Source organism: Lolium rigidum, chromosome 4 (assembly GCF_022539505.1).
Source record: "Lolium rigidum isolate FL_2022 chromosome 4, APGP_CSIRO_Lrig_0.1, whole genome shotgun sequence".
In the NCBI taxonomy this organism is placed as follows: Eukaryota; Viridiplantae; Streptophyta; class Magnoliopsida; order Poales; family Poaceae; genus Lolium; species Lolium rigidum.
The window spans coordinates 162,811,983-162,884,071 of NC_061511.1; the positions used below are offsets into that span (position 1 = coordinate 162,811,983).

A 72,089-nucleotide genomic window follows, 5' to 3' on the forward strand; every position below is an offset into this window, starting at 1 on the left:
TTGTCCGTAGTACACCGGGGGTAAAGCCGTATGATCGGGAGATGTCTATCGGGGGTGTACGGATGGACAAAAGGGTGGGTATGCAAGGTCGCGGAGAAGGCAGTGATTGGCTTGGATCTTACAACTGGCCCCACACCAAGGAAGTGTGGACGGGAAAGTACACCCGGTTGGTATCAAGGATAAGTTCTCTTATGGGAAAAGTAACGCACCTCTGCAGAGTGTATCAAAATTGTGGCAGTCACTCCCTGTTCCGGGAAGGAAACTACGAACGCGGCAGGAAAGGAACTCCATGAAGTTCTGGTCAACCTTTGAAGACTGACGGGCATAGTTTTCAGAATAAAATAAACCTTTTGAAGAAATGTTTATGAAAACTTGCATTGGCCTATGACTCCCTGGTCTATGGCTGTAGCTGGTGCATGATACACCCATTTCCTTATATGAACTTGCTGAGTACACTCGTACTCATTCCCTCCCATTTGAACCCCCTTCTTAGATCAAGGCACCAAAGGAGAAACTACAGTGGAACTCGAAGACAAAGGAGTCAACTACAACAAGATGAAGAATCCAATCAAATAAGTCAATGGAGTCAACTTCTGCATCAGTTAGAGTGGAAACTTAGACTAGTAATAGAAGGGAACTTTTTCCTAATCCTATCACCTAAGTAGCTAGAATTCTATAGCAAGCCTAGTATCTCTAGAGTTAGTGATAGCAATAAGATAGACTACGAGTCATTCTTCTGGAGCTTTATTTGAAGTTTTACCTCACTGTAAATTAGGAGGATGTGTTGATCTTATGTAAACAGTTCGTGTGTACTTCTATAGACATGCCTTGGACTCGCATATGTTTCCGTTGTACCACTCTGAGGGATGTAATATGAGTGGAACGGTGTTTCACTTGTGTTATATCAACGACTTGTGTACTACACCATGCAGTGGTACGCTGGGTCACCACACTCACCATCGAATAAATTCGTCGGTCGTGCCTTCCCGACAGATGTGGATTTGTTATGATGCGCTTTCCTCTCTGGCTAGCCGTGGATGCGGGGAATGGAGCGGCGTAGTAGACTCTGAACTAGTAAGGGCTAATGTTGTTGATCTGCCTTCTCTGGCCAGCCATGGAGGTGAGGAGAGAAGGTGTCGCGGCTCTTGGTGCCCTGAGACAGCATGGAAGTAGGTTGTTGGTGCTCTTGCCTGTTTGTTGCGCCTCTCCCTTCCTCTTCCTCTTCCTCTGGACGCCATGGTGGCGAGGGGAGAAGGAGTTGGGAGTTGGTGCTGGAAGCGGAGCTTCGACGCCAGCGGGATTGCAAGAAGCTCAAGTTGTAGCAGATTCCAAGCGACGACGAGGAGCGCCGCCGCTATCCTTGGCCAAGGAGGCTGCTTGAAAGATCGAGATGTCGCCTAGAGGGGGGGTGAATAGGCAATTACAAACTCTTGCGGATTTGTCTTGTATGAATGCGGAATTAAACTATCGTTTAGTTAACAAGCACAAACCCTAAATATGCTAAGCTCAACTAAGTGTAACAATAGCAACTAGAGCTAAGCAAGATAGGCACAAGATAAATGTAGCACAAGTGATAGCAAGATATATGTACTTCAAGCACGATGGCTATCACAAGGAAAGAGAGCTCGGGTATAGAAATAACCGAGGCACGCGGAGACGAGGATGTATTCCCGTGTTCCCTTGCTTTGCAACAAGGTACGTCACGTTTGGAGGAGTGGAGGTCCCACGAAGGATTCCCCGCGCCACGAAGGCTCACCCTATTCTCCGAACCACACCCACGAAGGATAATGGCCCTTTCCTTATGGTTAGCTTTTCCTCCGCTCCGGAGATGGCAAGCTCCACAACCACTTCACAAGCTCCACGAAGGAGAAGCCCGGGCCTCTTCACAATCTTCTTGAAGAGATCACCGGAGCACCAATCACCAAGCCAACTAGGAGGTCACCCTCCAAGAGTAACAAGCTCACGGTCTCTCACTCGAACAAATCGTGGTGGAGAGCTCAACACTATGCAATGATGCAAAGCAAGAACACCGGAGGTGTTTAAGTCCTTCACACTCAAATCCCACCAAAGCAACGAATGCTAGGATGAGATTGGAGAGGAAGAACAAGGGGGAAAGTCAACCAAAGACTCCAAGATCTAGATCCCAAGAGATTCCCTCACTTAGAGAAGAAACGGTTTGGTGGAAGCGTAGATCTAGATCCCCTCTCTCAAATCCTCAAATATGAGCAAGAATGGTTGGAGGATTCAAGGGGAAGAGCAAGTTCTTCAAATGGTAGCAATGGAGGAGAGAGAATGGGAAGAACTATCTTGCTCAAGGTGGAAGAAGAGCTATTTATAGCATGGGAGCAAGTATAACCGTTGGGGAAAAAGAACCATTAAAAACGTAGGAAAAACGGCCAGAAAAACGGCCCAGCCGGCTGCCAGGCCGGTCGACCGGAGCAGCAGCCGGCCAGGCCGGTCAGCAGCCGGTCGGACCGGCCCAGCAACCGGACTGGGCTGCAGCCGCGCTGGGCGGCGGACAAGCAAGGGGCGCGCGGGGGTGGGCGGCCCAGCTGGGCGAGGCAGGCGGCGGGCGAGCGGGCCGCATGGCCAGCGGCGGCCCGAAGCGCGCGTGCGGCCAGGAGGGTAGGCCGCGGGCGGCGGCGGCCGTGTGGGCCGAGCGGCGGTGAGCGGCCCAGTGGCGCGCGGGCGAGCGGGCCGGCGAGGCCCCGGTCGGACCGGGGCTCGTGCGGCGGCAGGCCGGTCACGGACCGGGCCTGCGGCCGGACTTGGGCCAAAAGGCCCCGGGAGGCGGCCCGGATGGCACCGGAGCCAGGTCCGGTCGGGACCGGGTGGGCCGGTGGCCGGTCCGGTCGAGCCGGCCGGTCCGTCGGCACTTTTCTTCTTTTTCTTTTTACCCTTTTTCCTTTTTCCTTTTTCTTTAATAACTAATGCTCCCGAACTCCGAATCGCATGAAACCAATTTTGTTTGGAAGATAACAACAAATGCTATCTTATGGAAAGTGAAAAACCAAGAATCTGTAGGAGGGGATTTTATCATGAATATAAAAGGTAGAACCTTATATCATGAATAACCTAGGTAAAATCACCCAACCTCGAAAACGCAATAGACGATGCATGTGAACTCCGTTTTCGATGAACTTGGGCTTGTTGTAAAGCTAGCAACAAGCTCAAGAACCTCACACCGAGAAATACCAAGAAGCAATAAGAATATGCAACGCATGCAAGGATTGAGCTCCCTAAGACGATGTGATCAAGTTACCCAACCGAAAGCCCCTCTTAATAGTGCGGCTATCTATCCTATAATCCGGTCTCCCATCAACCACCTCGAGACCGGTAAAAGGAAAACCTATCAAGGTCATACCTTTGCCTTGCGCATCCCGCTTGATCTTGATGATAACTCTTCAAGCTTCACTCAAGCCGGAATGCCTTACTTGATCAATGTTGCTTCGTGAAGACTCACAAATACTCCCCCATACACTATGATGGGAAAGCCACATTGATGCACATCTTCACATGTCCATTATCACCAAATGGACGGCAAGCTTCAAGCATGTGATTCACTCAAGATGCTCATCTTGAACTTGCCCAACTCAACCTTGTATCTTCTCATACTCACATAAGATAGAGCATGGCTAATATTGAGTTCCACATAAGAACTCCATCTTCATTTCTTCTTCTTGATCATATCACATATATATCTTCATACCGATGATCTTGATGCCAATACACAAGGTATACCTTTATCTTCATGGCATCCATACTTGAATCCAACACATGGAGAGCAAGTAGTACCTATGGAATATTCCTTCATATAAACTCAATGAAAACATTAGTCCATAGGGGTTGTCATTAATTACCAAAACCACACATAGGGGCAATGTACCCTTACAATCTCCCCCATTTTGGTAATTGATGACAATCACAATAAGAGGGTTTATATAATGAATATTAGTGACAAGTACGCAACTTATCCGAGAATAAGTTGTATACAAGAGGTTGTATTTGATATGGTCAAGTAACACAAAGCTACTAGCCCATATCAAAACCGGCTCTACTCACACAACTACAACAAATGCAAGAGATGTGAGTAGAACCAATATATATAGAGAAAACTCCCCCACAATGTATGCACGTGTGATGAACATGAATTCATTGCATATATTGTCAAGATTAACCTTTGGGATAGTTTCCACTATATATATACAACCATGCAAGACATATAAATATGGAATGCATGAGAGGCAAAACACTTAAGCACAAACCAAACTTAAGTATAAAACCATTCCCTTAAACTCTCTAAACTTCTCCCCCATTGGCATCGATTGTCAAAATGGGTGAAAAATTTAGAAGGTCAATATAATGTGAGTTCCTCCCCAAAGTGTGCACTTCTCATAATTTGAGTGGAATCAAGTGCACATATCCAATGATGAATACTTGAAGGAAATCAAACTATATTGAGGATCAAAGATTGCATAAAGATAACATGGTGAAGTGAGCTTCAACAAGTAAAGAAAGCAATCAAAGATCCAATTGGACAAACAAAGATATCATGATAAGAGAGATATAGTGCTCTTAATAAAATAAGAAAGCTCCCCAAGGTTCGTGCACAATTTATAATGTTTGCATTTGAATACAATGTGCACAAACATGGAATCCTCACTCCCTCTATATCATTTAGAGCACACCCAAGATAAAAATAATATGCTTATCAAGAATAACTTGAGTCCAACAATTACGAGATATGAGTGCATGAAGAAAAACAAATAAACCAAGCACTCATAAATCTTCTTTACCAATAACACTAAAATCAAAAGGATAAGAAGATGGTTGGCAAAGAACAAGGATATCAAGGTGATGGATTAACGCTCTTATGTATATAAGTTTCTAAAGTGGACAAAATGATCCATAAAGAAACATGCACACACAAGAGGTTAACAAAATAAATAAGACTAGATATCCAAAATGAAGTCATAAAATATACCAAAGGATATTTGCTTAAAAAAGCATATATAGCCTATGGCTCCAATTTTCACTGGTGGTATATGAATGAGCTTCAACTAAGAAAATCTCAAAAACATCACAACCAACAATAAGGGAAGTAGAGCTAGTTGGAATGTTTTGAGAAAGGCAACAAGTATCATAAATATGGATTTATTTCACAAATTCATCACTATTGCACACAAGAGCTCTTTGAGGAATTGATATGCAATAAATTGCTAGAGGGCATATTTGTGATAGGTGAATCATAAAATATGATATATATATATATATAACCTATCATATGCATCTTCTCAAATTACTCAAATGTTCAATAAGAAGTTTTATTTTAAAAGGGTTTTTTTCAAGAACCGCAATATTTTTCGAAATAAATAATTTCATGCCAAGATACAACCTACAAGAGGTTGGATGCTATATGAGAATGCATGAATAAGATACTTGTTACCGAGATAGCAATGGCTTGATGTAGTAGATAAGAGTTCATCGATCATCCTAGCTTGACTCCAAATCTCATATGGTGACAACACCTTCCTTATAGATGAGACAAGCCTCCATTGCATCTCCAATATACCTAAAACATCATTCAAGTACATCTTGGTCCCCAAACTTATTGGGTCCAACATGGTTAGACTAACCACAATATATAGAACACACTCCATATAAACATGTGCATATTTAGATGAAATTCGAATTTCATGCACATCTTAGCCATTTAGGATTTGATGGAGTATATCCTACATAATGGATCGGAAGAAAGCAAGCATGCTACAAGCATAAACAAATTACATATAAGCATGCACCAAAACTTTTAAAGATCCAAGAAAGATATACTTTGGACAAAACACCAAAAGAATTAAATAAGGCATAGAGGTGTCACAAAACAAATTTGTTGTCCAAATTATATCTAAGAAGCAAATCACAAAAGATTTGTTCAACAAAGTTCAACAAGTGAACTAAGAAGAAACCATTGAGCATAGAGGATGAAATAAAGCAAACATGCTCAAAGATTTATCTCATTCAAGCTAATAAAATATGTAAGAAGGAATGAGATAGCAAACTCCCCAAAAGAGCAAGGTTCGAACAAATAAACCAAACCCTCACTTTTCACAATGGCACAATGTACCGTAAGGAAAAAGGTATGTATTCCAAAACAAACACTTGATATGAATCAAGGGGATTTATCAAAAGATTTTCCAAAGGAACAAGGAAGACATATGGGAGTTATAAAGATTTCTTGGAATAAAATAAGGAAGTAAGAAACAATCCAAGGTGAGGATGATCCAAAAATTCAACCACATACAATGTTATCAATTTTCAAAGACAATGAGTATATTGGAAATAATTTCCGGTGGAGTATTGACAATGATAGTAAGGATCAACTTCACAATAAAAGGCATAGGGTAAGTATATAGAATTATGCACTATGCACGGATGAAGATTCTTGATAACTTCAACTAGTCACACAATCACGCACGGCAATGATTAGAATAACTTGAAGCAAACGGTGTCCCAAATAAGATATAGAGATATGTATTTGAGGAAAAACCGCACCAAGAATTTCATATTCAAACAAGAGCCCACAAGATGAGTAATAAAATATTTTTATTAGGAATGGAGCTTGTTTGAGCAAACATGCCACCTAGGAGCAAGATAATTAAGAGCATCAACTCTAAGTGGCATAACCTCATATGTTCACATTTTCTAGGCTTGTGATATGTACAAAAAATATTACTCCCCCATAATGTGATAAAACATTTCTTTTAAATAAGAGGCAACTAAAATTCAACTAGAGATGATTAATGGATATTTAGAATTTGAATTTCTCATGAGTATGGCACACCACATAGTGACTAGATAATCTTGCAATATCAATACTAAGTGGTGGTACCCATGTACACACATTTTAAAGAAAGAGAGATGCACAAAGCATATCACTCCCCCAAAATGGGATGTTCCATTAACCACTTCAAAGAGAGCCAAATAAGATATCATCAAGGTGCATTAGGCTCAAAACAATACACAAGTATATGGTGAGTCAAACAAACATACTTGAATACACAAGATAAGCAAGTAAGACACAACACATACATACACATATTTGGTACAAAACCAAACATGCAAAGGGGCAAGTAACTTACAATAAACATGAAGAGTTGAAGTATAAGTTACCGCAAAGAGGAACATTGGATATAAGATATAGATGATAATCCATACGACTTGGCTTGGTAAAAATATAATATATGAAGATCCCTTAATTCTTCATGAAGTAGCCAAGTCTCCAATGCCCTCCAGTTGTACCTATTGATCAAGTTTGAGATTGTTGGTCCCCAACCAAGTTGGGTCCTAAGAGATTAGTCACAATAGGCTTGGCAACCCAAATGGTTCTTTTCTTGAAACCACTTTGAGTTCCAACAAACTTGGCAAACACATTGCCATCCTTATCCTTCCCTAGAGAATAATCATCATCAACAATTATAGGGTTAGATAAGGTACCACTTAAGCAAGAAGAAGCAAAGTGCCCCTTCTCACGGCATAAGTAGCAAGTGTTCCCCTTTCTCTTATTTATTGATTTCTTCTCTTGGGGAACATTTTCTTGATTCTTCTTGGGAAGTGGCCTATCTTCAACTTGAGGTCGAGCATGAGCTTGACCTTGACCTTGTGGCCGTTTCCCTTGTTGTTTCTCACTCAAGTGCTTCTTCTTCTTCAATGGGCATGATCTAACATGATGCCCTTCAACCTTGCACTTGAAGCAAACCAACTTGGCCGAATCCTTGACTTTGTCTTGGCCCTTCTTCCTGTTGTTCTTGCTCTTGGACTTGTTCTTGTTATTGGAGTTGAATCCAAGTCCACTCTTGTCATTGGGGAATTGTTGCACACTTAGCATCTTGTCAAGTGTGGATTTCCCTTCATGACGCTTTTCCAAGTCTTTCTTCAAAGAAAGGACTTGGGCCTCGAGCTCTTTTATTTCCTCTACATGGTTAGTAGAAATACAAGTACTAGAGAAAGTAGAAGCTTCATTGTTAGAGCAACAAGGCAAGGCAAGTAATCCAACACAAGGTGTATCACTAGTTTGACTAGATGGATTACAAGGAGTAGCACATGGCAATATAGCATTTGTAGTAGAGATTGTGCTAATGTCCACATGAGGCTCACAAGATGTTACCTTAGTGATGCTAGCCTCATGAGCTAACTTTAGCCCATCATAGGAAATTAGAAGGTCATCATGAGAGCCCGAGAGCTTTTTATGACTTTCTTCCAATTCCCTATAATTGCTAGTTAGCAACTCAAGTTGAGCCCTCAACTCAACATTCTCCTTTAAGATAGATGCTTCACAAGAATTAGAGTTAGTAGCACAAGCATCAATAATAGTTTTCTCATTTTCATGCACATAAGATTCCATTTCTTGCTTAAGACCATGAGTTATGCACCTTTCGTCTTTCAGCTCTTGTCTAAGGAGATTGAATCTCCGTTGCTCATTTTCAATATGAGATTCCAACTCCTCGATGGACTCATTTTTTTCTTTGAGTGTGTCCAACAAGTAATCGAATTTGACAAGAGCATTACCACGAAGAGTGCATCTAACATTAAAGAGTTCCTTAAGCCTAGCAACTTCTTCTTGTTCATCATCATCACTCTCATCATTAGAAGATGTGTTGGGATTCAAGGTAGGAGTTACCTTTGGTCCCTTTGCCATAAGGCACATGTGCATACCGGAGGATGACGATGAAGATGTTTCGGAATCTTCATTCATGAGAGTCTTATGCCTCATATATTGTTCAATTTCCTCTACATTGTTAGACAACAAGCAACTAGAGGAAATAGAAGCATTTTGTTCATGGCAAGAAGACAAAGTAAGCATATTATCATGGGATTTATGCAAGCAATTCACACATGATATGCAAGGACTATCAAAACAAGCATGTAGATTATTTTTAGTGCTATATGTGTTCAAGTCCAAAGAAGAAACAATGCAATGGGATATAGATGAAGAATCATCACTATTGAGCACAATATCATCATTGCAATTTTCCTCACCACTTACCATATTATTACCTCGTGTCTTTCTACACGTTGGTGAAGTGGAAGAAGATGAGAACTCATCTCGACCGGAGGTGGAAGCAACTTGGAGCTCTTCATGATGTGAAGGGGAAGAGAGCTCCTCGGAGTCACCACCGACCAATTTAGAAGTGGATCCACCAAACATTTCCTTGAGCTTGATCCACATCTCATGAGACGATTTTCGCTTTATTTTTATCAAGAACCTATGAAAATCTGGTCTCAAAGAGAATACAAGCTCATTAGATACTTGAGCTTCAAGATGTAAATTTTTCTCATCCTCTAAAGATAGATTTTGAGGGTCCATCGGAGGAGAAAAACCTACATCTAGAAATTGCTCAATGTTTGGACACAAGGTCCGAAGTTTGCAAAGCAAGCAATTTCGCCACAAAAGATAATTTGTGCCAACAAAGATAATTGTGTCATTGTGCACTAAGTTACTAGCCGACATCTTTACTCTCAAGGCGGTGAAGCCTTAAACAAGGAGAGACCTTGCTCGATACCAATTGAAAGATGGAGATGTCGCCTAGAGGGGGGGGTGAATAGGCAATTACAAACTCTTGCGGATTTGTCTTGTATGAATGCGGAATTAAACTATCGTTTAGTTAACAAGCACAAACCCTAAATATGCTAAGCTCAACTAAGTGTAACAATAGCAACTAGAGCTAAGCAAGATAGGCACAAGATAAATGTAGCACAAGTGATAGCAAGATATATGTACTTCAAGCACGATGGCTATCACAAGGAAAGAGAGCTCGGGTATAGAAATAACAGAGGCACGCGGAGACGAGGATGTATTCCCGTGTTCCCTTGCTTTGCAACAAGGTACGTCACGTTTGGAGGAGTGGAGGTCCCACGAAGGATTCCCCGCGCCACGAAGGCTCACCCTATTCTCCGAACCACACCCACGAAGGATAATGGCCCTTTCCTTATGGTTAGCTTTTCCTCCGCTCCGGAGATGGCAAGCTCCACAACCACTTCACAAGCTCCACGAAGGAGAAGCCCGGGCCTCTTCACAATCTTCTTGAAGAGATCACCGGAGCACCAATCACCAAGCCAACTAGGAGGTCACCCTCCAAGAGTAACAAGCTCACGGTCTCTCACTCGAACAAATCGTGGTGGAGAGCTCAACACTATGCAATGATGCAAAGCAAGAACACCGGAGGTGTTTAAGTCCTTCACACTCAAATCCCACCAAAGCAACGAATGCTAGGATGAGATTGGAGAGGAAGAACAAGGGGGAAAGTCAACCAAAGACTCCAAGATCTAGATCCCAAGAGATTCCCTCACTTAGAGAAGAAACGGTTTGGTGGAAGCGTAGATCTAGATCCCCTCTCTCAAATCCTCAAATATGAGCAAGAATGGTTGGAGGATTCAAGGGGAAGAGCAAGTTCTTCAAATGGTAGCAATGGAGGAGAGATAATGGGAAGAACTATCTTGCTCAAGGTGGAAGAAGAGCTATTTATAGCATGGGAGCAAGTATAACCGTTGGGGAAAAAGAACCATTAAAAACGTAGGAAAAACGGCGGAAAAACGGCCCAGCCGGCTGCCAGGCCGGTCGACCGGAGCAGCAGCCGGCCAGGCCGGTCAGCAGCCCGGTCGGACCGGCCCAGCAACCGGACCGGGCCGCGGCCGCGCGCTGGGCGGCGGATAGGCAAGGGGCGCGCGGGGGTGGGCGGCCCGGCTGGGCGAGGCGGGCGGCGGGCGAGCGGGCCGCATGGCCGGCGGCGGCCCGGAAGCGCGCGTGCGGCCGGGAGGGTAGGCCGCGGGCGGCGGCGGCCGTGTGGGCCGAGCGGCGGTGGCGGCCCGGTGGCGCGCGGGCGAGCAGGCCGGCGAGGCCCCGGTCGGACCGGGGCTGTGCGGGCAGGGCCGGTCACGGACCGGGCCTGCGACCGGACTTGGGCCAAAAGGCCCCGGGAGGCGGCCCGGATGGCACCGGAGCCAGGTCCGGTCGGGACCGGGTGGGCCGGTGGCCGGTCCGGTCAGACCGGCCGGTCCGCTGGCACTTTTCTTCTTTTTCTTTTTACCCTTTTTCCTTTTTCCTTTTTCTTTAATAACTAATGCTCCCGAACTCCGAATCGCATGAAACCAATTTTGTTTGGAAGATAACAACAAATGCTATCTTATGGAAAGTGAAAAACCAAGAATCTGTAGGAGGGGATTTTATCATGAATATAAAAGGTAGAACCTTATATCATGAATAACCGGTAAAATCACCCAACCTCGAAAACGCAATAGACGATGCATGTGAACTCCGTTTTCGATGAACTTGGGCTTGTTGTAAAGCTAGCAACAAGCTCAAGAACCTCACACCGAGAAATACCAAGAAGCAATAAGAATATGCAACGCATGCAAGGATTGAGCTCCCTAAGACGATGTGATCAAGTTACCCAACCGAAAGCCCCTCTTAATAGTGCGGCTATCTATCCTATAATCCGGTCTCCCATCAACCACCTCGAGACCGGTAAAAGGAAAACCTATCAAGGTCATACCTTTGCCTTGCGCATCCCGCTTGATCTTGATGATAACTCTTCAAGCTTCACTCAAGCCGGAATGCCTTACTTGATCAATGTTGCTTCGTGAAGACTCACAAATACTCCCCCATACACTATGATGGGAAAGCCACATTGATGCACATCTTCACATGTCCATTATCACCAAATGGACGGCAAGCTTCAAGCATGTGATTCACTCAAGATGCTCATCTTGAACTTGCCCAACTCAACCTTGTATCTTCTCATACTCACATAAGATAGAGCATGGCTAATATTGAGTTCCACATAAGAACTCCATCTTCATTTCTTCTTCTTGATCATATCACATATATATCTTCATACCGATGATCTTGATGCCAATACACAAGGTATACCTTTATCTTCATGGCATCCATACTTGAATCCAACACATGGAGAGCAAGTAGTACCTATGGAATATTCCTTCATATAAACTCAATGAAAACATTAGTCCATAGGGGTTGTCATTAATTACCAAAACCACACATAGGGGCAATGTACCCTTACACTGCTCCACACCTCGAGAGTCCTAGCTTCGAGGGGTTGTATCTTCCTCCAGGCCGTATGTAGCGCCAACGCGGAGGATCTTCGATCTCGTCACAACGACCTATCCTGACAGCGGACCAAGTGGTGCAGTCCCCGACGTCACCGCCAGCGGCCATGGTGCGAGATCCAGTCAGAGCAGCGGCAGAGACGGAGGACCTGATGGCTTTTAAGTTTTCCCATCTAGGTCCTTCGTGTAAAGTCTGAGAATAAGTGTGTCTTTCTCGTAATAGTTAGGACCCTCTATGTAATTTTACCCACCGCTTAATGGAGCTTCTCAGGCCTTCGGACCCCAAAAAATAAATCAGACTACTGCATACGTGCATGAAGATGCATCCTGCAGCGGCTACTGCAGAGCATTGTTCCACACGGATGGATGGGGAGACGGTAACCGTTCATCCCCAAGAATCAGCCTGGTGGCGGGTACTATAACCTGGGTTATAATTAATCCACATGCATCTCCTCCTATCAACGCTAGCTTGTTTAGCACAAAGATGAGCAGCTTGATTTGCTTCACGCCCAACAAAAGAAATGCTACAACTATTAAAAGCTCTCTTGATCTCTCTAATATCTTGACAGATTGCCATAATCTCGGATGTGTCATCAGCTTCATCACATAGGCGTACAACCTCTTTCGCATCACTTTCAATTATAACATTTGTGTATCCCCGTTCAGCTGCTAGCCTCGCACCATCCACGATGGCATGTGCTTCCATAGCATGAGCACTTGCTGCATGATCATACCACAATGCTTGAGCACGTATTAAACCTCCTTGGGCTGTCTCTCACCACTAGACCCGTACTCCCGGCTTGAGCCACTTGATGGTAGCATGCATCGGTATTGATTTTTACCCAACCTTGATCAGGAGGCTTCCACCTTGCCTTCTTGGTCAGTGGTTTCTTCGATTTCTGCTTGCCCACATGAGCCAAGTCAATCGTGGTTTGCATCACCCACTGAACCGAGGCCTGAATTGTTCTTTGGCCTTCTCCATGTCTACCTTATTTCGTTCATTCCATATGGACCAACATCCACATAGAACCATGCCTTTTTCTTCTTCTTTGAGGAGATTGCTGTCGCTCAAATCCATAGACCATGAATTAGGATGGAAAGATGGTACTTTAATACCAACCATGCTCTTCATCTGTTCCCAGAACAGTCGTGCCCATGTGCACCCAAAAAGGGCATGGTGTACAGATTCATCAGTAGCTCCACATGCCTCACATATTGCATTTTTTTCCATGTGTCTATTCTTGAGTACCTGCTGATACGTCCCAAACGTATCTATAATTTCTTATGTTCCATGCTACTTTTATGATGATACTCACATGTTTTATACACATTATATGTCATATTTATGCGTTTTCCGGAACTAACCTATTGACGAGATGCCGAAGGGCCGATTCTTTGTTCTGCTGTTTTTGGTTTCAGAAATCCTAGTAAGGGAATATTCTCGGAATCAGACGAAATCAATGCCCAGCATCTTATAATTACACGAAGCTTCCAGAACACCCGAGAGCCGCCAGAGGAGGGCCACAGGGCCACCAGATGACAGGGTGGCGCGGCCAGGGCCTGGGCCGCCCCCCCCCTATTGTGTCACCGCCCCGTCTGTTCTCCGACTCCGCCTCTTCGCCTATTTAAGCTTCCTCGACCTAAAACCTCGATACGAAAAAAACCACAGTACGAGAAACCTTCCAGAGCCGCCGCCATCGCGAAGCCAAGATCCGGGGGACATGAGTCTCCGTTCAGGCACGCCGCCGGGACGGGAAGTGCCCCGGAAGGCATCTCCATCGACACCACCGCCATCTCCATCAACGCTGCTTGTCTCCCATGAGGAGGAGTAGTTCTCCATCGAGGCTCGGGGCTGTGCCGGTAGCTATGTGGTTAATCTCTCTCATATGTACTTCAATACAATGATCTCATGAGCTGCCTTACATGATTGAGATTCATATGAGTTTTGTATCACTATTCATCTATGTGTTACTCTAGTGATGTTATTAAAGTACTCTATTCCTCCTCCATGGTGTAAAGGTGACGAGTGTGTGCATCATGTAGTACTTGGCGTAGGTTATGATTGTGATCTCTTGTAGATTATGAAGTTAACTATTACTATGATAGTATTGATGTGATCTATTCCTCCTTCATAGTGTGATGGTGACGAGTGTGCATGCTATGTTAGTACTTGGTGTAATTGCAATGATCTATCATGCACTCTAAGGTTATTTAAATATGAACATCGAATGTTGTGGAGCTTGTTAACTCCGGCATTGAGGTGCTCTTGTAGCCCTACGCAATTAGTGGTGTTCATCATCCAACAAGAGAGTGTAGAGTGGTTTTATTATGTGATCAATGTTGAGAGTGTCCACTAGTGAAAGTATGATCCCTAGGCCTTGTTTCTAAGCATCGAAACTCCGTTTATTCTTCGTTCATGTTGCATGTTTACTCGCTGCCATATTTTATTCAGATTGCTATTACCACTCATATACATCCATACTACTTGTATTTCACTATCTCTTCGCCGAACTAGTGCACCTATACATCGACAAGTGTATTAGGTGTGTTGGGGACACAAGAGACTTCTTGTATCGTGATTGCAGGGTTGCTTGAGAGGGATATCTTTGACCTCTTCCTCCCTGAGTTCGATAAACCTTGGGTGATCCACTTAAGGGAAACTTGCTGCTGTTCTACAAACCTCTGCTCTTGGAGGCCCAACACTATCTACAAGAATAGAAGCACCCGTAGACATCACCTGCCTGGTCGGAATAAATTTTTAATCACCCTCCACCAGAAGGAGCGCACTTTAGGCGGCACCTGTAGTTTCCACAACTTTCTCCAGCATGCGTTTGTTGTACTGTCACCCGAACCTGAAGCTACATTAGCTTGTTGCAGTGACGATATCGGCTTGTATGTCGAGCGAACAGAGAAGCATCCATTCCTTTCATGTGTCCATCCCCACTCATCTTCTGAAAACCTCCCCAACGGAATTTGCCGGATCGCACGTCTATCCGTTTCAATGAAATTCTCCTCAAGTTTCTCCTCCGACCAGCACATATTAACCGTGTCAGTAAGTTCATCAACCATTGTAATTTTAGCCCCTGTGGGCTTAACCAATGGCCTACCATTCATATTAGCTGGAATCCAAGGATCTTCATACGCTCGAATAGTAGAGCCATCCCCAACGCGTTTGATGAGGCCTTTCACGAGTGCCTCTCGTCCATGTAGAATTGCACGCCAGATGTGCGATGAGTTACGTTTCTTTCTTGCCGCCAAGAAATTTGTGTTGTGATAATATTCCCTTGAGGACTTTAGCACACAATGAATCAGGTTTGGTAATGAGTCGCCAACCCTGCTTTGTAAGCATCGCTTGATTAAACAACTGGAAATCTCGGAATCCCATCCCTCCCAAGCACTTTGGTATAGCAATATCACACCACTTTTTCCAGTGAATCTTTCTTTTGAGTTCATCTCCACCCCACCAGAAACGTGCCACCACACTTGTGATTTTTTTGCACATTTTCTTTGAGAGTCTAAAGCAACTCATCGAATAAGTTGGGATTGCCTGACAAATCGCCTTAACCAGCACTTCACGTGCTGCTCCACTAAGATGCTTGGTTGCATACCCATTGACAAGTTTCTTGATCCTTATCACAATGTGTTCAAACTGGTCATCTATGGATCTGCCCAACGCAGTCGGTAGTCCTAGGTATTTCTCAACCAATGCTTCCACTGAAATTTCAGAAAGTGTGTGCACTTCTTGCTTCATGTCATCCGTGCAATTAGCGCTAAAAAATACTGCAGATTTTGCTCGATTCACCAATTGTCCTGAACCAGCTCTATATTGTTCCAATATATTACTGCAATCTTAACGCTCCCCTTGCCGATGCTTGTATGAACACAAGGCAATCATCGGCGAATAGTAAATGTGATAACCATGGGGCATGCACTCCCACTCTAATTCCTCTAGATAGAAATTGTGGACACGAGAACTTAAGTAAACTGCTCAACCCTTCTGCGCATAGAAGGAAAAGATAAGGTGAGATAGGATCACCCTATCTGATTCCCCTTGTTGGTTTAAAATAGTCAAAGAATTGACCATTCACTCGAACTGAGAGTGAAACCGTCTGGACACATGCCATCACCAAATTTATCCATGCTTCATGGAAGCCAGCTTCTCCATAATAGCTCTAAGGTAAGCCCACTCCACGATGCCTTGGCCATATCGAGCTTAACCGCACACGCACCTGTTTTGCCCTTCTTCTTCTTTAAGTAATGTGTACTCTCGTAAGGCGTGAGTATATTGTCCGTGATTAGTCCCCGGCACAAAGGCGCTCTGTTCTTTAGATATAATCTCCTCTAAGAGCAAGTTTAATAGTATAGCCAGCTGCTGGCTATAAGCCATGTGCCATATCATTTGTAGCTAATATAGAGCCAACATGTATAATAGTGAGCTATAATCATGTACTACTTTATCAATGGATGGCCCACATTTCACTCTCACAAAGTGCTTCAGGAGCGCGTCTTGAAGTTGGCTCTTGCATGAGAGCCCACTCTTCTTCTCTCTCCTCCAACTAAGCATAAATATATTATTTTAATCTTTATAGCTAGCTGACTAGAACTTATTATACTTGCTCTAATATTGTACTATAACGGTTCGCGCCGGACGCGAATCCCCACGCCCCGATGTAGTTCCAGCCCAGTCCACTCCGCGGCCGCACCAGATTGAACACCGACCGACCACGCGTCCCAGCCCCTGTCTTCCTCTTCCCGTGCCGCACCACGCCACCCAACCACCCGGCTCGAGACCGCCGCCCCCCCAGAGACGCCCGCCGCCGCCGCCATGGGGAGGCGATCCGGGGGCAGGAAGCTGCCCTTCTTCGCCTCCGCCGGCTCCACCTCCTCCACCAAGCGCACCCGCTCCGCTCGCCGCCTCCCTTCCCTCCCCAAGACCACCTCGCCGCCTCCCCCCTACGCCACCTCCCCACCCTCCGCGCCGCACCCCACCACGTCTCCTCCCGACCTATCTGCCGCCGCCGCCTCCGGTGGTGGCGGTGGCGGCGGCGCCGCCCCCGCGGCCTCCGTCTCCGGCAAGGTCGCCAAGAAGAAGGCCGGCGCGCGCCTCTGGATGCGGCTGGACCGCTGGGGATCCTCCGAGATCCTGGAGCTCGACAAGGCCTCCATCATCCGCCGCGCCGGCGTGCCCCTGCGCGACCTCCGCATCCTCGGCCCCATCTTCTCCCACTCCTCCAGCATCCTCGGTACCCATCCCCACCCCCGCCCGCCGATTTCACTACCCATCCCCACCGCCACCGCCGCAACTTACTGACGTACAATCCCTAACTGCGCAGCTAGGGAGAAGGCGATGGTGATCAACCTGGAGTTCATCAGGGCGATCGTGACCGCCGACGAGGTGCTCCTGCTGGACCCTCTCGCGCACGACGTGCTCCCTTTCGTCGACCAGCTGAGGCAGCACCTCCCTCTCAAGAGCCCGGCCGGTGGGAACGGTGACCCCGGCGGGAATCAGGCGCCCTGCCTTAACGAGGCCACCGGGGCAGAGCACGAGCTGCCGTTCGAGTTCCAGGTGCTGGAGGTCGGGCTTGAGGCCGTGTGCTCCACGCTCGACTTGAGCGTGGCTGAGCTCGAGAGGCATGCTACTCCTGTGCTCGATGAGCTCACCAAGAACGTGAGCACGCGGAACCTGGAGCGCGTGCGGAGCCTCAAGAGTGACCTCACCCGATTGCTTGCCCGTGTTCAGAAGGTATTATCAGAGGCATATAAGTGCAAAGCTTCCTTAGTCTATCTACATTCTAAACCTTTAATTGCCTGAATACTGTTTGTTATCATTTGAACCTTGATTTGCAGATAAAAATTTGTATTGCCGCTTTGCGCTCCTTTCTGACCCTTGAATTTAGTTCTACCGAAACAATACACTAGTTCATTCAACCATCTGTTTGTTCTAAGCACAATTGAGATGCGAGTTATAGCTCAAGTATTAGTCACAGCATGTATACCAATTATATGCAGATTTTACTTAAACCATCTTTCACCTCTCACCTTCATCACTTACAATTGGTCACACACGGAGTCAGTCACCAATTGAAGTCTGCTCTTGCGTAGCCCCTAGCACATTAAGGAATTTACTATTTTGAGAACTGTTTTGATGCAAGTTTCCAAGGAACCAAATGTCTGCTTTGGATTAGTAGAGATGAATTTGTTTAATCCTACTTCTGATTTAATTCTTAGATAGACAATTGGAACAGAAGGAGATCATAAACAGCTGAGAATTTTGGATCTTGCTGTTAAGTTTTAGTTTCTTTCTTTCTGTTCTTGTTAAGCTTCTCAATTGTATTGCTTGCATTGTATTGATGCTGGTATTTCTTCCTGTCGTTTTGAGAACCTTGATGACTGATGAGAGCCTGCTCTAAACTGGATCTTGTTCTGAAGCTATTATTTTTTGCTTTCGTGTCTTTATAGGTCAGAGATGAAATAGAACATCTTCTAGATGATAATGAAGACATGGCACATCTGTATCTAACACGGAAGCAAGCACAGAATCAGCAGGTTGAGGCCATTATGACATCTGCTGCTTCCAATAGCATTGTTCCTGCAGGAACAAGTCTGCACAGGCTCAACTCTAGTTTTCGGCGTAGTGTCAGCATTGCTACCAGTATCTATTTGGATAATGACGTGGAAGACCTAGAGATGTTGCTTGAGGCCTACTTCATGCAGCTGGATGGAATTCGCAACAGAATTTTATCGGTTAGTCCAATTCCCGACATTTGTTACTGTTCTCTTGAGCTCTTGGGCTATTTAAGACCATGACTTGCATTATTCTTGGTATGATACTTATTTGGTTCAGAGCCATCATGTACAGTTTGTTGTTTCATCGTAAGAGTTCCATGCACAGATAGCTAGTCATTTGTTCCTTGGAAAACAAGTGTAAGTTGATATAGAGGTAGCAAATTATCATGTACTGAATTATTTCATTATCAAGACTGTTCCTGATCATATATTAGGTCGAGTTGCTTTGGTTTTTATTTCATATTCACCTTGATGTGTACATTAATTTCTCCTTCGGAAATTAACAGGTTCGAGAGTATATTGATGACACAGAAGACTATGTCAACATTCAACTCGACAACCAACGAAATGAACTCATTCAGCTTCAGCTTACGCTGACCATCGCATCCTTTGGCATAGCTATCAATACCTTCATAGCTGGGGCATTTGCGATGAACATCCCATGTTATCTTTATGACACGGATGGCAGCTTCTTTTGGCCATTTGTCGGGGGTACCTCGTCAGGCTGCTTTGTGATCTCCATCATTTTATTAGGGTACGCCTGGTGGAAGAAGTTGCTCGGCCCTTGAACACAGTGAAGCCAAGTCATGAGATGGTGAAAGAGCTCATCATTGAGAAGGTGGCAAACTGGCAACGCATGTTCGCGTATCGCTCTGGCGAGGGAGCAAAGGACTTAAGGACAGAGGAGCACCATGTGGTCAGGGAGAGAACTCTGATGTATTTATGTTCCAGAGTACTAGATAAGATTATTATGCTGTGATTTTTTATTGCCATAAAATATACAACTACTTGTTGAGAGGATGTTATGAATCCATCTGCCTTCTCTCAATTTCACCAGATGTGTGGTCCTTGAAAATTTCACCAGATGTGGCATTTGTTGGCAACAGAAAATTAATGTCACGATATATCAGTGAAATCATCTTCGTCATATTCCTACCCTTATGTAGTTTAAGTTAGTTCTTTCTGATACACGAAACAAAATGCAGGGCTACCAGCTTCTGCCCAATGTTTCACAAGGCATGCCATCAGAGATGGCTTCAGGTTCTCCTGTAACAATTTCATGGTACTTGCATGAGCCTTTCAAGATTTATCCAAAATCACATGGTGAGTTTGTTTCATCGTGTCAAATAGGATAATGTTGGAACTGGAGACCATGCTGATAAAAGATCAGCAGATTGAGCATCAAGCAAGCAACCTGCTACATGTCCAAGATTAGCCTTGAGGTGGCAAAAAGAAACAGCACTTTGTAACGGATCTGAACAAAGATCAAGTGGTGATGCGATGAACTATTATCACAAGACGATTCCGAGAATGTACACTAAGAATAATCTAATCTTATACCTTGCTATCAGTACACTAGTAACCACGTTTGAATCTAAAAGTTTCTTTTTTTGCGAGAATGCAGAGGAAACACGCTACAGTTGATCGTGGCTGCTGCTCTTCCTTTTTGTCTCCGTGTCTTCATACTCCAGTAAGTCTCAGAAAGAGCTAGGAACTGATAATGGAGCAAGGGAATTCGCAGGTAGGGCAACGCCGCCACCTCGGAGGGACACCGTGGGTCTGCTCCAGTTGTCCATGGCTATCGAATTCGAATCGAAAAATACCACGACGACGGTTATATCATCGTGGAAGTGGCGCCTTACTCCGCGGTCAATTTTCTTGAGATCCGAATACCGCATCTCCCTCTTCTTTGCTGCTTCCTGCATTGCAGTCTTCACTAGCTTCCGAGCAATCCCCTGATACATATAAGTTACAGTAACATTAACAAAATATGAACAACATTGCTCAATCAGATGACCAAAGAGTATAAAATCACAAATAATGGAGCTGGGTTCTACTGCATGGTTTGTTGGAAATATGAAATGAAACTAAAAAAAAGTCTATTGCCGAGACAGATTTATAGTGAATGGCATGAGGTGCCAACAGCCTTGGTTCAGAAAGTTCGCTTAATATAAACAGATCAGTTGCAATTTGCAAAGTAGCTTGTTCACAATGATTTCCATGTAAAATGCAGATGTTAAAGAGATCTAGACATTATTCCTCTGGAAAAAACAAAGATCTACAGAAGATATCTGCTATTGAAAATCCCCTCAACAAGTGTTCAACCAGACATTGCTGAATTACGAACAACTAAAGTTACACATGCACACCCTCCGCTGCAAATTATTTGAAGTTCTAGTTTTTTCCTAATTTAAGTATGAGCTAATCTATAGAAAAATATATCAACATCTGCAACACCAAATTAGTTTCATTAGATTAATCATAGAATACATTTCTGTAGAAATTGGCACATTTTTCTATACATTTGGTCAAACATAAAGTTCAACTTAGAACAAAATTAGAACTCCAAATAATTTGGAAAGGAGGGAGTAACATTCAATTCAGCGACTAGCCAATGGACATGAAAAGGCTTTGGACATAAATAATTTACTAGGGATTCCAATGGACATGAAAAGGCTTTAGACATAAATAATTTATAATTTGGAAAGCAGGGGTAGCATTCAATTCAGCAACTAGCCAATGGACATGAAAAGGATTTAGACATAAATAATTTACTAGGGATTCCAATGGACATGAAAAGGCTTTAGGCTTTAGAGTTTAGACATACGTAATTTAAATTAGAACCTGCCAGATTAGCCAGAACATGACCTATAATCCAAGGCAAGCAGAGAGCAACAAACTTCTAGGTACTAATCCAGTGTTGTTGTCTCTAACTACATTTTGCTATAAACAAATTTAAATACTTAAAGACCAAAACAGAGGAATTGTTACAAACTTGAGAACCATATAATTCAGTCCCGTGATACTGGACAATCTAAGATGCCTGCAAAACTATGTTCTTAAGATGCAAAACTATGTTCTTAAGATGTTCACACATGATGTTCTCTATTTCCTTACACGACAGAGCATGCCCTCTTACCTCGACAGAAACATCAATCAAAGAACAATGACATTACTGCAAAGGCAGCTTCTGGTCGGACAAGCAATAGCAACTAGCACTGTGCTTTCAAAGAACCAAGTAAAACAAGCTAAACATAAGATAAGAGCACATACATTGCGAGGACTACTGTGGACTAGTTCAACTGCTTTCTGATTACTAAGATGCTCCCAGAGTCCATCCGATGCAAAAATGATGAACTGATCAGTTAACTGTATTGGGTGTACAGTAATTGCTGGCTCAGAACTAAGAAGTGGTCTCCGAAAAGTTTCTGGAAGACGAAACTTGCTATGCAAAGGTTCTCTGTTGAACTCGGGTCTCTTCAGATATACATCTCCAATGGACCTTGTTATCTGCAAAACATCATCGGACCATGTGAGATGCACGAAAGAAGCAATTGCCATGGCATTTGCAAAGAGACAGAGACCAGCAGCAGATTAAAGGTGATTCATCTAGGAAATGTACATGTTGACATTATACTCCGAAACGTACAAGAAATAAAGGTATAAATAAATAAACACTTCATCTGGGAAGATCAGCATTAAGAAAACGGTTTTGCTAATTCTCAGACGACTGGGGATTTGTTAAGTCTCAGTAAGAACCGTTGATCCAAGACATCCAACATGAAGATCCACGAATTTTTCTACTTTCTCCGATTCATATTACTTGATGCTAATACAGATGTATCTAGACATATTTTAATTGTAGATACATCCATTTTAGTATCAAGTAATATGGATCGGAGGGAGTATATATTTACGAACTCCGAAAACGAGCAGTAATTTTTTCTTTTGCACCAAGTGAACAGCACCGTGAATATTTTGCACCACTAAGACTTTACTAATTTTCAGTCAACTGGGACTTGGAAACTGTATCCAAGAGCTGAATATCATATCTGTCTTGATTCATGGCAATACACACATTCTTACGTTATCATCAATTGTTTACACAGGAAATACAAAAGAGAATAAAAACACCTAATATAGTTATGATAAATGAAAAATTGCCTAATGTAAGAAAAATGCAGCAACAATTCAAACAAAAGCACCTGGGCACAGCATGTAAAGTGCAGTTATGATTAGAACGAGAAGTTGAGCCTGATTAGAACGAGAAGTTGAGTCCGATGTATAAAATCAAAGCTACTTCATTACATGTCAGTTACAGTTTCTGAACTCTGGATATTTACCTGTATAATACCCTTCACACGCCATACATTGTGCTTTAAAACCACAATGTGGGGATCATCAGGATGCATTGCCTGCATCTCTCGCCTAACCTCCTCAAATGATGCATTATGTTCCGCTGAGAGCTGCATTGCAATAACCTCTCCAGTTCCCTTGACAAGTCTCCCAAGAATAGCACGTGAGTCCCCAACGTTTGCAATATAGAGAGTTCCAGCACAAATGACACCAACTAGACAGCAAGATCCTACAGCCGCTAATTGAGGCCTCATAGACCACTGACTACTAACTAGAGAGAGAAATCCATCTTCAGTTGCTCGGAAAGCCTTCCGAATCACTTCCACTGACATGCACTTTTGCTCAGATGCAAATTCTGAAAAAAAAAGGAGTTCATCATGCAAGGGAAAAATGGAGATTGGCATGTGTTAAACATGCCATAATATGACCCAAATGTGGGTAGAACACACTACATAATATGACCCAAATGTGTTAAAACGGGCAACAACAATTTCTTGCACATTTCCAGTTGTAATATTATTAGAATGCAATGATGTGCTTATAGAACCAAGGAATGAAAATAGCGCAAACTAGGACACTGGTCTAAAAGAAACAACATTCAAAATGAGCTTGTTTGTTCTCTGTAGTACTACAAGGAGAATTATATCCAGTACAATGCAGGCATACAATGAATAATCTACTTCAATGGAAGAAAAAAAAAAGAGAGAGAGCAGTCAGCATAACTCAGACACCATTGCAGGTCATACCAATTAGGCAAATGGACTATAGACCACATATCATAGCTAGATTGACATTTGATCTAAGCTAGAGAACATGAGTGCCACAGCAGCAGTTGAGGCCTTACCCTTGAGATGGTTGAACATGTGGTCATTGATGTAGCGCGCCGTCTCCGGGCCACCGTGCCCATCATAGACGCCGACGAAGGTTCCCTGCAGGTCAGAATCGTTGGTTGTGAGCGGGCCGGATTCCACCTGACTGTGGTCCTCCAGCAGGTTATTGGCCTGGACGACGGCCATGGAGAACTCGCCGGCGACGAGCTGCCCCGCGTCCTTGTACCACAGCAGCCCTTCCTGCCGGCCGGCCGCATCCACCCCCTTGCGGGGGCGCCCGTCCGGCGACGACGCGGGGCCCCAGCACGATCTCAGGTAATCCATCGCAGCCGAGAGCATCCCTCATCTCCACCACCGCCTAACCGCTCGCTCCCCGACAAAAGCCGTCATATCTGGTGGCGCCCTCTCCCAGTAACCTCCGCTCGCGAAAATCTGCAATCGAAACCAACCAACCAACGGGAACAACAGGATCAGTAACGATCGTCCACGGCGCGATCGGAGGGGGAGAGATCGCCAAGAACCTCCGCACTCCACTCGCATTGGAGGACGAGGGGACCAAACAAGAAACCAAGAACTCACCTTTTCTTGGCTGATGGCTAGACACCCCCAGATTACTGCGATCTCGTGAACAGGGAGGGGCAGCCTTGGATCTGGAAACCGGCCGATCTCGAGCACTCGGAGGATTGGGTTTTGGCGGAACCGGGTGGGCTCCTCTCTCTCGCTTTCTCTCTCCGGGATCCAGAAGAAGCAACCGAGAAGCTGTCTGATCCGGGAGGACTAAAAAAAGATGCGCTTTTCGGCCGCCTCCCCCGTCAAATCTCGCAGGCGGGGTCGATCGACGAACAGATCAGGCAGGAATCTCTCTCCTTCACTCCTCCTGGGCACAAGAGAGGGAGAGAGAAGGCAGTAGCAAGCAAGAGAGAAGACGAACAAGGCAACCAAGGCGAGAAAGGGGGGTCAGGGCCAGCAAGGCAATGGCACAGAGATGAGAGATAGTAGGACCTAATTTCATTCGGGATTATTTCGTTGGCATGCATGCTCCCGTTAATCCCTCCCCTGTTTTTTTCTTCTTCCTCCCTGCACGTTTCTTACACAGGAAGAAAAGGCATTTTCCCTGCCCTGCAATTATTTCCCTGAATTTACGCGTGACGTGGTAATTTTGTGTGCCTACTAGACCAACTCCGTTTGTTGCTTTCGCTTCTTACTCTTGGTTTTTATTTATTTAGCGTTTTGAATTTAATCAAAGTTAAATTTATCAAATTTAATCAAAAATTTAAGTTTGATTAAATCTAGAATGCGTAGTATTTTTTTTGAAGCATGACTGTGAAGCAAAAAAGGCAAATTTTATTATTTTAAGAAAAAAGCCTTATGTACAGAGAAAGAAAACGAGACTAGAAGCTAAAACTAAAACAGGGAAAGAAAGAACTCTAAGGTAGGGACTTAGGGTGACTTCTTTTGGGCTTCCAGCGCGGCTTCGAGGTCGTGGGCAGCACAAGCCCAAAAGAAGTGTCTGGCTTTTTCCCACCGAGAAACGCCCCAGAAGCCCATGTACGTGTAGTGGGGAGAAACTCGTCGAGAGCAGTTTCCCGAGCTTCCCCACGAGTTCACGAAACGTTTTGTGGAGATGGACATGTCGTTTCATGAAATTTACAAGGAATGCCACCGCCCAGTACCTGAGTCAAAGCGAGAGAAAAAAAAAACGAATCGCTCCCCACCCCTCGTCCTCGCTCGCTCCCCACCCCGTCCGCGCTCGACGCTGTTCCTCCGTCGCTCCCGACGCTGTTCCTCCGTCGCCGCCCTATCCCAGCCGCCGACCGCAGATCCTCGGCGGCGGAGGCCGGATCCCACCGCCCCGCCCTCAACCCCGAAGCTCCAAGGCCGGATCCCACCCGCCCCGCCCTCGCCCGGCCGTCGAGCTCCAAGATCGGCCCGCGAGCTCCAAGACTCGCGACCGCCTCCCACCCGGCCGGATCTTCCTCCACATCGCCATCAGCTTCAAGCTTTGCGTGATCTGATTTTGGGAAGGAGTTTGTGTGATCTGATCCAGGGGTATAACAGACATTTAACAATTTAGGGCAGCAAATAAGCTAAATAGCACAAGCCCAAAAGAAGTCTCCTAATAGTTTCTGTCCACAGCAGTTTCCCCCCACCAAAATCTAGAAGCAGGCTTATGCAGAATCACAAGCCCAAAAGAAGTCACCCTTAATCCAACTAACTAAGCTATCCTTATGCTTGGCCTTGATTCTATACTGCAGCCAAGACATGTCTTGTACAAACTTTGACTTTCACCTAGTGAAAGACACATTCTCCTCACGAAAAATTCTTCCATTCCTCATAAGCCAAATATTCCAGCAAGCTGTAATAATCACCTCCATGAAAAATGGGTGTCCGTAGCTTTTCTTGGCATTACTCAACACAATCTGCAAATCGTCATTCTGCTGCCACTCAATTTACAGGTAAGACCAAATCCTTACACTGAAATTGCAATGAAAGAATAACTGCATCCTATCCTTTTTTCAAAGGAATATGGTAGGGGAAGCCCCTACAGTGGTTTTTTTTTTAAATAATAAAAACCCAATTATACGTGTGTGTGGACATGAACCTGGATGGCTGGGTTGTACATCCACTTCCCTAACTAAATGAGCTAGGCTCACTACGTAAATGCATCATATCCTCATGAACTTTAGATGGGTCGAGGACACAATGAGAATCATCTGTAACATTTCAATGTCTTCTCTTCAAGAGATCTCTAGTATTCAATCTATCAGACAGCAAGCAAAAAACCTTTGTCTTCATCACATAGCAAGATTTCCATAGCCATGCATACACCTTGGGAACCACTAAATGAGCATGAATGTGATCATAGAATTTTTTTGCAGAATAACTCTCATCCCAACAGTAGTGCCAACCATCCTTTCTCTATGACAAATGATTTGATTGCATAAGGGTCTGCAATTTCTCCAATTCCTGTAGCATGTAGAATAAATCTGACAGCTCATTTGCTCCATACACTTGCAATGCAGACATTTTGTCATTCAACACAAAAGAGAAAAGTGTGGGGAATCTAAACATGCGTAGTAATTGTGAATGGAGTTAGTATGTGTATTTTCTCACATCTAGATGTACTCATGTATGTCAAGAAATAAATCTTGTTTTCTAAAAGAAAATCTTGCTTTCTAAATGAAAGGTAGATGTGGAATTGATAAGATCCAGATTATAATGTTCTAAGGGCATGTACAATGGTAAAGAAGGAATGTCTTCTCTTAGTAGTTCACATAATGTAGAAAAGATATAAAAAAAATTAGAGGTACAATGCATTATCACTTATTATCATCACTTACAATAAATAAAAACTAATTATTTTTAGAAACAAATTGTGTGGCTAAGGAAAATAAGTTGTACAATAGGGAAAATAGTCTTCTCTTATTTCATAAGAAATCAATCCATTAGCTAAGGGAAGATAGCTTTTTTTTTCTTCCTTCTCTCTTCTCCAACTAAGCAAAAAATCTGACGTGTCAAGTGTAACGGAAGGCTGGCATCACCCCCATTGTACATTCCCTAACTATACATAATGATTCACTTGCATGCTAATTAATGTCAGATATATTTTTCTACTCCCTCTAATCCATATTAGTTGTTACTAATATGAATGTATCTAGACACGTTTCGTTAATATGAATGTATCTAGACATGTTTCGTTAATATAAATGTATCTAAACACATTTTAGTCTAGATGCATCTATGTTATTGACAATTAGTATAAATCGTAGGGAGTATTATTATCCCTTTTTTTCCTGCTTGGGCGCTATTCTTACCTTGTCGGCATATATTTGTGTGTAGTCTCTGTATGAACTTTTCATGCATAGTGCAAAAAAAATATGGGTTTGTTACTTTTTCTCGAAAAACTTGTAGATTATTCAAGTGAGTCAAATGAAGAAAAAACTTATCAAGTTAATGGTTAAAACTAATGGTATTTGTTTTTGAAAACCATGGAACGAGTTAGTGGTGAAAAAATAATCATACTCCATTTGAAACTTGTGTTTTCTTTGTTGTATTTGAAATGACATGATTTTACTTGCGACCTTCTAAAAAAATTGTGCTACAAATAGTGAAGCCTTCGATTGTTTCTATACGTGTTGTAGACGTGGTGCTCATTGTATTGACCCTGAATGATGGACACTCTAAAGACATTCCATTTGAAACTTCATAAATGGTGACACTGCCATCAATATTGTAGTTTCGTCATATATTTATCTTGTTCGTTCAAATATTGTATTTTAAAAGTTTTGTTGTTTGCTTGCCATGTAGAGAGAAATATGGATAACAACAAGTGTCTTTGTTGGTCCAAAATGACATGAACATATTGCCCCAACATGATGTTATTTATACTTACAATGCTAGTTAAATCATGCCTTCTCTTGAGGTTCAAATCAGCCAACACAAAGCTAGGGCGATTACCCACAAAAAACCCCGGTTTTGCTAGTTATAGGTCAACCGATAATTAAGTTAGACTTATGTCGCAGCCCCCATTGTTGCAATATTGGCCACCTACGAGGAGGGAAACATTGCAATGCGAACCTAATTCATTGTCTCGGCGGTTCTCATGTACTATCTACTGTTATCTTCTTGATGGGATCTGGCCTATAAAACTGGGTGGATGTAGCTGCAGTCGGGCCTCATGGCAGCAACAACATGAGGAGGCTCGAGCAACTCAAGTGAGTGGTTTGAATCCTGCCTGCCACCATATATCTACATATCGGGGCAGTTTTAACTAACTTGTGTCAAGTGGCGGAGCTTCAACATCATGAAGGAGTCAGAAAAATAATAAATGAGAGCTAAGGGTTCAAATTAATGAATTTTTTCAAATGTGTGATAAAAGCCCTAAATACATAGTTGTATAGAAAAAATCTTTACGTTTGTTGAAATATTATATTTTTATGTTTTTGCTCTTTGCTTGCCATGTAGAGAGAGATACGGAGAAACACAAGTGGTTTTGTTGGTCCAAAATCACAGGAACATATTGCATGCGAAAAAACAAGTAAAAAGATGAATCTATACATAATTTAGTTATTATTTCCTAACAAAGCATGGATATTAAGCTAGTACGTGTAAAGGTGGTAGCATACACTAACCCACTTACTCCCGCATAGTAAACAAATTTAAACACTATTCCTCATATGAGTGGTTGTTATTGAAAATATACAAATTATCGAATTATAAACAATCCTCAGTTGCATTTTTAGTACATCATATGATGTCATTTACTCACTAGAAAAGGAACAAAGCTAGTTAAATCATGCTTTCCCTCAATGTTCAAATCAGCCAACACAAATAGATGGTGATTACCCGCAAAAAAGAACGGTTTTGCTAGTTCTAGGTGGACCAAAAATTAAGTTAGAGCTAGGTCAACTACGGGACCGGTGGATTTGCATCGTAAAAGTAGTTGCAATGGCAGCTATAACTTATCGGTCGTACATGAGTTGCACATGAAATAGGATGATGACATCGAACAAAAAATGTTACGACCGAAAATAATTGAACCGATCCTGCAATTCTGGTACAGTTCTGGTGCTCCCTCCGTCTCAGTTTACTAGTCTTCCCCGTATCACTAGGTCGCCAATTTAACCTATATAATTTAAATTATATAATGCAAAAATTATCATTAGAAAATAGAACATCTAAATTTTCTAGATTGATCAAATTTGCGGCCAGGGATACGCGCATGTCTAATAAACTCCGAGAGAGGGAATATGCAGAGTCTATGATTCTATGGATCATCCTAACATAGTAGTTTCGGTTTGATTTAGAATCACGAATCTGGTAATTATGCCAAGAACTGAGTTGATTACGGTTGACCAAAAACTAGCCGTTTCCAAAAGGAAAAAAAGGTTAGTAGCATGATTATTCCATACGATGATCAATGCTGCGTCATCACTAGCTGAATCGCCCATGTCTTCCTAACGACGGAGAATATAGAACACGTGAGCTCCTAATCAGCTTATCGCTCTAAATCCTCTTTGACAACCGCACGAACGCGATGATGGCCGCCCTGAAAGGTGCCCGGATCATTAATTACGCACGGTGATGCAACCACGGTCTGTCTCATCGGCCCGTTCTTTACTGTCCCCTAGAAACGACCGTCTTTTCTCCTCATCCGCTCGACCACCGAATTTAAAATTCCCCTGGCGATGTTCCGCGAAGCTTCCCTCGCTGCGCAGGAGATTGTGAAAAGATGCGGCCAAGTGCATGGACCGTCGGAAGAAACATGACGGATGACGACAAACATCATTAGCTATTTTCACTATTCGCTCCGTCTAAAAATAGCTGTTTCACATGCTATGTAGATGCATTTTAGTTAGAGATATATATGTATATAAATGAAATTGGAAGGGAGTGATGTTTTGGCACATGGGAGCGTATGCTTCCTTTATATTGAAATACATGTTAGACACATTTTAAAATGTTAAAAAAATTGAAACAAAAACTTCGCATGTACATCTTCATGTGCTACGCGCTCACAAAGTCGTTTCATGAAAAATCGACATGTCATGTGACGTGTGTAAAAAAGACAAAATTCGGTGCTGAAACAAAGACTTGTCACAAGATAAATTTTCTCTTTTTCGTTTAGACTACAAAAAATATCATTTTTTCGTGAAACTTGACGAATACACATATGTTATGGAGATGTACATGTAAATTTTTTTGTCAAAATTTTTTAACACTTGAAAATATGTTTTTATGATAGAGGGATTATACGCACCCGGGAGCCGAATTGAGTTTCTGAAATTGGAACGCCTAATTTTAGACGAAGCAAATTTATTTTAAAAAAATCATATTAAACATGATTTCTGAATTTATTTCCTAGCCGACTAGAGGGAATACTCTACTCTAATACTGAGCACAGTTTCATGACCACCGATAATAATCAGTTCAGATCGATCTGAAAAATAAAGATGCTGACTCAGATCACCATCAGCTCATGGTTATGTATGCAATCCCTTCCGTTGGGAGTTGGGACCAATTGGCATGTGCTGCGTGCTTCCGGCAATGGGCAACCAGATCGACGTACACGGGCGGGGCAGTCTACGTACGTAGTCAGCCAGCAAGTACGTACGTTGCACAAATTAATCTGCACGTAGGAGAATTGTCTCAGGCATCTTCAACGGGCGACGTATTTTGGACGTTCAAAAGTGGTCGGGAGCGTCTGTTTGAGTCGCCCCGCGAACATATTTTGTCCGAGTGTCCGTTTACGTCTGGGTGTGCGTCCATCGGGGCGACCCATATTTAGATTTAGAACGCATTTAAAAAAATAGTAATACATTTTAATGCATAAAAACTATACAATGTAGATCTAGAAGACTATACTACTTGCTTTCGGACGGGCCGGCACCGTCGTTGCGTCGCTCCATTGTCTGCTTCTCCGCCGCCTCCCGTGCGGCTGCTATGGCTCGGTGTGCCATCGCGTCCTCTTGCAGGCACTGCTCCAGCCTCGCGCTCGCGGCGTCGTCCTTGAGCGTCTCGAACGACTTAACGATAGCCCTCTGCTCCGCCACCCTCTCCTCCGGCGTAGGCGCATCAGGGTCATCGGAAGACCAAGATATCTCGGATTCGGAGTCCTCTGCGGCCGCCGCGGCCGCCAGCCTGCGCTGCTCCATCTCGACGTCTGATGACCCACAAGTATAGGGGATCGCAACAGTCTTCGAGGGAAGTAAAACTCAATTTATTGATTCGACACAAGGGGAGCCAAAGAATATTTGTAAGCCTTAATAGCGGAGTTGTCAATTCAGCCTGCACCGGAAACAGAACTTGCTCGCAAGAGTTTATCGATAGTAACGGTTTTATAGCGATAGCGATAGTGAAATATCGACGACGAGTGTAACAAAGACAGCATTAGTGATTATAGTAAACAGCAGGATTAAAATACTGTAGGCACATGGATGGATGAACGGGTGTTGCATGGATGAGAGAAACTCATGTAACAATCAAGGTAGGGCATTTGCAAATAATAATAAAACGGTATCCAAGTACTAATCAATCAATAGGCATGTGTTCCATATTTAGTCGTACGTGCTCGCAATGAGAAACTTGCACAACATCTTTTGTCCTACCAGCCGGTGGCAGCCGGGCCTCTAGGGAATCTATCGGAAATTAAGGTACTCCTTTTAACGAGCACCGGAGCAAAGCATTAACACTCCGTGAACACATGTGATCCTCATATCACCGCCTTCCCCTTCGGTTGTCCCAATTTCTGTCACTTTGGGGCCTCGGGTTCCGGACAGCAATATGTGTATACAACTTGCGGTAAGATCATAAAGCAATGAATATCATCATGAATTGATAACATGTTCAGATCTGAGATCATGGCACTCGGGCCCTAGTGACAAGCATTAAGCATAACAAGTTGCAACAATATCATAAAATTACCAATTACGGATAATAGGCACTATGCCCTAACAATCTTATGCTATTACATGACCAATCTCATCCAATCCCTACCATCCCCTTCAGCCTACAGCGGGAGAATTACTCACACATGGATGGGGGAAACATGGCTGGTCGATGGAGAGGCGTCGGTGGTGATGATGGCGATGATCTCCTCCAATTCCCCGTCCCGGCGGAGTGCCAGAACGGAGTTTTCGAGTCCGGAGACGGAGTTTCGCGATGGTGGCGGCGTTCGGATGTCTTCACGGCGATTTCGACTTCCGACATCGCGTTTTTAGATCGAAACCCTTAAATAGTCCGGAGGGGCGTCAGAGGCTGGCCGAGGCGGCCTCACCATAGGGCGGCGCGCCCCCCCTCCTAGGCCGCGCCGGCTCATGGTGTGGGGGCCGTGGGCCCTCCCCTGGCCTGCCCTTCTGGCTCCGTGAATCTTCTGAAAAAATAAGCCCTTTGACATTAATTCCGGGGATTTTTTCCTGAAAGTTGAATTTCTGCACAAAAACGAGACACCAGAGCAATTCTGCTGAAAACAGCGTTAGTCCGTGTTAGTTGTATCCAAAATACACAAATTAGAGGCAAAACAATACCAAAAGTGTTCGGGAAAGTAGATACATTTTGGACGTATCAGCGTCCAACGCCGCGTGGCCCGCCAGCTCCTCCTCTGCTTCCTGCACCGCGAGTGCCAAAGCCTTGGCGTCCCTGACCGGGTCGAAGATGTCGCCCGTGCTGTCGTCGGAGTCGAGCTCCTCGGAGCTCAAGGAGGCCGGGGGAGGTGGATTGGGAGGTGAAGGTGGAGGCTGAGCGGAAGCAGCCTGGCCGCATCCGGCGCTGCTCATGGTGGATCTGGTGGAGGTTGAGCGGAAGTGGCGGCTAGGGTTTAGTGGGGAGGAGATGAGATGAGATGCTCGCGCCCCTGTTTATATAGGTCGGAGGCAGGGCGACGGCCGCGCCACGCGTGGCATCGCCATTACTACGTGCACAGAGGTAGGCGACGGCCGCACGCCACGCGAGGCATCGCCATTTACGCGGTTGCAGACTGCCGAAGCGACGCCTCGGCGCCAGTACTTGCGGAGAAGACGCATCGACGCTGCGTCACTGCCTGGTGGGCCAGACAAAACATCCGCCAGACGCGAGCAGACACTTTCCGCGTCCGCGGAGACGCATCCCGGACGCATAGGGCCAGGTTTACGCCTCCGCGGATGATCCGATTACTTTGCGTCGGCCCGCTAGAAGTGGTGTCAGACGCATTTCCGGTCACGGCGGACGAAAACGCCGAATCGATCGGTCGATCGGACATAGTCTACTTGACTTGGCCTCTAGGGCTGTCACTCCGCAACTCCACTTGGGCATGGCTGTACGAGTGTACGGGCCGCCGAATCCGCAGGTCAAATCCGCGTAGTTTAGCTGGTCGGCTTGCTAGCTCAGTCCGCACAATCCAACTAATTATCTTGCTACGTCTTTTTTTTTTTTTTTTTTTTTGCGAAACACAGTACAATCAAAGACGCTCATACATACGCGTACACACTCACCCCTATGAACGCACACACGCACACCCTACCCCTATGAGCACCTCCAAGAGACTGCGTTCAATAACTGATCCGGCGGGTCTTGAGATTGACGAAGTCACCACAGGCGCCTCGTCGTCGACGGAACGTCGCCTCCCACTGAAGAATATTCCGCCTTTTATGAGACACCAAAGTGTCAAATCTGAGATTTGAACTCTGGTGGGCTGGGGGTGCCACTGCCCTCCTAACCATCCAACCACGGGTTGGTTCTCAATTATCTTGCTACGTCGCGCGTGGCAAAGGTATCTCCGGTCTGTTCACGCAGGAGAGTTTTTACGGTACCCTATACTGCTGGTAGCAGTATAGAACATCTCACCTCTTTTTAACTTTACAAAATAGTGAAAGATTGTCGGGCCATTCAAATCGACCGAGGAGGAGGGGATACGGGGGCTGCGCGTTGGCGGCGGCGGCGGCCGGACCCTGGCTAGGAAGGGTGGTTCCCGTCTCCGCCGCTGCTCAAGCCGGAGAGAGAGGAGGGACTACAGGGGTGCAAGTCCATGGCGGCCGGAATACCTGAGGGGATTTTTTTGGGTGGGCAAACTGAACGAACGGGGGTAGGACCGTAGGAGATGGAGTCTTCCTTGCGGGACAAAATATGATCTTCCTAAAATACCCTCATCCGGTTATACTGCTGGTTCCGGATGGCGCAGGACACTCTATACTGCTCGAGTGTTGGGCGGCCAAAATCTGGCAGTATGGCTTCATCTGCACGGCTCAATCTATAGATTGGATGACCCATATTCATCCCTGGGTACTGTAAAAGAGCTCTCACTCAGGAATTCCGACGATTTCCCGTCAAGTTTCAGTTGAACGCAGGGCAATTGCTTTACCAACATGTACGAAGTGACCCGTATGCGGGTTCGAAATTATCGGCCCTCTTGTCTCCTCCTTTCCCTTTCGTGTTGATGCGCAAATGATACACCCTATCGCTCGATAGCAGGTGGCTTCCAGTTTTTCTTTCCTGTAAAAATGTGTGCCAACGCGAGTTAGATGAACTGCGGTGTACATCACTGGTGTTAAATTAGGGGTTAATTATTGGTTTGCCACTACTGTCCGCGCATGACTCAGTTTTGCCACTAGAACAGAATGGTGCTCAGTTTTGCCACCGCTTCTGGCGCAGTTGCCCCATCGAGGCCAAACGACCAGGCTTCAAACGTTTCCGTCTCTCGCCGTTACTGAGAGTGGGGCCGGATCTTACAGGTAGGACCGCGCAATGACAAATAGGTGTAGGTGAAGACCGAACTACCCCTGCTCCCGCCACACGACCACACACCGATCCACCGCACCCACCACCATCCGCGCCCCTGCCGGCACCACCTGCGACGCCACCACTGCGCCGCCGCGCGCGCCGTCCCGCGTGGACACCTTCTCCACCGCCACCACCTCCAGGAGCACCTGCTCTGCCCCACCGTCTTGCAACGTAGTCGCTCGTTCCGCCAGTACGCCCTCCACCTGCTCGACGAAATGGCTAGTGGCGGCGACGGCCTTACATTCTTATTCAGACAAACTACATGACTGAAACAGACAACAAACTACATGCCATGCTTTAACCCTTAACCTTTCCTATGATAAACTTGGCCCTTGTCCTTGCTTCTACCAATCTTCGGTGTCTCTTTCATCTTCTTCATGCCCTTCTTCAGCCAAGCACAACATAACTCCAGCCTTCACCTTTTCTTCAAGATTTGGTGACACATGGTACCTTCTCGGTTTGGGAGTAGGTTTTGGTTTGTCTCGTTGGAAGTTGGATGACTCGTGTAGTCCTAAAGCACTCACCTAGCTGCTTCGGGGTAACAGCTGCTTGTTGCTCTTCCCTCAGCCTAGCAGCGAGCTTCTTCCTCCTCCTGCGCTTTGGCGGCGAGCCTTCCCTCTCTTCCAAGGTTCTCCTACGATAAACTAGCAAGTGCTTGTCCGCCCTAGCCATGGAAGCACTTCCGGACGAGAGGCATCTGCTGGAGCCGGAGGCACCGGTAGAGCCAGTGCTCCTCCTCCAACTCATGGCATTGTCCATCTTTGTTTGCATTTACGGTTCGGTAGATGGATGCCATTTATAGGATGCGAGCACAATGGCATCGAGCACACGAGCTGAACAGAAGGCACACTAGCTGAACACATATAGACAAGTCCTTGAGTTTGATCTGTAATGTCTAGCCGAGAAAAGGGAAAAGAATATTCTCTATATTGGGCTTGGGCATAATTAACTTTTCGGTCGACCTGCCATATTCACAAGAATATTCTCCGATTAACATTGTCTCTATATTACGGGGCCTCATCAATGCGATGAAGAAAGTTTTCCCCGATTCGGAACATAGGCACCGTGTGAGACACGTTTACCAGAATTTTCACAAGAAACACAACGGGCAAACTCGACGAATGATCTATGGGCGGTTGCAAGGTCTACAAATATTCCAACTTGGGAAAGAAATATGGAAAAAATGAAAGTGGACAGTGCGTAAGCTTGGGCATGGGTGGAGGAATTGCAGCCAAATACATGGATTAAAGCTTTCTTCAATGATTTCCCAAAATGTGACATGCTTCGAATAATCATTCGAAGTATTCCCAAAATTATGCATAGAAATGTGGCCAAGCAAAGAGGCGGATACATTCCCAAAATGATGTTGGAATTATTAGAGTACATGTTTGAACTATGTTTGAATGATGTTGGAATGATGAGATTACATGTTTTGAGAAACTCATGTCAAAATGTGCTAAAAAAGAGCTCCAAAGGTAGGGTAAATGGCCTCATTTCTAAGCAAGTTTTTTTGATCTTGTCTAAATTGGCCAAATAAGTTCACAACACATCAATTCCATGTAAGAAGACTATGTGAGAAGGATTTCCATTTTTTTGATTTTTTTTGAATTTTTTATGCTCATCTCAAATTTAGTCAAACCTAACTTTGACCATCATTTTATCAAGTTTTAAACATGGAATTGTAAAACTAAGCATGGATCCTTGTTATTCACTCCAAAATGAAGCTTTGGTGAGGTTTTTGAAACTTTTCATGTTCCAAACCCTAAACCTCTTGTCTTCACCCTCGAACTTGTACCCCAGTGTTTGAGATATCACATTAGACACATGGTTTTTTGTTGAACAGCATGTAGACCATGTTTATCAACTAGAATGGGTATTATATGACATAAGAAGACTATGTGAGAAGGATTTCCATTTTTTTGATTTTTTTGAATTTTTTATGCTCATCTCAAATTTAGTCAAACCTAACTTTGACCATCATTTTATCAAGTTTTAAACATGGAATTGTAAAACTAAGCATGGATCCTTGTTATTCACTCCAAAATGAAGCTTTGGTGAGGTTTTTGAAACTTTTCATTTTCCAAACCCTAAACCTCTTGTCTTCACCCTCGAACTTGTACCCAGAGTGTTTGAGATATCACATTAGACACATGGTTTTTTTGTTGAACAACATGTAGACCATGTTTATCAACTAGAATCGGTACTATATGACATAAGAAGTCTATGTGAGAAGGATTTCCATTTTTTCGATTTTTTTTGAATTTTTATGCTCATTTCAAGTTTGGTCAAAGCCTAATTTTGACCAGCTAACCCTATTCTTCTAGAAGGAAACTGGACCGATCCGTGGGTTGCTCTGTTTTGCATTGTGGACCGTTCACTCGCGGTAACGCCAGCCGTCCGATCTAGCCTTCTAGAAGGTTTCGGGGCCGATCCATGGACACCCTCGTTCTTCAACCTCATTGGTTCCTTTCTCCACGCGTACGGTGGGCTATAAGAACACTGAAATGTCCGTTGGGCCGTCCCGCGTGTCTAGGACTGCGATGCATGCGCCATGCATGCGCCATGCACGCGCCACGCTAACGGCCCTTTCCACGTACCTCACTCGCCGACGCCTTTTAATGCATCGACGCAGCGTCTCAGCGTTGCCATCGTCTCAGCTCTCGCAGCGATGCAGCGGCATCGGCTTTGCCATCGTCAATACGCTTAATTATTTTTGGAAGACGGCTAGCCACGCGTTAATTCATTAGGAACCACCCAATTATGAGCCAACCTCTTTATAAGGGGCCTCTCTTCCTCTCCCACACACCAACCGAGCGAGCCTCTCTTCCTCTCCCTCTCCAAAGCACCACGCACCCAAGCGAGCCTCTCTCGCCTCTCCGAAGATGCAGGTACACGGGACCGACCTTCCGCCGTCCGCGCACCACGACGGAGCTACTCTATCCGGCGGACGTCCTCGTCGAGAAGACGCTCCGTGTGTGGGCAAAGTCGAGGTGGAGGACCGAGGTCGAGCTCACTCGAGACTTCCTCGACGAGGGCTTCTCCCACCTCCCACCGGGCTCGCCGCGTCATGTACTACGTCAACGAGTCTCGTGAAGGCGTCGCCCTCAAGCTGCTCACGGTCACCTTCGCCAACCGATTTTACGCGTACGCCCTCCTCGGTGAGGTCTTCCGGTGCGGCCGCGAGTCAATCTTCTTCACCACCTACAACGTCTTCACCGATTGCGACGCCATCTTCTTCTCCGGAAACCTATGCACCGCCTCCCGTACTACAAGTGAAGACGCCGGTGAAGACGGTGGTGCGCGCGAGTGCTGCGGCAGGTGGTGCGGCCAAGATGTGTTCTCGTCAAGCTCGTCATGTTTTTTTAGCTTTACGTTTTCATTTTCTATGTGGTTCCGTGTCGAGTCGTGTCAAGTCGTGTGTCACTGAACTTATCTATGTATCGAATTTATCTAAGTTATTTTGCGTGATGATCTGGCTACCAATATTTGCATCTCATATATCTTAGTTTTCTATGATTTCGATGTAATATATCAAGGGTGTATGAATCATGAAATCACAAACATGGATCCAAGTATGAACTTTGATGTATTATAAGTAGGGTACCCATAGTATGAAACAAAAAATCACAAACACGCAATGCTTGAAATCAGATAAATGCACCATTTTCCCGCAAGAATATAAAGATGCACCCTTTTTGTTTGATTATTTTTTCAACCTAAACCACAAACACGTAATGCTTCAAATAACAAAGACGCACCCTTTTTTTTGGTTAAGCAGCGTGCATAAACACAAAGAACAAACATATACGTCCTTACACCATAAACCAAGTCACGAACTAGAACTAACTATAGTTAGATTTCTTCATTTCGGTTTTCAATATCTTTCCATCCGCCCCATCTGGTTACCAGAGCAATTCTTCACGCTACCAAACAAAGCGGTCTTGGGTTCGAGTCCCAGCCGCACCCTTTTTTGTTTGTTCATTTTTCACCATTTTTTTAAACACCCTTCTCATCTGCCCAAAGCCAAACCTTGTGGGTCCCACGTGAAACGGCCAGCAACGGTCCTCTTTTCAAACGCGTCTCCGCTCTGGTCCCACCGAAACAGCCGAGTCATGGACGTTTGACTTGAATGAAACGGCAGGCTCACGGAACGAGCCGTTGCACACATACTAGTGGCAAAACTGAGAACCATTCTGCTCTAGTGGCAAAACTAAGTGTTGCGCGGGCTGTAGTGGCAAACCAATAATTAACCCTTAAATTAGAGATCCGTGCAAAAGGAGCTGCAGCAACATAATTGGATACGTGTCCTCGCCCGTATCTCTACAGGTTCACTAGGCTTTGGTCCATATTCTAGAACGTCACCCTGCTGCCTAGGCTGGACTCCATCAGGTGGCGATGGACGGAGTCGGGTATCTACTCCCAAGTCTCGGCTTACAAATGCCAGTTCGTGGGCTCCGTCGCCCCTTCCGTTTGGCCAAATCCTAGAAGGGACATGCATAGCAAAAGTGCAGGTTCTTCGCTTGGATGACACTTCACGACAAGATCCTCACGGCTGATAACTTGGCAATCCGTGGATGGCCTCATGATCCGATCTGCAAGCTTTGCAGAATCCATCCTGAGACGTAGCACCTCACGATTGATTGCCACTTCTCCACGAGGTGCGGGAGAAGATCTTCGCCTGGAATGGCAGCTAGGAGTGCCGCCTCCCGCCGGAGGAATGACCCTCAACGACTGGCCTGGTGGGACGCGACGATCTCCAACATACCTAAGGAGAAGCGAAGGGAGGCAAACAGAGCAATCATCTACTCTGTTTGGGGAGTTTGGAAGGAAAGGAACATGCGCGTCTTCAACAATATCGCAATGCAGCCTGGCGCGGTGGCGGCATTGGTGAGAGAAGAGATCGCGCAGCGGGCTTACGCCCACACCCAGGACCCTGGAGGCCATCAGGTATAGGTTTGTGGTGTGGATGGGGTGTGCGGGTGCCGAGGGCACTGTGAACCTTGCGTTCACAGTATCGTTTTCTGTACATCAACTTCTTCTATCTATCTAATCGGATGACAGAGTCGACTGCATTTTCCTCAAAAATAAATTAGAGATCGAATATTTCTTCGAAACCACGAGTAACGGATAAGTCCCAAACCGTTTCGATGTTGTGAGAGAAGAAGTGATGAATTGTATACATACATGTAGAAATCCTAGAGTGCAGGTGTGATGATGTGGCTCTCATACTTTCGGCTCTCGCGCCATCCTTGGTTTCCAAGAATATTAAATCATCATACACTACAAGAAATATGCTAACTTGCGACCCTCCATGTTGGTCCCTAGGACCCTAGATGGTCACCGTCAACCATTTATGATCTTGTTTTGACCAAAAAATATTGATTTTTGATCAAAAATTATTGGTTTACAGTTGAGCGTCACTGACGGCTCACAACAATCTTTATTTGTGAATGGTCGTAGAGGGCTATGACCAAAATTGATGGTCACTGACCATATGACCAAAAATTTGGTCATGAGCGGTCTAGCATGTCCACGTCAGATCCAACGTGGCCAATCCTACGTGGCAAAATTATGACCAAATCAAAATGTTCTAAATCAAAAAGAGCCGCCAGTTTGGTGATTTAGTTGGGCCTAGCCCAACAATTCAACCTATTCATCATTTCTGTTAATTTGGTTCAGTTACATGGGCCGATCCAACATTTCGGCCTTTTTACTTTTTGGGCTGTGGCCTCTATTGTTTAACAGTTTCATTTTTTAAAAATCACGGGTCAAATGTGAATTTGGTCCCAATTGTCGTCAGGTTCTAGTAAGTGGGTCCATAGTGTCAAGATAATATTATTCAGATATAAATTGCCAGTATACAGATAATCACTATATCCTTTGACCTAAGAACTAAGGACATAGGTTGACATTGGCAATATCTGGAATGCCAGGTCCCCCATCTTGCTTCTTCTTGCAGATCCCCTAGCCAAATGGATTTTCCTATTTCCTTCAAAATCATTTCAAAGGCAATTTACCGTTTGGGTGTTAATCGGCTCAAGGACCCATTTAGTAAATTTGAAGAAAGATAATAAGTAGATGTGTATGCTAGCCGACCGATCATTTTGTGTGTGTTTTCCTCTCCAAATATCCTTGGCAAGCTCCTTCAGTGGGTTTGACTAGTAAATTCAACAAGGGCATGGATGATGAGAAAAAGGGGATTATTAGAGCATCTCGAGTGTTCCCCTAAATTGATCCCCAAATCTTAGAAATCGTCAAACCCCTAAAAAGAAAAAAATGTCGCTCCAACAGAGTCATGTACCGACCTCAAGGATCGTTTGATTCAAAGGAATGTCATAGAAATTTTGTAGGATTTTCATGAATGTCATAAATTTTTTTTGTAGGATTTTCATCTATGTGCAGCGTTTGATTTGTACGATTGAAATCCTTAGGAATGCATCCGAAATTTTCCTAGAGGATTGCATTGCTCTATGTTTTGTAGGAAAATCTTCACCCACTTTTAAACAGTAGGCCTAAGCCATGTGATAAATCTTCACCCACTCATGCCTCATGACTACTTACAGAAATTCTCCGTAAGCTCCAAATCATGTAGGACTCAACTGAACATACCATTCAGAATCTACTCCCTCCGTGCATAAATGTAAGATGTTTAGCTATTTTAAAGGTTAACTCACTTTTGTTTGTATCTAGTCTACTTTTAGTGTATAGGTTCGCTCATTTAGCTTGTATCTAGTCTACTTTAAAAACATCTTATATATATTAACACACATAGAGATTACGGTTTTTCCCATCCACAGTTCCACACACAGAAACGAGCTTCCGCACCATTGCCGCACCTTCCCCGGCCCGATTTTGACAGCCGCTTGGCAGTTCTCTTCATTTTGCGGCTACTGTCGTCCACGGTCCACCACGGGTAGAAGCCAAGCCCACGGTACGGGGAAACCACAAACCAGGCCGGGAAACAGCTGTGCGCGTGTCGTCGTGCCCGGTTCGTGTGAGCGTGCGTCTAATAAATCAGAACGTGCAAGATTTTAAGGAATCAGAACGTGCGATATCTTCAGAGTTTAGACTAGGAAGGCAGATCATAACGACGACAGCCAAACCAGGCACTGAACAATTCTTCTTTCATATATCCACAAGTTCCAATTCGGCCATTGCCATTGATCAACCTTGCCCTCGTCACGCATCGCTACACTACACACTGGGACGTGGTTTACTTCTCTCACCGGTTCCCTTACGGGCACCAGGTGCCGCCGCCGGCGCACGGCGACCGACGGCGATGTAATAATTAGTTACAAGCAGGAGAATGAACGACGGCGTCCGGCTGGTGGCCGGGGCTCAGATGTCTCGCCGGCAGAGCGGGCAGGAGGCTTGCCTGAGGAGCCAGCGGTCGATGCATGGCGCGTGGAAGACGTGCCGGCAGCCGGGCAGCCGCCTCGCGGCCTCGCCCACCTGCATGTCCTGCAGGCACACCGAGCAGCACAGCGCGTCCCCGGCCGCGTCGACCGCGGTGTCAGCGGCGACCTTGATCTCCGGCAGCCGCCGGAGCGCGTGCGCCGGCAGCCCTCTCGCGGCGCCGCCGGTCTCGAACAGGTCGCTGGGCTCCTCCGCGGACGACGAGCTGCGGGCGCTGATCTGCATGGACCCACCGGAAAACGAAGTGAGCGGCTGTATCTCTCCTCATGTAAAACTAGTGCCGGACTGACAGTGGAATGTGGCATTTTTAATCGTTTGAGATGATGCGAAGATCAAATCAACCTGCTGTAATCCACTTGGAATAGAAAACGAGAGTGTAAAACCGGGGTTTGTTGGTGGCGCTTGTCACTGATGCATGACCGATGACCTCACCTCACTACTGACTAGTGTAACTTAGTGAGTGATCTAGACGATTAGCAAGCAATAGGATAGCGCCTTTATAACCAACCGTGTTACTAAAGTGGAAAATTCTTTTTGAACAAGAAGAAATTCCTGAATCCGAATGCGACAGTAGCTAGCTTCCGGCCGGCCAATGCACTAGTAGTACATATCTTGTTAGAGTTAAGAGGCTATAGCTATCGGATGCGATTAGTGATGTCTGTCTATATGCCGAGACAGGTTGATTAATTGGAGTGGTTGATCACTGAGAAGAGTGCAATCTTTAAATACTGGGATTTAATGAAGCATGGCGCGCCATGATTTTCGAGGTGAGGTTGAGGCGCTACCTGACTCTGCACTGCGCTCTGCACCGCCGGGCCCACCTTCTCGCGGACCAGCCTCCCGCTCAGGAGGCTGAAGATGATGTCCACCTGCAGGAACATGGTACAGCAGCAGAGTTAGAACACAATCAGGTTATTCACAAGATAGACATAACCAGCATAATTCAGTGATAAACACATTCGATTCGATAAGAACAACTGCAGAACAATTTCTATTGCCGCGACTGGAAACAGAATACGTCAGTTCCTGCCCACGGGAACAACGGGGCACACGTAATTGCAATCCTGCAGAGGTACGTACCATGTAGAGGAGGCTCCAGACGGCGGAGTCGGTGGAGTGCCAGAGGTCCCTGGACGACTCGGCGACCTCGATGGAGAAGACGGCGCCGGAGATGGCGCCGATGCCGGCGCCGCGCACCACGCCGCTCTCCGTGGCCAGCCCGATCACCGACCCCGCCACGGCGCCCACCACGGACCCGACCGCGGCGAAGGCGCACGTCAGCACGGCGCAGAGGACCTTGCAGGCCAGCTCGCACGCCACTGACCAATACCCGGGGCATTCGCCGGCGCCGGCCGAGTGCCGAGGCTCCGGCGCGGATGAGGCTGAGCTGGGACCAGGAGACGCCGACGTGTCCATCCCGGGAAGTGGGAAGGGGAGCAAGAAGCCAACTGTCGAGCTGAACTGGAGTGGGGAGTGGGACACGAGAGCTGGTGAGTGTGATGAGAAGGACGGTGGAGACGAGGAGAGCGGGTGTGCGCGTATAAATAGTTGGCGGGGAAATGTGGAAACTGTGGTCGGGTGTCCGGTGGTGTGGCACTTCCCGCCACCGGTTTTCTTCTCTCCGTCCGCACGGCCGCAGCTGCGGCGTGGCGTGGGGCGATTTGGTTCTCTAGGCTCTAGCTGCTGCTGTGTTCCGGTGGGTCATGGGTGCAACGTACGAGCTCGTGCCAATATGTGCCTCCTGTTTATACTACGGCGCTTTGGTGACTCTCACCGTGGTCCTGGATAAATGGAGGTAGGGTTTTCTGTACCAGATCTCCGATATCCGTTCTGTAAATAATGCCAGTTTTCAGTTTTTAAGGAAACAAATAAGTATCCAAACAGGCCAGGTCGGATATATTTATGGGATTTGTTAGTTCTCAGCTAGTACCCAGTCAAGTCTTACACTATTTAGTTTGCATCGTGATTCATGCATGCTAGTCATGAGTTGCAACAGAAATTTAATGACATTATCTAACTGAGAACGAAGTTAGTTTTCAGTCAACTGAGAAGTAATCACACCCTATATTTATGCAGCATCCGCGGTTTATAAATTATAACCCGTGATGCGTCATATGTCTATTTTTCGGCCATCCAAATTCAGCACCCATGATTGCTCAAAAGCATTTGGTCCGGCTGAAATTTCAGCTCCTTCCGAGCCCATGTCTAAGGCCCCTCCTTCGCCGCCACCGCCCGTCGTAGATCCCGGCCATCTGCGTCCATTCCACGCCTCAGAAAAGCTTCCCCGACTACCACCGCTCGTATCCCCCTCTCGGTGAGCTCGTTCAGCCCGCCACATCAATCATGATGCCGACATGCATCTGTAGCCGACCTTGACCGAAGGCATTGTGGCGGTTTGAATTGAGCGGGTAGTGACTGCCACTGCCGTCGTCGCCTCTGTTGCTCTCATCTTGAATCGATCTGGCCATCGATTTGTCCGCTCATTCTCTGTCGCACCCGCCCGATTCGCTATGATCCCTCGTCCTCCCGGACGTAGGTTTAGGCTAAATCGTAGTCATTGATTCAAGATTCGCATCGTAGCTGTGTGTGGGCATCGATTTTTTTTTCTTTGTAGATGAACTCGACCGTAGCACATTTTTTGCTCGAGGACTCATCGTCGTTAGACGATTCCGACATCGAAGAATTCCTCCACGATGACAAAGTAGACAACCTCGTCTTGGTGGCTGCCATGAAGAAACACAAAGACTGGCAAGCAACGCAAGAGCCTAGGCTTGACGGTTGGTACACTTTGCATTCCTCTCAATCAAGCTCCCGCACATTCCATGCTCATGCGAGATTACTTCGGTTTGTACCTATTCGTCTCATTTCTTTCGCAGGCTTTGTCGAATATGTAGAGAGTGGCTTGTCAAAGTTGTGAACGCTTACGAGGCAAACTCTTGTTATTTCACTCGTCGAGAAATTATGCTGGTCTCCTAGGATTTAGTCTGTATCAAAAGATATTGGCCGCAATGAGGTTGATTGCATACGTCATTCCCGCTGATTACACTGGTGAGTATATTCATATTGGAGAAGAAACCTCGCTCAAATGTGTGCAATTGTTTGCCAAAGTTTTGATCCGGGTTTTTGGTGCCACATACCTCCAAGCTCCCAACGAGGACACAAAAGTTTGATAGCGCACAATGAAGCAACATGATGGCGAGGCATGCATGAAAGTGTGGATTGCATGCATTAGAGGTGGAAGAACCGCCCTGCTGCTTGGCACATGCAGTACACCGGTCATGATTGTGGTCCAACTATTGTGCTTGAAGTTGTGGCCTGGACTTGTGGATTTGTCATTTTTTTTCTTCTTTAGGCTGCCTGGATCTCTAAATGACATCAATATTTTATAGAGGTCTCATCTATTTGCTAGGTTTGCTAGTGGAGATGCTCTAGCTTGCAACTACATCTTCAATGGCCATGACTATACTATGGGGTATTACCTTGCCGATGACATATATCCTTGTAAAAATTTGTGTAGACCATCCAACATATAAAAACAAGAAAGGATGTTTTTTTTTCCAAGGCTGAAGAAGCATGCCAGAAGAACATTGAGGAAGCTTTTGGTGTGTTTCAAGTTAGGTTTGCTATTATTCGAGATCCTTCATTTATGTGACCGGAAGTCCCTCCAAAGAATCATGAAGGGAGTGATTTTACACAACATGATCATCGATGATGAGAGGGACATGAATTTGAAAATTTTCTTCGACAATGTTAGTAGCCGTGCCAAACTCCATAGGAACCCGGACCAGACCCAAGCTTTCTTGGAAGCTGTGCTGGCAGATTGAAAACGAGGGAACTCATAACCAACTCTTGAGTGATCTAGTTGAGCATCAGTGACAACTATTTTGGGGGAAATAGTCTCCCTTTTTTCTCATTTTTATGTGTGGTTTGAACAATTCATTACATTCTCGACCATTCTTAATTTGTTTATTTATTTGATTTTAAAATTCACTGTAATATGGATTACTATTATATTCTGTGATATTGAGACAATAATATTTTCGATTTGTTATATTAACATTCTACTAACGTTCAGCTTTAGCTCGCATCGAACCGCAAAACTTCTACCGATTCTAGATATCCTTTATTAAAATATCCAAAACATGTTCGAGTTGCTCTAAATCCGGGCAAACTGCATGGGTTGTGTGACCTAAAGTAGTGGTTTGGTACCATATAATAAGCCGTGAAAAGTTCATGCGTCGACTGATGCGACATAGTGCCGGCCGGATCACCAGTTGTTTGGAGCATCGTAACACCTTTTTTTTTCTCTTATCCAAATACGAGAGCAAACCGGTGGCTACAGCTCAAATATTCATGACGTGACAACAGAGCAAAACAAAAAGGGGGATGAATCGAACCAGTGGCCGAATTATATCGTTTTGAATTAACCAGTGGTCGATTATTTATAAAATGAGGGGGCATGGGTGCACGTCTCCGGAAGAGCTGAGCTGAGCCGAGTCGAGATAGGTACGCACAATACATACATCCATCAGCCCCACGGAATTCAGGACAGGAAGCTGTGTAGCACAGTGGTTTTCCGAAGTCGGAGCATGGCACAGGATCCTGGTCACTGAATGCAGCGCGCCACGGAATTGATGGCCGGTCTCTGTCGGTAAATTCATTATCTTGTTGAGGCTGAGATTGAGAGCGGCGTCGACCTCGATGGGTACGTACTGGGGGCGTTTCTGAGCTATCACGGCCGGAAAACGCCACGGCGGTGACTGCAAATACATACACCATCCTGTTCTAAATGCTACTCCCTTCAACCTAAATTAATTGGCGCAGCTTACTGAGTACTTACTTATCTCTTGAAATCTATCTCACGAAGAGATTGTCATCCTAGAGCCAAAAGTTGAACACAAAGAGTGACCGGTTGATATCTTCCGCGCCTAAAATTTTATCGAGACACGTATCATAAATCAGTATTGTTTATCGTCACTAGTAGTTTTGTCCATACTACAAAAAGTCTAAAACAATACAACATGAGATTTGAATCTGTTACTATATAAGACTCATAATCATGCGTGCTATGTGCCAGTGGTTGTTGTTGTGCCATGTATTATGCCTATTTTATAACTCTTTCTTTCTTTCTTTCTTTCTTTCTTTCTTTCTTTGACGGCTTGTGATGTTGCGAAGCTAACCTCCCGCAGCATGCATGCATGCATATTTATGCATTTAAATTAATCTTGACTTTAGAGATTATATTGCTACCCTTGTGCCCAACTTGAGCCATATGTGCATACTTTTGTCTTTAACTCAATCTTGAGAAGAAAGCGGCGATCCATCCTAGTGTCCAACTTGAATCCGCTCGTGTAGAATAATTAATCACAAAATCTAATTTGATTGATATCTTTTGTACATCACAATCTATCCACCAGACAATCATTTGGATGCAATATTGTTTGGTCAACCATTTTTTGCCATCCATTATGCTTTTTCTACCATGTTTCAGTCTTTTGATTCTACAATGTTGTCAATGATTTTCTCTAAAAGCTCGTGATCAAACTTTACGTTATTTGACTTCTGGAATTATTTACATGCCTTCTTTTTAGGAAGAGAACAATTCATTGTAAAGAGCGATTGATTAAGAATGTTGATTATTGAGTAATAACCAGCCTATCAGCCTAGCTATAAGTTAAATATTATATTAACATGATCTAGTGGCCGAGGATCTTTGTCCAACGTCATTCACCTAAATTATAAAATTCCATTAAATTAAGATCTACCCGGTTAAGAGCTAGATTATACTCCCTCCGTTCCTCAAAGAAGGCTATAACTTATTTTCAAGCCAACCGGAGTAAAGTTTAACTATTTCTAGAAAACCAATCAAAAAGTATAGTACTATGAAGATATATATTATATGAAAATATATTTCATGATCCATCTGATGATGTTGGTTTTGTATTGCAGTTTTCCATGATTTTTTCAAAAATCTTGTGGTCAAAATTTACTTTGTTTTGCTTCTGAAATTGATTATAGGGGCCTTCTTTTCAGGGTGAAGGTTTATCAGTCTTTGACTATGATTAGGTAGTCCTTCTATGTACAGAAGACTACTTAGTCTTGTCTTGAGAAATAAATATTCTGAAAACATGTTGCATGATATATTTAGTTATATTTATTTGATACTACAAATATTGGCAATTTTCTGTAAAATTAGTCAAATTCAATGATACTTGAGTTAAGACAAGAGTCACATGACTAAGTTGTCCCGCATACATAGAAGCAAGGAGTATTTATTTTTGGCAAAAATAGATAAAAAATTACACTAAATATACAGTTAGATTTTAAATATAGACATACAAAATAAGCTTTATATTTTTTAAAACGGAGATGTTTGGACTGACTGACACATTGCACTATAATATAATACATACTAGATTGTACTAGGATGGTTGAAAGTGCATGGAGCCCCCATGTGTGGTTTTGGTAATTAATGACAATCCCTATGGACTAATGTTTGCATTGAGTTATATTTGTAGGAGTTGTCCATAGGCAATTCTTGAACCATATGTTGGCTTCAAGGTTGCAATAAGAAGAATTTGATGAAGGATATCAAGTGTCAAGTATGTCTTGAAGATGAAGATGGAGTGAGCCCTCAAGTTACTTCAAGACATCAACATGATGAAGAATGAAGAAATGAAGTGCAAGTTCAAGATGAGCCATCTCTAAGAGATCATTTGCTTGAATCTTGCCATCCATATGGTGATCATGGATATGTGAAGATGTGCCGAAGAGGAAGCTCTCCCATGGTGGATTATGGGGGAGCAATCCACAAGACTTCATCAAGCAAGCACAATCAAGAAAAGCGTTTCATCTTGTTGTGATCAAGATCGTCTTCATCGAGCTCAAGAGGAACGCGCAAGGTTAAGGTTTGCTCTTGATAGGGTTTCTTTCTCACCGGTCTCATAGTGTAGTTGGAGACCGGTTTATAGTTTAGTTGCCGTACTATCAAGAGGGCTCTCGAGTGAGTAACTCGATCGTATCGTTCGGAGAGAGCTCAAACCTTTGCATCCTTGCATCATCTTTCTTGGTTGTTATTTGGATCTTATCCATGTGATGTTTTGGAGCTCGTGCTTATTCTCATGACAAGCTCTAGTTCATCGAAAACGGATTTTGCATAGATCACTTGTTGCGTTTTCGAGTTTGGTGATTTTCTCTGTTTCTCATGTTGAGGTGTTGCACCTCTTAAAATAATAGAAAATCACCCCCAACTAGTTTCCATATTTTCACTTTTTGTTGAGTAGCTCTTGTCGTCCTCTTTCCAGCAAAATTGGTTTCGTCTTAATCCGAGTTTCCAAACTCTAGATATTGTATTCTGAAGTTTATCTTCTATTTGATTTAAAGAAAAAAGATATAGAGGAGGCAGCCGGCACTACCGCCCTTGGTGGGCCGGCAGTACCGCTCGGCCCACTCCGGCACTGCCGGCTCCCGCGCGCTGCTCTGCTGGGCCGCGCTGGCCGGCACCTCCGGCCCGTCCCCAGCGGCACTGCCGGGCCGGCCCAGCTTCGAGCCAGCCGCTGCGCCGCTCGCCCGCCCTGCCGCGCGCTGCTCCGCTCGCCCTGCCGCGCGCCGCTCGCCAGGCCCTGCCGCGCGTCGTTCGCCTGGCCCAGTCGCGCGCCTGCTCGCTCGCTCCCGCGCGCTTGCTCGCTCGCGCGCCGCTCGCTCGCCAGCCGCGCTGCCTTCGCTCGCGTGCGTGCCCGCACCTTTTTTCCCTGCTAGCGGCACTGCCGGCCTTAGCAGGCCGGAACTGCCGGGCTTTCCTCGGACGAGCCCAACGGGCAGAAATCCCGCAGCCCCTTTAAATAGTCTTCTTCCTCCTCTCGTTTTTTGGCTGCTTGACACACTTTTTGCTCTCCTCCATTGCTAGTTTTTGAGAGCTCCCTCTACCTCAAATCCCTCCAATGATTCTTGAACCTTTTTAAGGGAAAAGGAAGAGGAGATCTAGATCTACAATTCTACCAATCAAATCCATCTCTTTGTGAGTGGAACTCTCTAGATCTAGATCTTGGTGTTCTTGGTGAATCCCTTTGTTCTTCCTCTCTTATTCCCCCAATAGCTTTTGTAGCTTTGTTGGAATTTGAGAGAGAAGGACTTGAGCATCTTTGTGGTGTTCTTGCCATTGCATTTGGTGCATCGGTTTGAGTTCTCCACGGTGATTCGTGGAGGTGAAAGCAAGAAAGTTGTTACTCTTGGGTTCTTGGAACCCTAGACGGATTCTAGGCCTTTGTGGCGTTTTGTTGGGAGCCTCCAATTAAGTTGTGGATGTGTGCCCCAATCTTTGTGTAAGGCCCGGTTTCCGCCTCGAAGGAAATCCCTTAGTGGAACCGTGACCTAGGCCTTTGTGGCGAGGGTCACCGGAGATTTAGGTGAGGCGCCTTCGTGGCGTTCGGTGTGTGGTGTGAGTACCGCATCTTGGGGTGAGGCCTTTGTGGCGTTGGTGTGCATCGAGCAACCACACCTCAAGGTGAGCCTCTTGTGGCGTTCGGGAGCACTAAGCAACCGCACCTCTCCACCGGAGATTAGCACTCGCAAGAGTGTGAACTCCGGGATAAATCATCGTCTCCCGCGTGCCTCGGTTATCTCTATACCCGAGCTCTTTACTTATGCACTTTACCTTGTGATAGCCATCGTGCTTGAAGTTATATATATCTTGCTATCTCATACTTGCTTGTATTGCTTAGCATAAGTTGTTGGTGCACATAGGTGAACAATAGTATATAGGCTTTGGGCTTGACAAAGTAAACGCTAGTTTTATTCCGCATTTGTTAAGCCCATCTCGTAAAAGTTTTAAATCGCCTATTCACCCCCCCTCTAGGCGACATCCGTGTCCTTTCAATTGGTATCAGAGCAAGGTCTCTCATTCTTAGGCTTCACCGCCTTGAGAGTAAAGATGTCGGTTAGGGGATTAGCACACAATAACTTGGTTATATTTGATGGCACAAATTATGTTCTATGGAAAATTTATGTGCTTAATATTTTGCGGCGTATGTCTCCGGACATGGAGCGATTTCTTGACATGGGTTTTTCTTCTCCTAAGGATCCTCAAAATTTATCTCTTGAGGAGGAGAAAAACTCTTGCCTCGATGCTCTTGCTTCTCATGTGTTTTCCATTGTTGTGAGCAATGTAGTTACTTCTTCAATCATGCCTTTTGGGAGCGCTCATGAATTATGGACAAAGCTTCAAGATAAATATGATGTGTCCAATATCATTGAGGATGATTGTTTTGCTTCCACTTCCGGCCGTGATGAGTTCTCATCTTCATCCACTTCACCAAAGTGTGTCAAGACACAAGGTAATGATATGGTGAGTGGTGATGAAAATTGCAATGTTGATATTGAGCTTTCTATTGATGATTCTTCATCTCTATCTCATTGCAATGTTTCATCTTTGGACTCAAACACATCTAACACTAGAAATGATTTACATGCTTGTGTTGATAGTCCTTGCATATCATGTGTAAGTTGCTTGAAAAAATCTAATGATGATATGCTTGCATTGTCTTGTGGCCATGATAAAAATGATTCTATTTCCTCTAGTTGTTGTGTGTCTAACAATGTAGAGGAAACCAAAGATTCTATTGGTCAAGACAAGATCTTGAAAGGAGCCTCAAGTAACTCCTCATCTTTATCTCACGGTCCTCATATATGCCTTATGGCCAAGGGTTCCACGGTACCTCCTACCATGGAACCTAATATGTCTCGTGGTGATAAGGATGAGGATGAATATGAAGAAGAGGATTGGGTTGTCTCTCTACGCGATAAGGGTAAGAGCGTATTCAAGGTTATTTGCAAAGATAAAATTGCTAGCACTCACTTCTTTGAAATCTTGACTACCGCTATTGAGAGCCAAAAACTTATTTGGATGCATGAGAACACCATTGATAAAAGGGTGCTCTTGAACGAGAGTATGCCAATGATGTAGCTTCCCTAAAGAATGATCTTGAAGAAGAACAAGAGACCATAGCCTATCTTGAAGAGCAACTTGAAACCCTTGAAGTGTCTCAAAATGAAATAGTTTCTAAACTCACTAAGGAAAGAGACCATGCTAAAGCTCAAGTAAAAATGCTTAAAAAGGAAAATCCCAAAGTTGGTGTTGGTCATGATAAACTTGTTAAGGATCTAGATGATCTAGACAAGGCCCACAAGGTCTTGGAGAGCGAACACTCTATCCTCACCAAGTCCCATGAGCAACTTCAAGCTTCCTATTTAAAAGAGCATGCCATGTTACCCTCTCTTCTTAATATGTCTTGTGATGATGCTTGTGCTACTAACTCTACTTCTTGTGAAGCATCTATCTTGAAGGAGAATGTTGAGCTAAGGGCTCAACTTGAATTGCTAACTAGCAATTATGGGAAATTGGAAGAAAATCATGGAAAACTTTCTAGCTCCCATGAGGATCTTCTAGCCTTCCATGATAGGCTAAAGTTAGCTCATGAGGCTATCATATCGAAGGCAACACCTTGTGAGCCTCATGTGGATACTAGCACTACTACCCAAAATGCTATATTGCCATGTGCTAGTCCTAGTAATTCATCCACTCATAATATTGCTAAATCTTGTGATGAATTATCTTCCTTGCCTTGTTGCTCTAACAATGAAGGTTCTACTTCCTCTAGTACTTGTGTTGTTACTAACCATGTAGAGGAAATCAAAGAGCTCAAGGCCCTAGTCTCTTCTTTGAAGAACGACTTGGTAAAGGGTCATGAAGGGAAATGCAAACTTGATAAGATGTTAAGTGTGCAACAATCCCCCAATGACAAGAGTGGACTTGGATTCAACTCCAACAACAAGAACAAGTCCAAGAACAACAAGATTAAGAAGGGCCAATTACAAGTCAAAGACCCGGCCAAGATTGTTTGCTTCAAGTGCAAAATTGAAGGGCACCATGTTAGATCTTGCCCTTTGAAGAAGAAGCAAAAAGGGAAGCGGCCTCAAGCTCAAACTCATATTCAACCTCAAGTTGAAGAAATTCCACTTCCCAAGAAGAATCAAGCCAATGCTCCCATTGTGGAGAAATCTAGTGAGAAGAAGGAGAAGAAAAGAACTTGCTACATATGCCGTGAGAAAGGCCACATCTCCTCCTTTTGCACTATTGGTACCTCATCCAACTCTATCACCATTGATGATGTTTATTCTCTTCGTAAGGATGAGGGTGGCAATGTGTTTGCCAAATATGTTGGTGCTCAAAGTGGTATCAAGAAAAGAACCATTTGGGTTGCCAAGCCTATTGTGACTAACCTCTTAGGACCCAACTTAGTTGGGGACCAACAATCTAAAACTTGATCAATAGGTGCTTGTTGGAGGACATTGGATACTTGGCTACATCATGAAGAATTAAGGGATCTTCATCATTTATATTATCTCAAGCCAAGTCTTGGTTATCTTGCTTCTATCATATATTCAATGTTCCTCCTTGCGGTAACATGTGCTCAACTCATTTATATTGAAAGTTACTCGCCCCTTTGCATGTGTTAGTTTTGTTCCTAGCATGTGTTTGTATATGTTGTGCTTCCTACTTGCTTTTCTTGAGAAATCAAGTCTATGTATGTTGGGTTGCACACCGTGTACTTGTATGTTGGAGCCTCTTTGCATCTTGTTGTATCTTATATGGCTCTTATGAGAGATTAATGGTCTATCCCGTTTTGGGGGAGTGATATTCCTTTGAGAATTTCATGATCCTAACAATGTGTGTACATGAGGAATATCACTTAGAATTGATATTGCAAGATTATCCAGTCTCTATGTGGTATGTCATCTTCATGAGAAATTCAAATTCCAATGTCCATTAATATCTCTAGTTGGATCTTATTTGCCTCTTGTGAAAATATATTATTTATCACATTATGGGGGAGTAATAAGCTTTGTGCATATTACAAGCCTAGGAAATGTGAACATTTGAGGTTGTGTCACATAGAATTGATATTGTAAATTATCTCTCTTATGTGACATGTTTTCTCAAACAAGTTCCAATTTGCTTAAATGGCTTCATTGCTAATATCTTTGTGGATCTTATTTGTGAAAGTGTTTCTTAGCATGGTTTTTCACAATGTGTCCCTCAATACATTTTTGGAAAACCATATGCTTCAAGTCATACTATTAATTGCTTTGCATGTTGGTATGAATACTATTAATTGCTTTGCATGTTGGTATGAATACTATTAATTGCTTTGCATGTCGGTATGACTAATTGAAGCTATCAAGAAACTCTCTTTGCATGATGGTTAACTCTTATCTTTTACCATATGCTTTATTTGGTGTAAATATGATCTTACATATACTTACAAACTACCACCGGGAAATATTTCCTAATACCTCTTGTCCTAGGACAATTGGTAATCAATTATGAGGTAGATATTTATTGATCATATCTACATTGGCTATTGTTTTTATATTGCCTTATTTATTGCCATTAATTTGTTGTGCTTTGACTCCCATGTGTCTTCCTTGCATCTTATGGATCTAATTTGTCTATTCAAACTTTTTTAGCATTTTAGTAGATATAGGTAGCGTGATGATCCTAGTTTTGTGCATTTAGTATTCATATGCAAAATCCTAGATAATGCACTAATCTTGGGGGAGCTCTCCTATATTTGTTAGAATGCTTAACATCTCTTGATCATTATCAAAAATTTGGTTTTGGGAGACATAAACTTTCTTTTTGGTACTTTGTGCCATCATAAAAAAGTGTTGAGGGTTTGGTTTGTTTGTTGGAACCTTGCTCTTTTGGGAGTTGGTTATCTCATTCCTTTATGTTTAGGTTTAATTAGCTTCTTATAATGAGATAATTCTTTGGAGTCAATCTTGTGTTGATTTGATTCTTTGATATAATTTGGACAACCATTGTCTCTTGATTTATTTGGTGTCTTGTCCAAATTATATCTTTCTTTGGTTCTTGAAAGTATTGTGCATGCATCTTTAATATATGTCTATCTTATGGCATGTGTTACTTTCTTTGATCCAATATATAGGGTGAACTCCATCAAATCCTAATTTGGCTAAGATGTGCATGAAATTCAATTTCATATCCATATGCACATAGTATTGTGGAGTTTGTCCTATATGTTGTAGTGTGTCTAACTACTTTGGACCCAATTAGTTTGGGGACCTTTTTGTACTTACCTTTGTGTTAGGTACAATGGATATGCATTGGATGCTTGTCTCACTCTTGGGGAGAAGTGGTGACTCAATGGTAACTTGAGGCAAGCTAGGATGGTCAACGAACACATATCTACTACATCCTCACCAATGCTATCTCGGTAACAAGTATCTTCTCATGCATATTTTTCTAGCATCCAACCATGTGGTTGCATCTTGGCATGAATCTCTTGATTTGCAAATATTGTGCTTCTTGCAAAAGTCTTAACGAAACCTCTTTATTGCGAATGTGAGTAATTTGAGATGAGTACATATGTTGGGAAGTATATAAAATCATGCTCATGATTCACCCATCCCATCTATGCCTATCTAGCAATTTTATTGCATATCAATTCCTCAAGCCTCTCACATGTGCAATATCGATGAAAGTGCAAATTGAGTTATTTCTTTTAGTATCCTCGTTTGTGATACTTGTTGCCTTTCTAAATGCATCCCAACTATCTTCTATCCCTTGTTGATATTTGTGATGTATTTTAGTTGTTTGTGGTTGAAGCTCATGAATGTACAATAATATAAAATTGAGCCTTTGGCCATGCTATTAAGCAAAAATTCTTATTGGTATATTGCATGACTTCATTTTGGATATCATGCTATATTTCTTTCATATCTATTTTGTGTGTACATGTTTCGTTATGGATAAACATCTTAGTGATTTTGTCCACTTAGTGAAACTTATACACATAAGAGATGATACATCTTCATTTGATATTTTTTTGTGTGTTGATTGGTCATGCTAAGCAATATAATTCATTGAATACTATGATGATGCTTTTTGCTCATCCTTGTAATAGTCTTATAATATGCTTTATCATGCCTTTCACATATCCTCTTGGTTGAGCCTTTTATTATGGTGCCTCTTACTTGTTGCTCAACCATTTGTTTGTTGCAAGTGTTAAGCTTAATTGTCTATCTATGATCTATTGCAAATGTTTGTGTCTTAAATGGTAATGAGGGAGTTAGGATTCCATGTTATGCATATTGTATTCAAATGTAACATTTTAATTTATGCATGTACCTTGGGGAGCTTCCTCATTTTATTAAAGGCACTATTTTGTGGTGATCATTAGAGTTTGATTCACTTGGTATCTTTTGTTTTGTATGATATTATGGGAGTGATGATTCCATGTTTGTGCACCTTATACTCCAATGCAAATTGTCTAGTTTTGTGCACAAACCTTGGGGAGCTTCCTCATATTATTTAGAGCAATCTTCTTGATCTTATCATAATATCTATCTTTATTTTTGGTATCTTCTTTGGGGTTCATTTGGTTGCTTGCTTCATTTGTTGAAGCTTCTTGACCTTGTTATCTTTTTGCAATCTTTGATCCTATCTATAGTGTGATTCCTTCCGAATATTCGTCATTGGATATGTGCATTTGATTCCACTCAAATTATGAGAAATGCACACGCTATGGAGGAACTCTCACTATATTGGCCTTCTAAATTTTTCACCCATTTCGGAAATTGGTGCCAATGGGGGAGAAGTTTGGAGGGTTTAAGGGAATTTGGTTATGTCTTTGCTTTGTGCTTAAGCATGTGCCTTTATTGCATTGCATCTTGTTGCTTTGCATAGTTGAATATTTAGAGGAAACTCCACTAGGCTTTGAATGCCAATATATGCAATGAAAGTCAAGATCATTCACACATGCATATATTATGGGGGAGTTTGCTCTATATATTCAACTTATTTGTTACTTAAATTCCTTATATAAACCCTCTCAAAGAGATTGTCATCAATTACCAAAATGGGGGAGATTGAAAGTGCATGGAGCCCCCATGTGTGGTTTTGGTAATTAATGACAATCCCTATGGACTAATGTTTGCATTGAGTTATATTTATAGGAGTTGTCCATAGGCAATTCTTGAACCATATGTTGGCTTCAAGGTTGCAATAAGAAGAATTTGATGAAGGATATCAAGTGTCAAGTATGTCTTGAAGATGAAGATGGAGTGAGCCCTCAAGTTACTTCAAGACATCAACATGATGAAGAATGAAGAAATGAAGTGCAAGTTCAAGATGAGCCATCTCTAAGAGATCATTTGCTTGAATCTTGCCATCCATATGGTGATCATGGATATGTGAAGATGTGCCGAAGAGGAAGCTCTCCCATGGTGGATTATGGGGGAGCAATCCACAAGACTTCATCAAGCAAGCACAATCAAGAAAAGCGTTTCATCTTGTTGTGATCAAGATCGTCTTCATCGAGCTCAAGAGGAACGCGCAAGGTTAAGGTTTGCTCTTGATAGGGTTTCTTTCTCACCGGTCTCATAGTGTAGTTGGAGACCGGTTTATAGTTTAGTTGCCGTACTATCAAGAGGGCTCTCGAGTGAGTAACTCGATCGTATCGTTCGGAGAGAGCTCAAACCTTTGCATCCTTGCATCATCTTTCTTGGTTGTTATTTGGATCTTATCCATGTGATGTTTTGGAGCTCGTGCTTATTCTCATGACAAGCTCTAGTTCATCGAAAACGGATTTTGCATAGATCACTTGTTGCGTTTTCGAGTTTGGTGATTTTCTCTGTTTCTCATGTTGAGGTGTTGCACCTCTTAAAATAATAGAAAATCACCCCCAACTAGTTTCCATATTTTCACTTTTTGTTGAGTAGCTCTTGTCGTCCTCTTTCCAACAAAATTGGTTTCGTCTTAATCCGAGTTTCCAAACTCTAGATATTGTATTCTGAAGTTTATCTTCTATTTGATTTAAAGAAAAAAGATATAGAGGAGGCAGCCGGCACTACCGCCCTTGGTGGGCCGGCAGTACCGCTCGGCCCACTCCGGCACTGCCGGCTCCCGCGCGCTGCTCTGCCGGGCCGCGCTGGCCGGCACCTCCGGCCCGTCCCCGGCGGCACCGCCGGGCCGGCCCGGCTCGAGCCGGCCCGCCGCGCCGCTCGCCCGCCTGCCGCGCGCTGCTCCGCTCGCCCGCCGCGCGCCGCTCGCCGGGCCCTGCCGCGCGTCGTTCGCCCGGCCCGGCCGCGCGCCCGCTCGCTCGCTCCCGCGCGCTTGCTCGCTCGCGCGCCGCTCGCTCGCCGGCCGCGCTGCCTCGCTCGCGTGCGTGCCCGCACCTTTTTCCCGCTAGCGGCACTGCCGGCCTTAGCAGGCCGGAACTGCCGGGCTTTCCCTGGACGAGCCCAACGGGCAGAAATCCTGCAGCCCCTTTAAATAGTCTTCTTCCTCCTCTCGTTTTTTGGCTGCTTGACACACTTTTTGCTCTCCTCCATTGCTAGTTTTTGAGAGCTCCCTCTACCTCAAATCCCTCCAATGATTCTTGAACCTTTTTAAGGGAAAAGGAAGAGGAGATCTAGATCTACAATTCTACCAATCAAATCCATCTCTTTGTGAGTGGAACTCTCTAGATCTAGATCTTGGTGTTCTTGGTGAATCCCTTTGTTCTTCCTCTCTTATTCCCCCAATAGCTTTTGTAGCTTTGTTGGAATTTGAGAGAGAAGGACTTGAGCATCTTTGTGGTGTTCTTGCCATTGCATTTGGTGCATCGGTTTGAGTTCTCCACGGTGATTCGTGGAGGTGAAAGCAAGAAAGTTGTTACTCTTGGGTTCTTGGAACCCTAGACGGATTCTAGGCCTTTGTGGCGTTTTGTTGGGAGCCTCCAATTAAGTTGTGGATGTGTGCCCCAATCTTTGTGTAAGGCCCGGTTTCCGCCTCGAAGGAAATCCCTTAGTGGAACCGTGACCTAGGCCTTTGTGGCGAGGGTCACCGGAGATTTAGGTGAGGCGCCTTCGTGGCGTTCGGTGTGTGGTGTGAGTACCGCATCTTGGGGTGAGGCCTTTGTGGCGTTGGTGTGCATCGAGCAACCACACCTCAAGGTGAGCCTCTTGTGGCGTTCGGGAGCACTAAGCAACCGCACCTCTCCACCGGAGATTAGCACTCGCAAGAGTGTGAACTCCGGGATAAATCATCGTCTCCCGCGTGCCTCGGTTATCTCTATACCCGAGCTCTTTACTTATGCACTTTACCTTGTGATAGCCATCGTGCTTGAAGTTATATATATCTTGCTATCTCATACTTGCTTGTATTGCTTAGCATAAGTTGTTGGTGCACATAGGTGAACAATAGTATATAGGCTTTGGGCTTGACAAAGTAAACGCTAGTTTTATTCCGCATTTGTTAAGCCCATCTCGTAAAAGTTTTAAATCGCCTATTCACCCCCCCTCTAGGCGACATCCGTGTCCTTTCAATGGTCCACCAAACAAAAGAAAATATATCTAATCAAACGTTTATTAGAAACATAGTACATACGTAAAGTCCCAAAAGAAGTACATGCACTCACACGATAAACGCACGCACACTTTGCCTACCTAGTAAGGATGACAATTTACCTATGGGATCCGTACCCACGGTTCCGTACCGCATAGGCATGGTATGGGCATACTGTTATTTATGGGTGGTACTCATATCTTATCTATTAAGTCATGGGTAGAACACATGTATATCCTTATACTTATACCCATGGGGTATACCCATATCCTACTCATTTATACTGATATGCGGACATGTGCAACTAAATAGCCGATTTATTGAGTTTGTGAACCTATGTTAAGTTGTCATCAATTATTAATATGTCATTTGACTCGTCTAATCTTGTTGACTTATGAGTTATGAGTATGTGATTGTGTTCTAATTTTTTTTATAATTGTTATATACTCAACTACATGTTATTAAGTTGAGATAATTATATTTTAATCAAATTTGCTATCGATGATGTAAAATTATGAATAACGTTGATATACCAGTTTGGTACCCAATTGGTACGGGTATCCGTCAGGTATGGATGCCGGTAGAATTCCATATCTATGCGTACGGATATGAGTATAATTTTCTATCCATCGACTATACGTGTATGGATATGGTATTGCTCTACCATGCCACGCTACCCATTGTCATCCTTAATACCTAGTGACACAATGTAAATGAAGCTGGACACGTAGCTTACATGTACGTCCTCACCATTATTTTCAGGTTCGAATCCTAAATAATTTACGAGTATATACACTTGTACTAGTTTTGTAGATATATAAGTATCTTTGGTCGATTTCCGCAAACAAAAAAAAGTATCTTTGGTCGATGAAACTGGTCAGACAACCAATGTGAACAAATGTGGCGCAGCCGAGCCGACGGAGGACACCGTGCACGCACAGCCAACGTCGGTCGATCCTACGCGCCCCTGCAATACCGCCCTGCACGGAAGCCCACAGGATGGATCGAGCTCGAGCAACGATGACACGACCAATAACTCGCTCGAGATCGATCGAGGGCGCCCGCCCAAAATATCTCCCACGACAGGAACACGGCACGGCACGCGCATCCGGCATCCAGCTACAGTAGCTACCTACTAGCTCGTGCCGCAGCCGAACCCACCCCAAGCATGGCAAATGACGGAGACGGGCGGCGTCTCCGGTTCGTTTTCGACGTCGCCGGCCGATGGCTCCGGGCAGTCCTGCCTGCCTGTGTAGCGTACTGGGACAAGATCGATCGGCAACTTAGATCGAGACAAATGTAGCTGCAGGCGAGGCCCCCAACGGCCGGCAATTAAGCGCAGCATTGGCGACGACAGCGGCCGAAGCAAACTGCAAGGAATCAATGCGGCGAAAACGCAGTGCCGGCCATCATTGGCGACGAACGACGGCGACGCTCCGGCGCCACCTCATCGGCAGACGGCAGGGGCAAGTGTAGGGCGGATGAACTAGCACGATCGCCTTCCGTTCGATCTTTGATGGCGCAAGCGAGGGAAGCGAGACCTCTTCGGCAATGGCAGCGGTGACCATCTGAAATGGGTAAATCTAGGACCCAGCCACAGACAGGCTCTACGCAGATCCATCTCTGACGAGCGAAGAAGTGAGGCGAGATACAGTGTAAGCAGAGCGTCCCTACCAGTCGACACTCGACACGTGTAAGCGCGAGTAAATCCTCATCAATGCCAGAAGATGACTCGAGCAAACAGCCCCTTAAAATGGACAACGGGCAGGATCGGGAGACGGGGTCCAGCATCCGGCGACGGCGACCAGTTTCGTCGCGACGGTAGACACAGATCCGGTGCACTGCACTCTCTCCCTGCCGCAAGCAAACTGTCGCCACCATATATCTGAATGGATGGATAAATGGGGAGTGTGGTCCTATTACTAACGTCAATTTATGCAAGTTTTCTTTCGAAACGCCTAGTAGTGGGATAATATTCTACCCTACCCACTAGAAGTATCTTGTAGAACCGTTACGCCTAGTGCATGCCCCAAATGTCATGCTGGTAGTACTACACAAATGTGATTCAACAAGATATACAAAGAATAGATGGTGTATGAGATTCTACGTCCATTAATGTAGTTATGTAGAACCTACACAAAGTAATCATCTATCAGTTTCCTCTTCCATCTCTTCTTCAATAGATGGTGTTTGTGGCGTCAAAGTAATGGCGTCGCCTTCAACTCCGTCTTGCCTTCACAGAAAATACGTCGCAAAAAGAGAGAGGGACAAATAGTGACACCAACGATAACGTTCGAATGTTTAGCTTCCCGCCGCCAATTATTGCAAAGTCCATGTTCACCAAAGTCCAGGAAACAAGATAAAAGGTAAAATCAACAATATACAAACACTCCGAGGACTTGAACCTATTACTACAGCAAAACACATGTATAAACTTAAATCCCCTCGCAACTTGCTTTAACTAGTTGCTTTTAATAGAGACAAATCAAACCCTACTGCCAAGCACCGGCATCCTCTAACCCCATCTACACTGATGTTCCTCATCTTCGACGGTTTTCTAGCCATTTGGAGGTGGGGGAACCCAAGATCTTTATATAGCATGCAATTTTTTTCTATTAGTGCTAGGTGTGGATGTCCTTAGTGGCAGAGTCTCGGCGGTGGATGCGGTGCAACGTGTAATCATAATCTTGTGTCCATTACCATCCGACTGTGGTCTCCTTGGATGACATCGGGGAGCTAGCATTGTCTTGGTTTCTCCCATTTGCTCTGATGATTGTCAGCATGGGATTTTTCTTGATTCTCCTGTGATAAATGATTTTTTTTTTGACGCACTAGCCAACTATCCTACAAGTCTGAATTAATAGAAAGGGCTAGCAATGCAATATATTTCCGAGACCCCCCCCAGCCTCACGTTCAGGCCGGTGGACTTTTTTTCTTTCATGGCCCCAAACTATCGTAGGTTGTCCACATATATTTATTTTAATACCGCGTGGCTAGAATTTGAAATCTAGACCTCTGGCTCTAATATCATTTTAAATTGATGCACTACCTAATTATCCTCAAAGTACAAACTAATGTAAAGGGATAGGCAACACATTATATTTCCAACACAAATTAACAATCTAAACTCTAAGGGGTTTGTACCGGCACTGGTGCAATGATCTCAAATTACCACGACTTGTGGTGGATGGCTATTCAAACTATTAGTTTGTCAAGATTCTGCAAGTATAATCTTCCAGGAATTCCTTGCCAGATGCTCGGTATGTACGAGGATTGTACTTTTTGTCCGTGTTCTTGCTCTCAATTTCACTTTTGACAAACTTATATACACTATATTTTTGCAAAGGGGGAGCACTTTAAATTTTATTTTGTTTTCATCTATTGTAGTGTGGTTTATTTTCCTATTAGTTTTCCCCAAATACATTAATACTTTCAAAATGCATGAATATTTATTTTCTGATGTATGGATGTCTACTGTTTGAAACATACTTATTTTTCATATCTAAATATTGGACACATAAACTTTTACATGTTGGAGCATGAATATTTGGTTATTAGTTTTGACGTTTTTAACTTTTTAATGCATGAATATATTTTATATAAATTTTTCAATTTGATTTTTTTCATTATATTACATTTCAACTGACTATTTTTTGAAACATATGAACAATTTGCACAAACCAGAACTTCATTTTGAAGCACATACTACTTTTAATGCATGGATATTAATATGATTTCAGTTTTAAACTGACAAAGAAAGTAAGTAGACTGTAAAATTAAACTGCTAGATTTGTTACAAATAGAGAATTATAAATATTAAAAAATATTACTAGCCTCTAAGAACACGGCTCATGCGAAAATTTGAAGCTTCCCTATTGCCCGTTGTGAGAGAGGCAAATAGTAGCCCCCTATTCAAAACCTGGAGCGACAACTCCGGCTCTTCATGCATGCCACAGATAGCGCACAAAAGAAAAGAATCCTAGAACAAAATGAGAAGTTGATAAAAAACTTGAAGGGTTAATTACGCATGCTTAGTATTTTTAAGCACGTCGAGGCTAAGTAGATTAAGTCAGAGGGCTTCAACAAAGTGTGATTCATTTAACAACCGATTTTTATCTTCCGCCTAAAATATATTTACATAATTCTTATATTTTATTTAATAGGTGAAACTACCATGACTTGGACATAAGAAAACTCTAAAAACTGTAGAGAGTTTAAGAGTTGCAAATATGAAATAAATTACTAAAGAAAAAAAAACCCATCTACTGCCAGCAGATATCTTATTTATTTTCATTTTTGTTATGTAACTTTTCGATTGCAGTTTCGTTGATTGAATTTTCTATTGTATTTTATTGAATCCGTTCAATTTTTGTCCATTTTTTGACAATTAATATCATATTTATTTATAGTAGAAAATAGTACATGGTAGAGATACATGAGGTGTCTTGAGAAATTACAAAATAAATTCTAAAAAAATCTAGCAATTTTTGAGGTCTTTAAAATCTCTCTTTTTTCATGAAGTAATTTTATACTTTTCTAAAGGCAGCCGAATGTATATACCAAACCAATGATCTGTAAGTACCAACGAAGGTTCACACATAACTTATGTGCCTAATGCCAAGGCTATGTGCATGTGTGCAACCATTAACATAACCAAACAACATCGACAGGAGTACCAATAAAAATATTTCTGGGAACAATAACCGAACTTCCTTGTCTAAAGCGTTGTGGAGACTATTATATGAACCACCATTGTCGAAAACGTAAATTTAGGACAAAATTTTTGAGGACCATCCTTCTCTTGACAACCTTGATAGAATTCTAAAACAGATCTGGTGAACCAAGATCCGAAAGATGGTATCTATGAAATTTTAATCAGTCAACAACATCATTGATGTCTGAAAAATATCTCATCATCAGATGAAGAAGCGAAGGTCACTTATTGTATACAATGCTATCTCCAGGAAATAAGATGGTTACCAAAATCCTGAACTAATCCTCAAAACACTATTTTATTAAAAACTTAACTCATAGGCCGGGTTTCCCACCCCTCCTAATGTCGATAAGGTTGGCTGGAGTCTGGAGGAGGAGGGGGGGGGGGGGGTCTAGATTTTATAAGGAGTTCAGGCCTTTGTCTCTGCGCTTATTTTCCTCTTTCCGGTACTGGGCTGTTGGGCTTATATGATATATTCATGGGTTGTGTTTGTTCTGTTTCCTGAAAAAACAAACCGATTCTCTTCCTAAGAGAATTTTTTTTCCTGCAGCTCGCGTTCCTTCCAAATCGGCATTTGCTTCCTAAGATGCTAGTGTGAGGATGAAGTTTTGCCACTTTCGCTGCCTCATAATATCTTCATATACATAGCTAGAAATAAGTCGGTGATTTGGTCGCACACATTCTGCATGGAAAGCCGTAAATGTGCCTACCTGAAAAAGGAGCAAGAGATACACCTGATCGCCATTTGCCATCCTATCAGCTGCTGGCAGAGATTTGAGGAATAAGCTTGATTCCCCTTTCAAGATTTACTATAGACAAACTCGATACCGTGCGCATCCATGATGCCCGGCCTATATATAGTGCCAATGTAGCGCATGGTATAGCCAAAGAAACATACCCACTGAAATCAACAAGTATAGACACGCAGCGTTCTCTGTCTGTTGTCTGTCCACCGAGGCCGAGGCTATGGCAATTCGCGTCTTCCTAGTTTTCCTCGCCGTGCAGGTGTGCCTGGTTCTGCTAACGATGATGGCGGCGGCGCCGACGGTCCAGGCCGCCAGACCCGGCCCCTCCGGGCCGTGGATCTGCTGCCTCAACAACCCCATGTGCTGCGCCCCCAACGACGTCGGCCCCCTCGCAGGCGTCATCGCCGCCAAGCCTTGACCGTCGTTGCTTCGCTCCATCGATCTCCTCCCACTCCCAGCGCTAGTAATCCGGCCGGTGAACGTGTGTCTTCCGAGTAATGTCATTTGTAATGGTTTACTTTGCTAATAAAACGGGAGGAGCTTCTTATATGATTCAATCTGCTTTCGAATATATATTGATTGTGCTGCCAAGATATTCAGGACGTGTTCTGAACTTCTAATACTTCAACTATTCGAAAACTAATGAGTTGGATTTTACCAGATTCGCACAGGGAGATTTTATAATTTGATATACACTTTTCTCTACATCTCTATTATTTGTCACATGATCACTGGAATACTTCAAACGGAAATCGAACTACACGTAGCTCTTTATTTTCAAACATTTATAATTTGAGTTTTAAAGTTCTAAAAAATCTGGAGCAAAATTCTAGCTAATGATGTATACTACTATGGTGTAAAATCTCAGTACAACTGCTTCATATTCTAGGCTACACAAAAATGACAAATTTATACTGAACGGTGCACATTTCACTATAAAATTTCTCAGATTTTATCAATTTTGTGTAGCCTAGAAAATCAATTTGTATTGAGATTTTTTTACCATTGTACCATTCATCATTGGTTACCTGTACAAATTGTCTGGGCCTTGACAATAGAAAAGAAGTCGCCTAAGCTATAGCAAGTACACAATTCTCTTATTTTGTGGATTAAGTCAAAACTGGGTAGTGATGATAAAAGACTGAAGTAGAAAATAGTTCAAATCTTTCTGAAGCATATTCCAAACAACACAAATAATATCTCCTTCCATTTTATTCAACATTAGCAGTACAAAAGTTATGAGAATTAGGGGGTACATGCTCTAGCTTATTACTCGAAGGAGAATGAAACCAGATATCAGTTCCCAGTGGAGGAAACGGATCCATTGGCCACCAAGCCACAACAGTAGATATCCCTAGGGCAGCAAACTGGATTATATCCCAAAGGCCTGGCAGCTGCCTGAGTTACCGGTGCTGCTATCATCATGAGCAAGCAGACTTGCACCACGAGGAAAACAATGAAGATTTGTAGGATGCTAGTGTTATTTGCCATCGCCGAAGTACAGAGTTCCCCAGTATATTTTGTTTGGTCATAACACGTATGGTTGAATCGCTTTATATAGATGCTATGGCAGGAAGGGTTGTGCTTATCCAAATAAATTCAATTAAAACTAATTATGTGAATTTTAGGGATGACATTACCAGTAAAAATATCGTCTTTACAATAGCCATGGTGTTACTGTCTTAGAATTGGAAAGATAATTTATTCGGTGAATATTAAATACTAAATATATCCAGTACAAAAAATATATGATATTTAAGGGGGGGATTAACATGGACACGTTCACTGTATCTAGCCAACATCTTTGCATACAAAAACGTTTGTTTTATTCGAAGAATAGCGAATAAAAAGTATCTACATAATATGGTAAGTATTTATAAAAATATGATAACAAATGGGAAAATTAACTAGGAAAAATCTAGTGTATCTTGGGACTACCTTTGCATACGGAGTACTAGAAAACAAATGTACAAAAAGGCTAATTAAGGCGGAATCAAGTAAGATTTTGATAATAAATTCCATTAATATTCACATTTATAAGACGTTTTGGCAAGACTACGTCTAATAAAAGGAACAAAGTTTGTACAAAATATCAACCGTCATCATAGTATCTTGTGGATGTGTAACACGAAATCAAAGATATGCAATGAGATCTTCAGTTACTATAGCGAAAAATGGTAGACCTTGCTATTTGGGCCACGTTCCAACCACACATTAGTATTTAGATGTGGGGTTTATCGCCACAAAGACCAAAGGCATTGGGTCACAAACACCGGCGGAGCTGCAACATTGGAAACTGCTATTTTGCGAAGAAAAAATTATCTAGGGACGTTATGTGTACTCCCATAGCTGGCCGCAAATCCGCCACTACTCGCAAACTCAGATTTTACGAACATCTCCAAAATGGTAAAGTAGATTTGGAGGCTCGGAAATAAGCCTTTGTCTTTGACTAGCTAAGTCAATTACCCCTTCGATCGGTGGGCGTAGTCAAACAGAAGAGAGTAGTCTCCCAAAATTTGTGTCTTCCTTCACGGCTTCGTCCCATGCAGGTTTTCAAGGGACGGGGCTTTGAAGACCTTCTCTCTTGAATGGTCATGCATGAGGTTGCACAGATAGGAAACCTAGAAGCAATGCAATAAAAGGAACTTCGCAATGGTGAGAGAGAGACACATACACAGAGTGAGAAGCAAGTTCTGGATCCCTTTGTTTTGTTGTACAACCTAGCGAAGACCAGAGAATACAAGCGCCACGCAGCGGAAGATGATTCTGGAAAAAAGAAAACTCGTCAAACATGCGCAAGCTTATTGACATGTACTTATAGCGATGGTGTGTGTTGTTGCTCTCTTTTATAATGCATAAGGAAGAGTAAACCAACGCCATGTTGGTAACTCTCTTCATCCCGGGGGACGGTGCAAAACTTTTGCTACAAGGGCTCTTTCTCTTTAGGAGTCTGGGATTTGGTGCTTGCCTCATTAGACCTCTGAGTGCCTTCTACAACAAGAATTTGATGGGTGGTGGCTCGAGCACATCGTTGTTTTCATGAAGGAAAAGTAAAGGTCGAGGAATGCAATAGGAGGGTTTTCAAAAACGTGGTGCTTCCCTTACATGATGTGCAGGGCCGGCCCTATGTTTTCCGGGGCTCTTGGGTAAAGTCGACAAAAGGACCTCTTAAGGCTAATATATATGCGCAAAACGGAAAATACATCGATACACATCAATGCCAAGACACCCGATACATGAAAAAAAAAATCAGCAGCGCAAAAAGATGTCAATTTTTTTTGATTTTCTGGAATCAAGGATGATCATGAATTGTACTCTTATAATGAAGATTCGTCGTGGAATGATTTTCCTTGTTTCTTGGGTGTCTGGGCAAGGCGATCGGCAAGCAGAGGCGATCGGCGAGAGGTAGAGACAAGGTAGACACACGAACAGTTCTAGGCTTGAGTCAATTAATCGTCTCTATTCCTTTTTTTTCCATGAGAATAGATCGCAGCGTGTAGTTGTTTAAAACTAGTGTACGCTGATGGCTTTTTGAATCCTTCTGTGTGCTAACTTTATGTTATGCCACGCGAACACTCCTAGAGCCAGCGCACACTATTCGTGTTTTGGGGCGTCAGCGTTGGTCCTCACCATACGTGGAAATCGCTTTCCGTGTGCCACGGGGTCCTTGAAAAGCCCGATATGTACTAGTGCACTAGAGAATCTAAAACCCTGCTAAACCACATGTATTTCTACCTCGCTAAGTGGACATGCAAAGAGTAATGATCAAACGCTCAGTTTCGACGAACTGTCTCCTTTCCTTGCTTTGTGAAAGTGAGAGTATCTTTTTTTTTCGAGAACCCGCAGGAGATCTGCGCATCATTTCATTAAACTTAGAAGAAATAGCACCCGTAAGAGTATCTTTGGTCAGGATGTTTTTGCACCACACCAATTACATAAATCTTTCGACTTCACAGGAATCCTTATCTTTGAGAGAAACTACTGAGAAGTACCCTTTGAGGCCCAACTTCCATGTTAGCCTGCCAGTCTTTTTTTGTTAGCACACAACTACTTCACACAACACATGTTCTAAGTTAATCCCCACTGATGTTCTTTTCAGTCAGAGGCAGCCCCAGGTCCCCAGCCTTCAGTCACTTGCGACCAAAAGCCCCCAACTGAAACTGATAAAATCTGGGAAACTACTACAGTACCTCCTATCCGCCCCTCCTCCCAAAGTCAAGCACCGGAGTAGATAAACTAAGGCTGACATATTTGTTATTTAAATTAAAGAACTTTGTAAAATTTATTTCCACCGCTCTCTCTTTGTTTTCTCCTCCTGCGATTTAAGTTTCATCTCAAAAAAAAAGTTTCATCTCTCCCCCCGTATTCCTTCTCCAATCTGGCGTGATACTTGATCCAGCGGTCTTCGCTCCAGAGTTTGGTAAGCAAGAAGGGACAGTAAAAACATTGTTCCACCTTGAGTAAATGGGTGATGCATACCACCAATCGCATGAACCAGAAATAACAAAGAACTAGGATGTTGCTAGAAAAATAATACTACATCCGTTCCCAAAAAAAAGGTTCTCAACTTTTTGTAGATACGGATGTATTTATAGCTAAAACATATCTATATACCTTCGTCTCTAGACAAAGTTGAAGAAGCTTTTTTAGGAACGAAGGGCGTACTTCCTCCATCCGGACCGGAAATAAGTGACTTGAATTTTCATAGATTCACATGTATCTACACACTAAAACTTATGTAGGTACTTACGAATCTAGACAAATCCGAGTCACTTACTTCCTGATGGAAGGAGTAGATGTGTAGCATCATGCAATCTGAAGTCACCTGTTAACACTGACCTGACACATACAATTATGTTTGGCTCAGCATTTCTTCTAATTATGTAAATATCCTAAGTGAACTCCTTGTACGCCCCAAAACGGACAAAGCTGAAACTTACCTAAGCTAATATAATAAACTCTAACAGCACAACTGACAATGGTTCTTTAGTTTAAAATAAAATTACCTAGGAGAAGGACAAAACGTACTCAATTTATATATTTCCTGCTCTTCACTAGAAGCAATATGCACCTCAAAACATGATGAAAAAGTAAGCCGCCAGTAGCTAATAACGGAAGATCAAATCAAGTTGTTGGAAGAGATCCCAAATGAGACAAATTGGCTAAGAATTATTGGGTTTCAGCATACATGCTCATACAGTTCTTGTCAAATTCCAACTGTGAAAAACATCACCATTGTAGCTACGTAAATATGATAGTACAGAATACAGGTTACAAATACAGCATTGGAAGAGCAACTGTAATATCTGGTACTGCTAACTGAACCACAAAATATTTTATGGCATGAGTACAACAACAACCCAAAGAAACAATTGATATGATATGATATAAAAACAATTGGTAGTCTAATAACAAAGGAAAAAAGAAAGGCCAAGTTGCATCCAGCATTTCTACTAATTATGTAAATATCCTAAGTGAACTCCTCGTAGTAATCCCCAAAAAAGATAAAGCTTAAATTTACCTAGCTAATAAACTCTAACACTACAGCTGGCAATGGTTCTTTAGATCAAAATAATGCTACTTAGGCAAAAGACAAAGACATACTCAGTTTATTCATTTTTTTAACTGCAAAGAACTCTTCACTAGAAGCAATACACACTTCAAACCATGATGAATAAAACTAGTATAAATAAGCCCAGTGAACTCCTTCTACTCCCCAAAACGTACAAAGCTTAATTTTACTGAGCTAATAAACTATAACAGCACAACTAAGAATGGTTCTTCAGATTAAAATAACATTACCTATGAAAGAGAGAAAACGTACTCAAATTATTTGTTTTCTGCTACAAAGAACTCTCCACTATAAGCAATATGCACCTCAAAACATGATGTTAAGAGCGAGCCATCTCGCTAGCTAAGAACGGATGATAAAATCAAGTTGTTGGAGAAGAGGTTCTAATCAGGGCAATGTGGTTAAGAATTTTTGGGTTTAATAAGCTTACATGCTCATACAGATGTTGTCAATTTCCAACACTATATCACCATGAAAACGTCACAATTGTAGCTATGTAAATATGATAGTACAGAATACAGGTGACACCTAGAGCATTGGAAGAGCAACTGTAATATCTTGTACTGCACACCGAGCAACAATATATAGACAATAATAGTGTATATTTGTATGTGGCATGAGTTCATGAACCAGCCGAAGAAACAAATGGTATGATTTGATATAAAAACAAATTTCTAAAACAAATTGCTAGTCTAAAAACAAAAGGACAAGGAAAGGCTTCCAGAAGTACTACATGTCTGTTACTGATACTTTTCAATGTTGAGGCGTGCTACTGCCTGCAGCGAAAAAACTTGAGAACGGGTGGATAGTGGAGGTAGTACATTCGGCAAAAGGATTGCGGTCAAAGATTTTCTTAAACTGCATTGTCTCGAGATGAACCATGAAGGCGCCTCTGTTTGTCGACACGAATATCACATTGTCGTCCCCAGCAACCCCCATGACCGTCTGGAGATTCGTCCACTCCCCAGGCCTCAGTGGAAGAAGCTTGCCCAGCTCAATCGCTTGCGCCGGCATCCATTCAGCGGCGCCATCAAAACCGGTGGTCCTCAGCCATAGTTGAGCCACGTAGTTGTCCGACACGGTGATGAAGCCAACCCCGCCACCC

The 72,089-nt window shown here is 43.7% G+C and overlaps 4 protein-coding genes across 4 annotated transcripts in view; 1 reads left to right on the top strand and 3 right to left on the bottom strand.

Annotated features, from left to right (window-relative positions):
• Nucleotides 1-16,940: 16,940 nt before the first annotated feature.
• Nucleotides 16,941-19,837, top strand: LOC124706191 (putative magnesium transporter MRS2-G). Its single transcript, XM_047237844.1, has 4 exons — nucleotides 16,941-17,366; nucleotides 17,457-17,866; nucleotides 18,583-18,867; nucleotides 19,197-19,837. The coding sequence occupies exons 1-4, from the start codon at nucleotides 16,949-16,951 to the stop codon at nucleotides 19,476-19,478; spliced, it is 1,395 nt and encodes a 464-aa protein (XP_047093800.1). The 5' UTR covers nucleotides 16,941-16,948; the 3' UTR covers nucleotides 19,479-19,837.
• A 229-nt stretch (nucleotides 19,838-20,066) lies between these two features.
• On the bottom strand, nucleotides 20,067-24,294 carry LOC124706192 (probable protein phosphatase 2C 72). Its single transcript, XM_047237845.1, has 4 exons — nucleotides 23,891-24,294; nucleotides 23,034-23,401; nucleotides 21,964-22,200; nucleotides 20,067-20,645 (listed from the first exon to the last, which is right to left on the bottom strand). The coding sequence occupies exons 1-4, from the start codon at nucleotides 24,213-24,215 to the stop codon at nucleotides 20,388-20,390; spliced, it is 1,188 nt and encodes a 395-aa protein (XP_047093801.1). The 5' UTR covers nucleotides 24,216-24,294; the 3' UTR covers nucleotides 20,067-20,387.
• A 17,921-nt stretch (nucleotides 24,295-42,215) lies between these two features.
• On the bottom strand, nucleotides 42,216-43,961 carry LOC124708786 (NEP1-interacting protein-like 1). Its single transcript, XM_047240449.1, has 3 exons — nucleotides 43,626-43,961; nucleotides 43,331-43,414; nucleotides 42,216-42,764 (listed from the first exon to the last, which is right to left on the bottom strand). Exons 1-3 carry the CDS (start codon nucleotides 43,959-43,961, stop codon nucleotides 42,468-42,470), a joined length of 717 nt encoding a protein of 238 aa, XP_047096405.1. The 3' UTR covers nucleotides 42,216-42,467.
• Nucleotides 43,962-71,622: 27,661 nt separating this feature from the next.
• LOC124649609 overlaps nucleotides 71,623-72,089 on the bottom strand; it is a 1,342-nt gene continuing 875 nt past the window's right edge. The window contains exon 1 of the mRNA XM_047189208.1: nucleotides 71,623-72,089. This exon is cut by the window's right edge and continues 875 nt beyond it. Coding sequence (XP_047045164.1) covers nucleotides 71,738-72,089 — 352 coding nt within the window. The 3' untranslated portion in view covers nucleotides 71,623-71,737.

Coding starts and splice junctions, on each gene's coding strand:
- LOC124708786 (XM_047240449.1), bottom strand. CDS start 43,961: ATGGACACGTCGGCGTCTCCTGGTCCCAGCTCAGCCTCATCCGCGCCG. Junction 43,415..43,625: donor TCTGGAGCCTCCTCTACATG/GTACGTACCTCT, acceptor ATGTTCCTGCAG/GTGGACATCATCTTCAGCCT. Junction 42,765..43,330: donor AGAGCGCAGTGCAGAGTCAG/GTAGCGCCTCAA, acceptor GGGTCCATGCAG/ATCAGCGCCCGCAGCTCGTC.
- LOC124706191 (XM_047237844.1), top strand. CDS start 16,949: ATGGGGAGGCGATCCGGGGGCAGGAAGCTGCCCTTCTTCGCCTCCGCC. Junction 17,367..17,456: donor CCACTCCTCCAGCATCCTCG/GTACCCATCCCC, acceptor CTAACTGCGCAG/CTAGGGAGAAGGCGATGGTG. Junction 18,868..19,196: donor TTCGCAACAGAATTTTATCG/GTTAGTCCAATT, acceptor GGAAATTAACAG/GTTCGAGAGTATATTGATGA.
- LOC124706192 (XM_047237845.1), bottom strand. CDS start 24,215: ATGCTCTCGGCTGCGATGGATTACCTGAGATCGTGCTGGGGCCCCGCG. Junction 23,402..23,890: donor CATGTTCAACCATCTCAAGG/GTAAGGCCTCAA, acceptor TTTTTTTTTCAG/AATTTGCATCTGAGCAAAAG. Junction 22,201..23,033: donor GTGTGAAGGGTATTATACAG/GTAAATATCCAG, acceptor GATGTTTTGCAG/ATAACAAGGTCCATTGGAGA.